Genomic DNA, 72,089 nt, shown 5'->3' with positions numbered 1-72,089 from the left:
CTCTCCTAGCGGTCTTATCTATATAAATGGCTCGGATAGCTTTAGTTATAGTGTCACAAGTGAGCTTATGACAGTGCAGAGTATTTTATTTTAATTTTTTACAAAACATATGAATATAAAATTTAGTATGTGTCATAATCTCAATAGGTGCACTTACAAAACATATTAAAAAATATCTTTAAAGAAAAATAACGAAATTATATATAAAACTTCAGAAGTATTTCAGTTATTTTGTATATTAAAAAATAGTATTAAGAATTTTGGTAGGTGCGACTCAACCCCAAATTTAGTGTTAATGTGATTTGACACAAAAAGCTTAAAAATAAAATAGTATTTAGGCGTGACAATGTGCTTAGGGTCATCTTAGCTATCCATTTAGACCATAGTTAGCAAGTCGGGAACTATAAATAAATCGGCTCACCATAAAATCGAAAACAAATTACTTTTATTTCTAAAAGTTGGATGAAAAAATCTGGTAAAAAATACGAATCGAAAAAAATACTTAATGTAAAGATATAGCCAATACATCGGACTAGGCTTAAAAATTCAGAGTCAAAAAATCAGATAAATATATCTTCAATTTATATTATAGTTTTTTAGCATAGTAGCTTAATAATAATCCCAATAATATAAAATAGCATGGTAGCTTAACAATAATCCCAATAATAATTAAGTGTAGAAGCACACTATGATCCTTAGAGCATATAATTTTTTTGTCTTCATTTTTGTGAAATAAGTAAATATTAAAAGCTCCGGTCTTATCATACAATGTCTTAAAGAAGCTTAGGCAACTATTCGGTACTTCATTGCTCTGTATTTAGAGAGAGAAAGAAACCCTAACCAAGATCATTGTTTTTATAGAGAGAAACCCTAGGGCTCCGGCAAAGATTTAGAAAGGCAGAAAGAGTTGGTGGAGCTCATTTTGGAGATTTTAGAGAGAGAAAGAAACTTTAACGACGTATTATTGGTAGAGATTTGAGTACTCATTTTTAAGGCTCAGGCAAGATTTGGAAAGATAAAAAGAGATGGTTGAGCTGATTTTAGAAAGAGAAAGAAACCCTAACCATGCACTATTGGTAGAGATTTGGGAACTCATTTTATGGCTCCGGCACGACTTGGAAAGGCAAGAGATGGTGGAGCCGATTTAAGAGAATGAAAAAAACCATAACCATGCTCTATTTGTAGATATTTGGGTACTATTTTTTTAAGCTCTGACGAGATTTGGAAAAGGCAAGAAGAAGAGATGGTGGAGCTGATTTTAGAGAGAGAAAATGAAGAGGTGATTTTTTCATCTTTGATCTGTAAATTTTCTTCTAAACCACAACGTATTTTAGAATGCAAAAAAATAGCAATACAAAAACCAAGAAAAAAAATTATCTTTCAAAAAAAGAAAAATTACACGATACAATTTTTTTTCCCGTATAATTTGTTTTCTCATAAAATCGCGTTTTTTTACGCGATTTTTTTCCGAACTTTTCAAAAGGGTGCCATTTTAAACGTTTTTCAAAAAAGCTCCGTTTTTTTCTTAAAAAAATAGGCGTTTAATAGCGGATTTGCCAACTATGATTTAGACCGGAGGGACTGGGAGAGGGGTGGCAGGCGGGATATAGGAATTCTGCATGTTTTTCCCATACCGGTGCAAAAACCCAAAAAAATGAAAAACATTTTAGTTATTTGGCTTGAGTACAAAAATGTCATAATTATCGAAAGGAAAAGATAAAAATAAAGCTTAAGTTTTATGGCAAAAAAAAATAAAAAAAAATCATGGGTTGGAGAACTTTCAAATTAATCAACTCCGACCTTGAACATTATGGATGTCGAAAAAATTCGAGATTTGAAGCTCTAAAATTAATACATGTAACATATGATCTACACCATTTATTCTCAAAGTGTCGTGAATCTACAAAATTTGTACCTTTTTTCGACCTACAAAGTTCATAATTGATTGTGGACATTGATTTTAGAACTATCATAGAAATTTTCATGCCCAATGACAGTTTTGAGATGAATGAAGCTTAAGGCGTCGGCTTAAATGACTTTGGTTCAACATCTCTATCCCATAATGGAAAGCTTGGGCATTAAAACGTTTGAGCAACATGTACACATAATCTTTAATGGGAAAAGTTTCTATATATTCCCTATAGCATAGAAGATATACGCTTCTCTTACTATCCAACCATTTAATTTTGATCAAAAGTACCACTCAACGTTTGATCTTAATTTTGATCAAGAGAGCCACTCATCATTTGATTTTAGATCCGTCTCAAAGTATATTATTTTTAGTTTTATACAAATTGCATGAATATGAAATTTGGTACATGCTATCTTTTAATTAGGATGCACCTATAAAAAATATTAAAAATAATTTTTCAAAAAAATATAAAGACCAAAATACCTCCTTAAAACTATCAAGGTATTTTGATCATTTTATTTTTTTTAATAAAAATAATTTTTTATATTTTTCGCTATTAGATGTACAAAATTTGATGTCAAAATAATTTATATAAAAAACATTAAAGATAAAATAATGTAGAACAATGACATTATGATTGGGGCAATCTTACCGCTCCATTAAGGTTGGACAAAAAAAATTATATAAATTTTATGTTGTAGAGAAAGCATAGAAAGCTTGCCCATCTCTGATTATTAACAAATGAGCTGATTGATTTAACGACCTCAGTGTTTTTTTAAGATTATTTCATATTAATTAAGACAATACCTAGATTGGCTGGTCTTGTAGGCTAGATTTCTTTAACTCACTAAGAAAAAACTTTGGAATCCACTACTCCATTTTAAACTCTCATTTATCTATTTTCTCTCTCTAGACCTCTCTCTCTCTCTAAACCAGGTTCTACTGACTTTCATACTAAATTATGGCTCCATAATCAAAATTCCTCTCTAGTCTTTAGACCTCAGCCTCTAAAGAGAATCTTTCTCCAAATTAAACTATAGGAAACCCTTCTATAGACATGAGAGAATCTCTGTGTCTCTCTCTCTCTCTCTAGACATGAGAGAGCCTCTCTCTCCCTCTCTAAACCAGGGTATCTTCCCATGGACTCTGTCTCCAGCAAAACTTGTTTAAAACAATGTCTGTTTTTTTTTTACCAGAAACATGGAAGCTGAATCCTCTCAACCCTACACAAGGAATAAAGTGGGCCCAAACAAAAGGAAGACATTCTTTTTGATAAACAAAAAAGGAGCTTACTTTTTCATTCATTACATGCAACAGGATGCAGAGCCCAGTATTTCTCTCTCTTCCACTTTTAGTGAGAGAATCCCCAAAAAAAAACCAGACCACCCAAGATTCCATTACCTTTCCATGCTCAAAAAAGTTCCTACCAATGGCTAGTTAAGTCCTCATGCACCATTCCTTTCTCTCTCTACTGGTACTCTCCAATCCTTCAGTTTTCTGCAAAAAGATAGAGCTTCTCTCTTTCTCTTCTCTCTAGATTCTTGAGAGAGAAAGCAAGTCCTCCCAGCCTTTGAGCTGGCTTTGCTGCTATTTTAGAGGGGGTCATCATAGTCCAAGCAAAATGTAGTAGACCAGGGTGATGGGTAAAGCAATCAGCATGCCAAAGATGACCCTGCAAAAGTAGAGAGAGAAATTTTGATTTTTCAGAGAGAGAAAAAGAGATGTAGTGGCCAACATTAGGAAAAATTAGTCAGTTGCAGGAAGAACGAGAGATTCATGAGCAAGTAAGGGAAGATGGACAGACACCAGTGAGGAAAAGTAAAAGAAAAGAAGCGAAATCCTATTGCTATTGAGAGAGGACCAAATATTCCAAGTAAAAGAAGGGGGGATTCACATAAAAAGGAAGTAAGTTATAGAGAGAGAAAATGGCCAATTCACAGTAAAAAATAGAGTAGAGACCCACAGAAGGATAGTAATTTGTACATACTATATTAAAGAAACCAGAGAAAGAAGCATATAATAGAAACTAGAGATATTTACAAGCATATGCATAATACAACACGAGTAGAGAAAACAAAGAAAGAAGGGTAGAGAGGTAAGGGTGGCAATGGGCTGGATCCTGGATCCCAACCGCCGGTGAAAGAGAACCCTATCTCAGGCCCGGCCATGCCCAGGAGGGCAAGGCCGGATAGCATTTTTATGCAAACAAAGTAAAAAAGGGACCTGGCTGGGCAACTACGGCCCAGCACAGGCCCGCCAGGCGACTGTGCCAAATCTTCAGGCCCAAGCACCGGTATTCCGAAAGCTAGGTACCCCGGCCATTGCCAGCACTAAAAACTAAATAAACATAAGGGTTCGTACCCAGTGCTCAGTATATCAGGGTGCACATTGTATTCCTTGGCAAAAACAAATGGAACAATTCCTTGAGGGAGTGCTGCCTGTTCAAAGTAGAAATTGTTAGTACATACAATTTCTCGCCCCCCCCTCTCTCTCTCTCTCTCTCTCTCTCTCTCACACACACACATACACTACCTTGCACAGTTCTCTCTCTCTCTCTCACACACACACTACCTTGCACAGTTCTCTCTCTCTCTCACACACACACACACTCCCTTGCACAGTTCTCTCTCTCTCACACACACACACACACTCCCTAGCACAGTTCTCTCTCTCTCACACACACACACACACTCCCTTGCACAGTTCTCTCTCTCTCTCTCTCTCTCTCTCTCTCTCTCTCTCTCATGTCATTGTGAGTTTACCTGCACAATCGCAACGTGCAAGAGAACACCTCTCAGTCCCACAGCAATGGAGGCGACAGCCATGATAGCAGGGCCTGTGAGGAACCTAACAGCCATCGCAAAAGCTGCAATAGAATTCCCACAGGCAATGATCCTAGGCTGCAGAGCCATGAAAAGCCCTGGAATTCATTGAAGATTCCACAAAATTAAAGACCAAGAATGATTTTCTTTCAAGTTTAATCAGATACAAATGAAATTGCGACAGATTTGAACAAGAATTTCACCAAAAAATAAAAAAATAGAATATTTTTCAGTTGCTGGATCATACCAAGACTAAACATGGCCATTCCCAGACCTGCATCAGAGAGAATCGATATGGAACGTGCAACAATAACAGGCATTTGTATGCCCCACCTGTATGTTATATAGAGAATATATGAGAGAGAGAGAATGCAAACATAGGAGACCTCAGAAGAGAGAATGTCAAACAGTTTGGAAGAAATTCCAGAGGAAAACAAGAGTATCAAACCACAAAAGATCAGAGAGAAAAGGAAACCATGGAAATGAGAATTATAGCTAGAGAGCATTGAATCCAAATCTTAGGGAGAGAGAGCTCAAACCTGAAACAAACCAGAGACCAAGTAAGGCCAATGAGACTTGAATAAGTGTTGGGATTTCGAATAAGCTTGCGCCAGACCATGATGAGAATGAGCCTGGTCATCACGCTCGTTGGAGGCATAGCCGAAGGTTTCGGACCGCCATCGCCACTTGCCTTCGGGTGGAGCTCAGCTGTTGAGCTCGAACCGAACTTAGAAAGGCTGGGTCCATGGCCATCTCTAGGAAGAGACTCATCACCCTGAGACAATGGCCTGTTCCCAAAGCTGAAATCGTCTCTACCAAACTCGTCATAGCTTTCATGATTGGCTTCTGCAACAACATAGAAAAGCTAATTTAGTTTCATTAGAGGGAGAGACACCATATTAGTCATACTGTATAGAAATTGTTACTGAAATGAGAGAGAGAATTCCATGCTAGATTCAAAATAGAAGACCAGGACTGTTATGAAGAATAAAGTCAGAAACATATACTACAATCAGAGAGACAATGAAACAGGGGCTCTTTTGTAACAGGAAGCATCACACATGTATGAAATATAATATAGAGAGAGTAGATAAACAAGAAACAAATGGAAGCAGACATGATCACAAGTAGTAGGAACCACAAACAAAACATGACCAGAAAAAGAACCAGACTCTGTTCAGTTAGACAAAAAAACAGAAACCAGTTTAACTAACCAGAGAGAAACATGCAAAAAAACAAGGAGCCAAAAATAGCAAATAGACCAACTTAATAAACCCAAGAAAGGGAAAGAACCCATGGAGAGAGAAAACAAATTACAAGAGACTAGAGAGAGAAACTATTAAGATGTAGAAAAAAAGACATCTGGTAACAAACATAGACATAATATCACAAAGCAAATTAATGTCAAATAGAAGCTATTCAAAGAACACATGAGTAATAGAGCAGTATCAGAGAGAGAGAAATTCTGGAGAGAGAAATGCTGAATAAAGAGTTACCATGTTACACACAATTGAAAGAAAAAAAAAGTGAGACCCACACTAGAGAGAGATTTTGTAAAGTGAAAAGTGATGAGTTACTGAAAAGTACAAAAACTTCACTTAGAGAGAGAGAGAGAGAGAGAGAGAGATAGAGAGAGAACCAACCTTTAGCAACTTCACCACCATGAGGACCCATCCCCAACCTCAGGTCAGCACCACCATGGTTTTCATGCCCAAACTCCCCTCCTCTAAACACATGAATCCCACCCTCTGAAACCGGCGAAGCGCTCGAGCTCCAAACAAACATATGCAAGTCCCTTCCCTCATTCTCTTTCCTCCCCTGTTTCCCCTGCTTCTGGTTATGAAGATTATGATACACCCCATTAGCCCGTTCTCTCTCCTCCTCAACCCCCGAATTCCCAAAATTCGATTGCCTAGGACTAACTCCTGCATTTTTTCCTTGAACCATCGAGAAAAAATCACTGTGATTGAAGCTCGAACCCCTCGGTGTCGGGTTCCTCGAGGACTGAAGACTGTAAATCTCTGCGTTGGTGAGGTTCGAAGGTCGCGGGGTCATGGAGTTTCCTGAATTCAATCCTTGCGATCGACGAGAGAATATCTCCGAGCGAGAAGAAGTCGACTTTCTCACTCTAACATGGAGCTTCCCATCTTCTCCAATCTCCGCTTCAGTTTGCAATGGCTCTCTCCCATCGAAGGAGAGGACATCTGATTCCACTGCAACTGATATAATGGAACCAGCATTATCAGGAAATTGCTCTGAGATCAAAAGCCTGGCTCCTCTGTATTCGAAGAGAAAAAGCATCAAAGTGTACCATATAATGCACTGTAAAACGACAATTTGCACCATTAGAGAGCCAGAGAAATCACCATACATTCCTTTGAGAAGGGGAATACCCATAACCAGAGTGTTGGGCAGTGTAGAGAGAGAAAATAGAGTGATAGCCCATTCGAGACAACCCCTTCGACTGGTTTTCGACCAGAAGAAGAGAACAGAGAGAACAATGAGCTTTTGAAGAGTATCAGCTGCTATGAACCTCAGATTCATGGCGTAAGGATTGTTGGTTGAGATGAAATGGAAAGAGAGAAGAGGAACGGCGAATAAGGCCACGAATCTGTTAATGCCTGAACACTGGTCTGGACTGAAAATTTTCCACCATTTTACAGAGCCATAAGCTAAGATCATAGCCACATAAAGAGGAACAACTGCTGTTAAAACGTGGTAGAGATCACTGCCCTTGATCATATTGCTTGTCTTGTTTCCCTCTCGAGAAAATATTTGGTCTCCTGGTTTCTCTCTCTAGAAAGTCCCCTGTTTCTCTCTACAAAACCTGCGTTTTGTTAGATGGGTTTTGGCGTTTTTGAGACAATGAAATGGGTTTTTAGGGAGGACAGAGAAAAATGCAGGAAAACCCAGTTGACGGAGTTTAGAGAGAGAATGAGAAAGCAACTCAACTGAAACTTGGGTCGTTTCGGATTGCCGGATCCTTAACCGGAAAAACCAGTCCAGGAGATTTAGAATATTTTCAGGTGGAGTTTAGTGGTTAAGAAGCAGCTTTCAAGTAGTATTTAAGAGAGATAAATCGGGGAATGTCAGAAAACCAGTTAAGAGTTCAATGATAATGGAATAAACCCATTCTCTGAAACTTTGCACCTGCAACAATCACCCGACTTTCGCCGTAAAAATAGTGGGTATTCTAGAGAGAGAAGAAGAAATAGAAAGTGAAGAGAGAGGAAGAATAGAAAGAGGGAAGAGAATATAAACAAAACAGCGTCCTTAACTAAAGAGGACAGGAAGAATGGGATCAACCCATGATATGGAAAGAACCAGACAAATGGGTAAGCTTTAAGATTTTTTCTCTCTCTAAAAAACGGAACAAGTTACAGCTTAGAAAGAAACCGAATGAAGAGAGAGAACCCGAAAATGGCCGGAATTTGAACCCGTAAAACCAGTCCGGCAGGGAGCAGGTTGTTCTAGGGAAGGTAGACCGCTTAGAGAGAGATTGTAGGTTTATGGGGGGTTTAATAACTGAGAGAGAGAGAGACAATGGTTGAATTCAGGGGGATTTAATACTTCATTGGGAAGAGAGAGAAACCACAGTAAGAAATTCCTAGAGAGAGAGAGTTCAACACGTCAACCAGAGGTTGCAGCATTCTTTACATTGTGGTGAGGAGAGAGAGAGGAGAGAGAAATAGTTAAAGGCGTTGGCAGACTAAACACACTTCAGGCTTTAGAGAGAGAGAGAGAACAGCCGTAAAAATGTAGAGAGAGAAAAAGAAAACACAAACACACAGTATCCAAGCAGGAGTTGCAGGATTCTTTGCATTTCTTTTTCATTTAAATTTTTTTAGAGAGAGAAAGAGAGTGAATGATGTTGTGGTGACTGTAAGGCACGTGCGAACAGGCACGCGCTACGCCTATTGTTTGCTCGAGTCGCTCTGTGCAATCATTTCCTTCTTTTAAGGGATTTTTTAACATTTTCTCACTCTTTTTTATTTGTTTTTTTATTTTTGTAGTTTCTCTCTCTTCTCTCTCTCTCTAACTAATAATATTCATGTAGTCCTCTTTGTTTGATCCCCTACAATTTTGTTTGATCCATTAACAAGTTTTAGATAGGGTTCCAAACTATTTTTGTTTTTTTTCCTCTTTTCTTTTTTTTTTTTTTTTTTTCCTCATATCACTATTTTACTTAACTTAATAATTTAGTAAATAAAATTATTTATTTATGGAAATGGTTTGATAGGACTCTAGTCCTATTAAAATAAATAAAATCTCACCTTATAACTCATCGAAAATTGCAATTCAAACATCAAACATCTGAGCTTCAACAGTTGTAAAAAAAAAATTAAGATTCTAAACTCTAAAAATAATTTATACTTTAACAAATTGTCTACACCATCCATTTTACCCTAAAAATAAGTGTTCAAAGATGTGTAAGATCAAGACATTTTTTAGTTTCAAATTTTATTGTCAGTATTGAAAATTAATTTTAGAGTCATCATGGAGATATTAATTGCCGAAAGTGCTTTTCGAGGATTTGAGATGAGGCTTTATTTGTTTTTCATAAAGCCTAGGCTTTGTAAAAACTTCATCATTTACTTATTGATGCGGTTTTGCAAGCCAGAGATTTACAATATTTGATAAAACCACACCTAAAACCCTGGTGAGAAAATTGGCACCGAAAATCTTTATGATGGCTTGCAAATCTATTTGAGCATCTAAAGATGGAATTTAAATATGGATGGCAACCAAATCGGGTATAGGATAAGTCAAGCCGACCGCTAAGGTCAGGTTTAGGTCCATGTCCCTTCGAGACCTTGTCAGGTTAGGTCCGAATCAAGGCCAACCCAACCAAATATTATGCTTATATATATATATATATATATATAGGATTTTGGGGTCATCACTAACTAGACACGTTTACACTACTAATAGTGTAATTCATATACACTTATTGCAATCCTTTTTTTTTTTTTTTTTCGTAACAATATTGTCGAGGTTGAGATGAGTTACTTGCATCTTTATAGCACGGCTGAGATGATCTATTTGTATGTTCATAGTACAATATTTGAGATGTGATTTTGTAAAACCAATACACTTCAAAATACTATGGTGTTTGTTTTTGTATTTTATTTCGATTAGTATACATCTTTATCAACGGAAAGAAAAATGGGTAACATCTTTGCAATTATATATAGTAGGATGCAGTTTCTATGAGACCTATGCTTATGAAAACAAAATAAAGTCTCACCTTTAATTATCATTTGGAAAGCACTTGGGCACCAAAAATCTTTATGAAAGTTCTAAAATCAATTTCTAATATATATTATAAATTTTAAAGCTCAAAAAATGGTACAGATCGTGTTGATCCGTGAACACTTTTTTTTAAGGCAAAATGGACTAGTTATTTTCAGGCTTGATGAAACAGTCTGTTATCGTAGCAGCAGTGAAGTCATGATCGAGGAGAGTGCCAAAGGGGAGCGGTTCACTAGTAGAGGCATGATATGCCCAGTGTTTGAATCACCAACTTGGATTGATTGATATCCTTTTTCCGGTAAGTAGGTCAATAGGTTGGTCACTAGAGATTAAAAATAGGTTTTAAGTTGTCTCGTCACGGATAAATGAGAGGAGTCACCTAATTTGTTGTTTTATAATATATACTATTTTTAGGATTTGAAATTTTTTTTTATTTTTTATGACCATATCGTTGCGATGATCGATTTGAATGTTTTCAAACGGGAAAATTACAACTTTCCGTAAGTTTTTAGGTGAGGCTTTATTTTTATTTTATTTTTGATAAGGTTCAAAATACTCTTCCTCTCTTGCTTTTAATTTTGTCCCTATTGGTAATCTCCTTGTTCATCCCATAAAACCTTATTTTATTTATTTTACAGGAATGGGCTCTCAATCTTAGCTCTCCTTTATGAAAGAGCATAAATAATGGTTGTGCTTTTCATGAACTCCCGTGTTTCCAATAAAATCTTACCCACCTTAAAAACAGAAAAAGAAAGGTCACTCTCACTGAATTCCCTTCTATTATGTCTCCTACCAAATGTCTTGTGCATACCCCACCTTAGTGACCATTTTCAATTTTCCTTTTGTCAAAAGATATTCTACTGCCTCGAGAGTAGAATGTGCATATGCTCCCCTAGCAAAACTCCATTTATAATTAAATTTAGGACCCCAAATTTTTTGGAATGTAATTCAACCTATAGATTAACCTCAATAAAAAAAATTTACTTAATTGTACCTTGCGTACACTTGAAAAAATAATATCTTGAGAATGAATGTAGACTTTCTGATTTTTAGATTGAGGTATAGTGTAAGAAAACTCAAATTTCATTTATTTTTTAGAATAACTATCTACTAATTCTTAAGGGTTTCTCAAAATTTCATATTGAAAAAATCCTCCCAAACAAGTCTTCTGACCGAGGGAGTAGAAGTAAACTATGCTCCCGAGAGAAGCATATAATACATCCTCTTTTATTTTAACATTACATTTTGCAGGAATCTTAAATGTCATTGTTAGTGGATACTTTTCTTTGGTAGGGGTGTAAATGAACTCGAATGTGGTCTAGGTCATCGAACTCGAACCCGTCATAGGGTTCGTTAGAGCCAGGTCAAGATAAAAAAGAAACACATTGTTGTGAATATTTTGTAGCATGTAAATCATACATATAGATATGTATAAATATTGGTTCCAGACGACCTGACCGCATCAAAAGAAGTCCTAGATGGACCCAAAAACAATCCAATTTGGGTCCAAGTCAAATGGACCTAGACTTAGCCCCTTGGATCCAATATCTGGATCCAGACCTGGGTCTAGGTCAGGTCGACGTGTCGGATCTATCTTACGTTATTGCCGCCCCTAATGTTGGTCCATTGTATTACTTATTTGTTATTTGAATTAAATTGATAAACGTTGTTTATTTGTATACTATAATATCATTTACATTTGATACATCAAGTCACGATCACTCATAGCCGTTAGATGTAAAATCAGTAGCCTATCTCAAAATTTTGGCATTTGAATATCATTAATTACAAACTCCCGCCAATCCAGTTTCGCATCTGGGCGATCTGTTCACAATCAAATGTAGAAGTCAATGTTTCAAAAATCATTTTGTCCCCCTTCGGACTCTTTTGAGTTGGAGTGGATGAGGAAGATAAGGGTGGCAATGGATCCGGTACCTAACGGTTAGATCCATCCCTTGTCCGAGTATGGGTTCAAAGATTTGACCTAGTGGGTTGAGTCCGGGTCCAAATCTTGGATTTGAACACTATTCCAATTTGGGTCCAGGTCCGATCAGATCCAGGTCCCACATTATATTTTTGGGTCTCAATTTATGAAATATGTTTTTACATATATAGGTATTTTAGTTTTTCCTAGCCGTTCGTTATAAATGAACAACTAAAACATCTTTAGTCGTGCTTAATGCTCTATCGTTTTAAATTTTTTATGTAAATCACCGTGACATGAAATATGAAGTGTTTCCGCTCTTTATAGGAGCACACGTAACAAAAGTAAAAAAAAAAATTGATAGAATAAAATGACCAAACTTTCTAAATATTATGACTAAAAATATCACAATTATCTATTCAGATCAAATAGCTAAGGCTAATAATCAAAATATATTATTACGTGTGGGTGGTCCCTGAAGGCTCTTTTTTAAGGACATTGTTATGAGTCCATGTAGAAATGAGTCACGTCTTAAAAATCTATTTTTCTTATGGATTTGTGGGCCTTATTTTTAAGGACATATAGTCTCTAACATGAAGATCATGAATATGAAAAAATAAATAAATTTTGAAAATTAAAATAATATTTCTATTAAAAAAATATTTGTACCTTTAGTTTCAATTGTTTATAGAACGACCACCTATTTTGCATTCATCTTTAAGATGTGATCCCCGCTGCATGGAACAATTTTCCTTTCTTTAATTGTAACTATGCATGGATTTATCAACATTATGTTGAATATAAGTGATGAAAAACCTCTTAAGAGCAATGTTCAGAAACTCGCATCCGACCTGAGCAGAGTTACTCAAACGAGTTCGAGTGGACTTCTAGCAGTGCATATAGGGGCAAAATGCCATAAAAAGTAAAAAATCTTTTAAATATCATTAAAATTAAACTAAAAATTGCAAAAAATCAAACTATATAAAAAAACATAAAAAGTCTAAATGAGTTGCTTTACAGGATGATAATTTAGAGGGAACCTAATAAACATTAGATAAGTTTATATATATATATATATATATATATATATATATATATATATATATATATATATATATATATATATATATACATATAAGATACTACAAAATTCCTATAGGCAACAATGAACAGTGATTCTCCTATTCTTATCACCATCCAAACTTCATCAAACGGCCACAGTTATCCGTTAGTGTTTCAATTTTTATTTTTTTACTAATAAGAATAATCTAAAATTTAGAGCGTGTATACATATTAGTGAGGTGCAGCTAATAAAAATATGGAAAATAATAATTCGTAAAATATAAATTAATCAAAATACCCCTATAAAATTTCAGGGGTATTTTGGTTAATTTATATTTTACGAATTATTTTTTTCATATTTTTATTAGATGCACCTCACTAAGATGTACACACGCTCTAAATTCCAAGTAATTTGGATTTGTAAAAAAATAAATAAAAATTGAAATACTACCGGACAACTGTGACCGTACGATGAAGCTTTGATAATGATGAGGGTAGGTGAAATAACTATTCATTTTCGCCTATAGGCATTGGGAAGAGTTTTTCATATATATATATATAGGAAAAATTATATACATATTCGTTATATTTTACATTGTTATGGATGTACCAAATAGTTTTCGCTATTACATGTATATTCGTTTTTTACCATTTATAACGTAAATTTTTAAAAAAGATGATTTTGCCCTTTTCTCAGATGTTGAACAACTGAATTGGACGGTTTTTCATATGTTCAACACCTGAAAATAGGCCGAAAGTTTAACATTTATATTCCCATTTTCGGGTGTTGAACATCCGAATTGATCGGTTGGATGATGGGCTTTTCGGATGTTCAACATCCGAAAATAGCTCAAAAGTTTAACGCTCACATTCTCATTTTCGGTCGTTGAACAGTTACATTTTTGGATGTTCAACACCCGAAAAATGTCACATTTTCAGGTGTTCACATTTTCGAGTGTTGAACATCCGAAAATAGTTTCAAATATTAGACATCCGAAAATGTCAGATTTTCAGATATTCATCATCTGAAAATGTGATATTTTTGGATGTCCAACATCCAAAACCATTCTCGGATGTTCAACACCCGAAAATGGGAATGTGAACGTTAAACTTTCGGCCTATTTTCGAATGTTCAACATCCGAAAAAGGGTAAAGTCATCTTTTTAAAAAAATTGTGTTATGAAAGGTAAAAACAGACATACATGTGATAACGAAAACTATTTGGTACATCCGTAATAACGTAAAAGTATAACGGATATGTACGTAATTTTTTCATATATATATATATATATATAGAGAGAGAGAGAGAGAGAGAGGGTGAGAGAGAGAGGGAATAGGCTGTTTTTCCACCCGATAGAACCTTTTGTGGGATGTATAATACATATTTTACTAAGGGTGCAATTTGTATAGAGCCTAGGCTCTAAACAATCAAATTAGAGCCTGCATTTAGATAGTATTAAGAAATGTGGTTTTTGAAAATATTTGTGATAGTGTTAAATTATATTTTCGCTTTTATTTATAAAGTTTAAAACTTTTAAAATGTTGTAGATTGACTGATCTATGAAAACCCGCAAATCTTGAAAATTGAAGGTCCAAAAATGTGTTACACAATATATTATTTCCAAAACTTAAAATCCATTTTTTCTCATGTCCAAGCATCTTAATGTTGAGATGATCAATTTGAGGGATATTTGGACATCAAAACAACCTCTTCTAGTGAATTTTTTGAGGTAGTCTCTGATTTGATTGTTTAGAGCCTCAGCTCTATATAAACGTTTCCCTTTTACTAATGGGTGAGGCTTGTATAAGGTGTCAACCTTAAACAATCACGGTACAACCTCAAAATCTCATTAAAATATGTAATTTCGTTGCTAAAACTTTTATCATAACCTAAAAATCTATTTTTCACTCCTATTTATGAAATTGAAAGCTTTAAAAATGGCCAAATCTAACTGATTTATGAACACTTGAAAATCTTGAAAATGAATTATCTAAATTATGTGTTACAAGATGAATTATTTTTAAGACTTGAAATAAAAAATTTCTTTCATATCCATGTCAAGATGATCAATTAGATAATTTTCTAATGACGAAACAACCTTTTTCGATAAGTTTTTGAGGTACACCTTACTTCTACAGTATACGGTTATCACCTTATGTAATGTTTTTCTTTTGCTAATAATATAAAGGAAAATTGTTTCATGCAGGTGGGACTGCATTACTACATATGCGGTCTAGAAAGTGTAAAGCATCCATCTGAAAGATGAATGCAAGTAGGTGTTCTATCTAAAAACAATGGAAACTAAAGGTTCAAATGTTTTCTTATTATAATTATTATTTTAAACTTTTTAAATTTATTTATTTTTTCATATTCATTATCTCCATGTTAGAGATTACATGTCATTAAAAATTAAGCCTTAAAATCTATTTCAAAAATAAATTTATTAAGAGGCCCATATTTCTACATATGCGAGCTTGGCCGCATAGAAATCAGATCCTAAATTAAAACTTATGCTATTTCAGAGGCCTAATGGCCTATATTATTATCTTTTTTCCTAGGGGTGGCAATGGACCCAGGCCCGATCCATGACCAGAGGAGTAGATCGATCCAAGTCTAGGTATAAGTTAAAAAATTGGAGCCAAGGGTTGAGTCGTAGTCCGATAATATTTTTCAGGTCCCAATATATGAAATATATTTTAACATAATCGAATACATAGATATTTTAATTTTTGAATAAAGTCTAAGTACGGGTCCCAACTTTATTTTCGTGTCCAGCCGGACCCAAACCCGACCCTACCCGGTGCCACCAAAGACCAACCTTGCTTCCAAGTCCTAACCTTAATAAATCGAGAAAAGAGGTTCCAAAATAAGCATTTTACAGTGGAAAAAAATATAACCTCCTTAATAGTATTTTTAAAAGCAATAAGTTGAGCATTGGCTGTAACCCTAATGGTGTTATGAAAACCAATGAGTCAGCTCAAAACTGCCGGAGCAACCTAAGGACTAGTGGGGGACCAGTCTAGGTTTAGAGACCCCCCCCGGAATTATTTACTGGGCCATTATGGGCTTTAAAAACGCTATGGAAAATTAATATAAAAGGTGCGGTTTTCTAGAGCCCAGGCTCTGAACAATCAAATTAGAGCCTATCTTCAAATAGTAATGAGAAATGCGGTTTCAATATTAAAAATCTTTGTGATAGCGTTAAAATGTAGTTTCATATTTATTCATAAAGTTCAAAGCTTCAAAAATTGTGTAGATCGACATATCTATGAAAACTTGAAAATGTTGAAAATTGATGGTCTAAAAATGCGTTACAAGATGCACTATTTCCAAAACTTTGAAATCCATTTTTTCTCAAGTCCATGCATTTTGATGTCGAGATGATCAATTTGAGGATATTTGAGCATCAAAACAACCTCTTGTAGTGAACTTTTTGAGGTAGGCTCAAATTTGATTGTTTAGAGCCTCGGCTCTATGTAAATATCTTCAAATTGATCATCTCGATATCAGCACGGACTTGAGAAAAATAGATTTGAAGTTTTGAAAATAGTACATCTTGTAACGCATTTTTAGACCGTCACTTTTGAACATTTTCAAGTTTTCATAGATATGCTCGATCTACACTATTTTTTAAGCTTTAAATTTTATAATTAAATATGAAAATACATTTTAAGGCCAATGAAAGATTTTCAGTATTGAAACCACATTTCTCGACACTATTTGAAGGTGGGCTCTAATTTCATTATTTAGAGCCTCGGCTGCATACAAAGCGCACCCTTTATTAAAATATATAATATATTTTAATTTTATTGATTTGTATATATATTGAATTAAACTCAAATTTGGTATGTACACACTTCTGTCATAAACTTATAAAAAATATTAAAAATAAATAAATTTATCTAACTCTCCCTAAATTTGGTATATATATATATATATATATATATATATATATATATATATATATATATATATATATATATATATATATATATATATATATATATATTAAAAAAAATTAAAAATAAATAAAATTATCTAACTCTCCCTAAATTTGGTATATATATATCAAAATTTATTGTAATCTAATACATAGAAAAAGAGATAAATTAAAATATACTTTATGTTCTCAACAATGGGACTTGATTATAAAAAGCCTATGTTTAAATATAAAAATAAAATAGGATTTCTTTATAAATCTCCCATAATATATATATATATATATATATATATATATATATATATATATATATAATAAGACTATTTATCTTTGGTACGAAGACGTCATAATCACATTTATCCCTTAGATGTGAAGTCTAGCAAGGGATGTGACTCTGATCTAGCTTAGAATTCAAAAAGAACAATATTTTTCAAAATTTATGACACAACCAAGTTTCATATAAGACAACCATGAATAATTGTAATCATCTCATGCTTAAACGCAAAGGAAAAAGTATTCATAGGTGTCGACCATTTGCATCAAGTGGTGTTCTAATGTTGGAAAACCCTCAAATTTGATCATCTCAACCTCAAGATTCATGGATACGAAAAAAAAAATGAATTTAAAATCTTAAAAACAAAATCTTATGACATATTTTTTGGACTATCTATTTTCAACATTTTCAAGTTTTTATAGATCTACTCGATCTTTAAATTTTCATCTCTACATATAAAAATAAAATTTTAAGCCATTATAAGGTTTTCGACACCAACACCAAAACCATATCTCCATGCAATATTTAAAGGGGTACCATATTTTTATAGTATAAGGAGGGCATCTTATGCAAATATCTTCTAAACAGAAATAGTCTTGTGATACACAATTTCTAATAAAAATTAACAAACTAAAAAAACCTAAGGATAAAGTAGAAAAATTTCAACATGGTCTAGGCCTGATGAAAAATAAATAAAGCTTTATCTTTAAATTTCATTTGGAAAACACTTCAGGTAAAAGAAATCTCTATGGTGGCTCTAAATTTTATTTCTACTTTCAATAATAAAATTTGCAGCTCAATAAATAGTATAAATTTTACGAATATGTGAATACATGGATCGTTTAAATCAGTGGTTTAAAAAATGGATTGGTGGCCTAAATCGGGCACCCCAAAAATCCATCCTTATCGGTGAATCGGCAAAGGTTGGACTAAGCTTTAAAAAATATAAAAAAATTATTAAAATTCATTATAAATGTTGTTTTTTAGGAATCCAATAAGAAATTGGGGTACTACATTATTAATTTTTATTTTATCATCATTATGTGAATATGAAGATGTTTTTTCTCTATATGAACTTATTTTGACTATTAAATTTACATCACACAAAAGAAAAATCATAGAACTATCATGGAAGAAATATATAATCATAGATGGACTATAATAAAGAATGGTTTTAATCGTTAAAAAATGGCCACCAAAATCTCGAATTGGTGGAGAACATTATATACTGAAATTGAACTTGTTGGTTTACATTTTATAATTATTTTATTATATAAATAATAACAAATCCAACCTCTTATTTTTTTACAATAAATATTTGTTGTATTACATTTGATCTTTTTTTTTGACAAAAACTTTTTATTTCTTATGACAATAACTTTTTATTTATTTTTTTACAAGAAATGCTTGTCGTATTACTTTTTTTTTTTTTACAAGGAATACTTGTTGTATAACCTTTTTTTTTTTTTTTAAGAACCTTATATTTTTTTACAATAAACTTTTATTTTTTGACAAGAAAAATAAATTTTGTTGTATTACCTTTTTTTTTTTTTTTACAAGAACCTTATAATTTTTTTACAATAAGGTTTTATTTTTTGACAAGAAATTTTTTTTTTTTGTATTACCTTTTTTTTTTTTTGACAAGAACCTTATATTTTTTTTTTAACAAAAAATATATTTTTTTATAAAAAACTTTTATTTTTTTTGTAAAAAAAATTATTTTGTAAAAAAGAAAAATTCAATTTGTTTGTGAAGAAATGATGGCTCCTGGGCAAGAATTGATCCCGTAACGTCTAGCGCACAAAGCAACGCTCTTACCATCACATCAAATGTTAAGTCGTAATATAAAGAGGTCACTCGATAATTATAACCTATTTTTTTTTAAGCTATTACCTTGGCGTAATTGTCCCACATCGAACCCACATAACAAATTTGGTAAGGATAAATAGTCTTCTGCTACCAAAGCGAGTCGCGCGCGAAGCGCATGTAGCATTGTGGGTTTGTGATAGAGCATGTGTTTATAGCGTCATCCAGCGATTCACTGTACAGACTGGTTCTTCTCTAGAAACGGGCGATTCCCGGTTTTACCGGTTCTTCTCTAAGCGATTCTTCTCTAGAATCGGGCGAGTCCCGGTTTTGCCGATTCTTCTCTAGAATCGAGCAATTATCGGTTTTACAAAAGATCTCTAGAATCGAGCAATTATCGGTTTTACAAAAGATCTCTAGAATCGAGCAATTCTTGGTTTGTACACATCGGTTCTTCTCTAAAATTGGGCGATTCCTAGTTTTACCGGTTCTTCTCTAAGCGATTCTTCTCTAGAATCGGGTGATTCTCGATTTTACCGGTTCTTCTCTAGAATCGAGCAATTATCGGTTTTACAAAAGATCTCTAGAATCGAGCAATTCTTGGTTTTACAAAAGAATCATACGGGATGACCGGGTTTGTGTACGCGCATGATGTCATGAGTTTTGACTCATGATGTCATCCAATTGTACAGACCGGTTTTTCTCTAGAATCGAGCAATTCCCGATTTGCTAGTTCTTCTCTAAGCGATTCTTATCTAGAATCGAGCGATTCCCGATTTTGTCAATTCTTCTTTAGAATCGAACAATTCTCGGTTTCACAAAAAATCCCTAAAATCGAATAATTCTTGGTTTTATAAAAGAATCGATACGAGATGGCCGATTAGAACGTCAACGATTTTTAAATCATTGGTTTAAATGATGTAGTACAATATACATTGTTTTTAAGACTTTAAATCTTCTCAGTTTGGTTGTGGGGTTGATCGATTGGAAGGTCTTTTTTATACCCAAACTGCAATTTTCTATGACTTTTAAAGTGAGGCTCTCCTTTCCTTTTCTTTTTTTTTCTTTTTTTTTTCCTTAAAAGACCTTTACCTTATTTTAATCATTTTCCTCTAACGAACTACTAGGGACCCTAGAAAAAATATAAGTTGGACTTAGATTAAATTTAATAAAAGCCCAAAATAAAAATGATAAAAAAAACAAAACCCAAAATAAAAATGCTAAAAAACAAAAACCCTAAAAAAAAAGGCCCAGCAAAAAGCCCTAAGTGCGAGGGAATTGTCGAGGAATCTCAAGGCCACGCATGCACTGAGTTTTTTTTTCACATCTTTTTTATTTATTTCAATTTTCATTTATTTATTAATTTTCTCAATAAATGAGTAGGAAATTAGGCCTTTTCTTCATCCTTTTTATGATACTTTGCAGGCGGCGCCGCTCTCTCCATTAATATGTGATTGGTTTCTCACTTTCTCTCTCTACATTTTTTTAATGTGATTGGTATCTCACTTTCTCTCTCTACTTTTTTCCGTATGTGATTGGTTCCTCACTTTCTCTCTCTACTTTTTGCTCTCTCACTTTCCTTTCTCGGTCTGTCAAAAAAAAGCAGGCCCAAGAAACCATCATTCCCTGCAAAAAGAAAAAGCTCTTTATTCAAATTTTACATGATATTTAATGAAATTAATATATTAAATCAATTTTAATCATTAAATTAAACCCATTTACCGAGGCAGCTGTGTGGGTTTCTCTCTCTGTAAAAGCCCTCTGTGCAATCTGTTTCTCTCTCTACAATTCACAGTCTCTCTCTCTCTCTTCCTGTAAGACTTTGCTACTCCCTTTCCAGCTCTGTCCAGGCTTGTTATCTCTATTTGTATTTATCAGAGGGAAAAGTGTGGTATAAGTAAGCCGTCTTACCTATGCACATGCGTCACCCTCTAAAATGCATTTTGGATTTTGGATTTTGGATTTCAGGATTTTGGATTTCAGTTTTTTTTCGAGATCCATGACCCCCCTCTCAAAGGAATTTGCGATTTTATCAAGAAAATAGTTTATATAACGGTAAACAATCGAATTAGAGCCCCCTTAAACAATTTCACTAGAGGTTGTTTTGATTCTCAAATATCTTTAAAATGATCATCTTAACATCAAGATGCATGGATATGATAAAAAAATGGATTTTAAGTTTTGAAAATAGTGTATTTTGTAATGTATTTTTTTATTGTCAAATTTTTTAGATTTTCAAGTTTTTAGGGATCTATCGATTACACTATTTTTTTAAGCTTTAAACTTTATAATTAAAGATGGAAGTATATTTAAAAGCTATCACAAAAATTTTGAGCATTAAAACTATATTTTTAGGCACTATTTGATGGTAGGCTCTAATTAGATTATTTAAAACCTAGGCTCTATATAAAGCACATCTTTTTATTAATGATATGACCCTTATAATAAGGTAAAATGGCTTATTAGAATTCATTGTAGCCGATCTCAAATAGTTGAAAAAAAGTTTGGATGATGATGATGATGACCCTATCTAAAATACATTATGGATTATAGATTCAGATTTTTAGAGATTCATGATATAGGCGATAAACATTGTAAAAATGACAAAAATAAAAATAAAAATTCAACGTTATTTTTTTTTTTTAAGTATTTTGCACCATGAACATTACGTTCTAATTTTCTTAACGCATGTGGATTAGGGACGCACGACTCAACATAAAACCCTTTCTTACGTAATTAGAGCTGGCGATGGGTCGAACAGTTCCGGAAACCCAAGGCCACAAATTTTGGCCCGAGTGCATGCTTGGCTCAATAAAAACCGCTACATATTATTGGCTTAAATGCCTATAGGTTGGGCCCACCTGCTCCTTTTTTTTTTTTGTTATTTTAAGAAATGTATATAAAGAGACAATTTATCTTTTGCACATAGAAGTCACAATTATTTTCACCTTTTAGATGTCAAATTAGATGACTTGGGGTGAATCACAAAATCGAAATTTTTTTTTTTTTTTTAACTTTGTATCTATTCAATGGCACTCTTACAATCACTCATTTTGAAATTTAAGGGACAAAAATGATTGTGACCTCTATGTTCAAAAGATAAAATAAAAAGTTTATATAAGAATGCAACCTTATAGTGTAGAGCTACGGATGCACCTCAAAAATCCATCGAAAAATGTAGTTTTAATGTTGAAAAACCCTTTGATTGATCATCTCGACCTCGAGATGTATGACCATGAAAAATGAAAGATTTTAAGTCTCAGAAATGGTGCATTTTACAACATATTATCTACACCGTCCATTTTCTAGATTTTGATATGTTTATAGATCTACTTGATTTTAACCATTTTTTACATTTAAAATTTTATAATTAGATATAAAAATAGATTTTGAGATAATACTAGGAACATTTTACATCAAAATTATATACAATGGTAAAATTTGAAGGTGCACCTTACCTCTACATCTACAGATGTATATGTATGCCAATTGCACCCAAAGATAAATAGTTTCTTTATAAACAATCATTTTATTTTATTATTATTAGTTCGGCCCAAACTGGGCCAATGCTGATCCGAGCTAGGCCACTCAGCTAAGGGCCTAGAAACAGGCCAAGAGCAGGGATTCTTTGGATGGTCTGGTCCGATCCATTGTTAGCCCTACGTTTAATATGGAAGCATCCCAAAGAGGTGACCTCCTTGACCAAGCATACTCAACCTCATCAATGAAAACATTAAAAATAAGCCTAAGAACAATAATATCCTAGCTTATAATGTTCAAAGATTGAATGGAGATGATCCAATTCGGATGGTTTGATCAAAGTATTTAGAAACCCAAAACTTATTTTTTTCCTGAATTACTCATCAAGCAATCTTAAAGGGGATTGTATTTGTCTTGGAAATATGCCATAGCACGTATTTAGAATAAGCAAATGCACAATATGCTCCCAACCAAAACAATATGCCAAAGTATGTATTCAGAAAGTTGATGTTGCACACAAAATTAAAGCCAGAAGGGCAAAGTGGAGATGCACAATCGAAATTTTATGTGATGGCTGCATACCAATGAAGCTGAATGGTAAGTCCTATAGGACAATTGTGAAATGAGCTTTGCTCTATAAGGCGGAATGTTGATGGACAAAAAATATATACCTTGAGATGGATGAGCAGCAAGACAAGAAGGGGTAGCATTCGAAATGAATCCATTCGGAAAAATTTATATGTGACATCAATAGGTGATAAGATGTGAGATAGTAGACATAAGTGAGTTGGCCCTGTGTGCCGTAGACGTAGTACAATATCTGTTACGAGGCGCTAGTTAATTCAAATAGAAAGCTTAAAAAGAGCAAGGGGTAGGCCCAAAAAGATTTGTTGGAAGTAGTTTAAAAAGATACGGGGACTTATGGCCTTATTAAATATATGACCCTAAATAGAGCGGAATGACAAACCAAAATTCATGTAGTTGACCCCATTTAATTGGAAAAAAGTTATGATGACGATGAGAGTATTCTTGCAAGGAAACATGAAGATGAATGGTTAAGGTATGACAATTGAACTTCCTCCTTTTTCTTAAAGGGCAAAGATGGCAAACTGTGCGTGTGAAAACCTTACTCTTTGAGTTATCAAGTGCACAAATGTATTTAAATTTTTCGAGGAGAAGTTTTCAAATAAATCTTATTTTATTTTTTATAATTAAAAGTAGTTATGTATATTTCATATTTTACAATAGAGTCCTATTTTTTGAAATATGATGTTGTTTTAATTTTATCTCTTTTACTGTATATTGAATTAAACTCAATTGTGGTATATTTATAATTCTTGTCATCATCAATAGAAAAATTATTAAAATATAATTTAAATAAATAAAATGATCAAACTACCTATAAATATTGTGAGATAGTTTGGTAATTTTTATTTATTTTTAATTACTTTATTAAAAAAAATTTATGTATATGACGGTGAAAAATATGAAAATACTAAATTTGATGGTAATCATCCGATATAAAAAGAAATCTAAACCTAAAATACAAATTATGTTCTTAGAAAATGGGATTTGATAGTAAAATATGATATATGACTCTTTTTAAATATCAAAAATGAAAAGAAAAGTATACAGTGAGACCATTTATCTTTGCTACATGGTGGTCACAATTAATCTTGACCATTGGATGTGAAATTAGTATTAGTCTCAATGAAAACAATAACAAAAAAATAAAATTGAAATCGATAAACAATTTACTCGGATTTGTTCTTAAATCACACGAAGGAACTAAAGTTCCATACCAAATCCTATAGACCAAACCATCCGATGATAAACAACCATGAGAGCCCTCTTTGGTGAATCACATTCACTTCTTTTCTATCATTCTCTCTATTTTTTAGAGGGGTTAACCTCCTTTTATCGAGAACACATTTATTTAGTAACTCCCACATTCATGGTTTAAAGGAGTTGAGTACCAAGTGTGACTCCTGCCTTAATTTCCTTAAGTGCAGCTAATTAGGATTAACAAGTTGTCACCAAAATGTTAATCCTATGTAATGAGCTAAACCTGTCATTAGTTCACTAATGACTCATATAATAAGATGTCATCCAAGCATTCCCACAATTTACAAAGAATCCAAACACACCACTGGGTTTTTCCCTCCAGTGATACATCCTATTAAAGCTAAAAAATGGATCCATGTATACGGTAATTCCTTATATTAACCACTTTGGATTTCACATATACTTCAATATGACTTTTGTACCATAATTGAAAAAAAATGAATTTCCGGGAGAAAAATGGCCTGATAGGCCACATTTTCAACAATTAGACGGCTGCATTTATCTCACTGACCAGGCTCAAACTTCAAAAAAAAAATTTTTGAACTTTGTGACAACATAGAATCTATGCGTCCCCTACCATCCAGTGGTCCAATTTTGATCAAGAGAGTCACTCACTGTTTGATCTTATATTCGACGTCTCAAATATTTTATTTTTAATTTTTTTTTATACAAATTGTATGAATATGAAATTTGGTACGTGTCATCTTCTCATTGAAACGCACCTATAAAAAATATTAAAAATAATTATTCGATAAAATATAATGACCAAAATACTCCTTGAATCATTCAGGGGTATTTTGGTTATTTTATTTTATTGGAAATATTTTTTTAAATATTTTTCGCTACAGCGAGTTTAGTAGAGGATTGGATGTCCAAATTTGGTGTCAAAATAATTTATAAAAAAAGATTAAAAATTAAATAGTATAGAAACGTTACATTGTGATTGGGGCAATCTTACCCCTCCATTCAAAATGGAGAATTGGATAAGGGGAAATATATCAGTTTTATGCTGCGGAGGAAGCATGAAAAGCTTGCCCCATTTTATATAATCCCAAAGTAAAATTTTATATAATCCCAAAGGAAAATGAGATTTGTATATAAGTTTCCTTTTCCTAATGGCAAGATGTGGAGAACATAACGGCTAAATATTAATTGCCAATGTACGATGAAGATTTCCATTAAGAATGAGTAGTACAAGATGGGACATAATTCTATGTTTAGTTGCTTTTACAAAATGTAAAAATATCGTTGCTTAACCATTTGAGGGAACACCTCATTAATAACCTTCAACTTGCACTAACCATCAGGACAACTCATTTAATTGCCAACTTGTTAGAACCCTATTTAATGGCTTAATTCTAACATGTTTAATACCCCAACCCAACAAAGAAAAATCAACAACAACAAGAGAGAGAAGTAAACACCTTCAAGTTGCATTAACCATTAAGACAACTCATTTAATTGCCAATTTGGTAGAACCCTATTTAATGGCTTAAATTTAAGATGTTTAATACGCCAAACCACAAAGAGAGAGAGTAAAAAAAAGAAAAAACAAAAAAGCCGCTAGAAAAAAATATTAATAAAGTGATCACACCACTTCAAAAACGAGGACATGGTTTCTATGAGTCTTTGTAGAAATGAGTAATCTCTTAAAAATCTATTTTTAAGATAGATTTTTGGACGTAATTTTTAAGGACATGTAATATTTAACATGGAGATCATGAATATGAAAAAATAAATAAATTTTAAAAATTAGAAATAAAAATTATATTAAAAAATCATTTGGAAGGTTAGTTTCAATTATTTTTAGATGGACCACCTATTTGCATCCATCTTTAAGATGAATGCTTTTTACCTTGAGACGACATATTATAGAAATGCGGTCCAGCACGCATGAAACAATTTTTCAAAACTCAATGAAACGATTAAATAAGTGATTATCTACAAAGAGACCATTTATCTTTTGTGCATGGAGGTCACAATCATTATTGTCTCTTGAAGTTTTAATTGGGAAGTTGTAAAAGTGTCATTGAATCGACACAAAGTTCCAACAAAAACTCTTAGACTTCGTAACTCATCTCAAGCCATCAAATTTAATATCTAATGATTGAGAATGATTGTGATCTTCATGTATAAAAGATAAATTCTCTATTCATAGACAATCCCGTTAAATAAAATCATTTACCATTAAGGTGATTATCTTTTAAACATACTTTCACTTATATACATCTTCACGAATTATGATAGAAAAATCTAAATTACCCTTATACGTATGATCATACGAGGAATTTTGGCAATTTGCTTAGCAAGATGACCTAAATACCTCTCATTGTTTTGAGTCTTAAATCTAAAACATGTTAATTAAAAAAATTGTTTTGGGTTTGAAACCATAACAAGCAAAGGAATTTATATGTTTTGAGTCTAGTGGCTCAAGTGCCGCCAAATTACTAAAATACTCATACTTTTTCAGTTTTCAAACCCAAAATGAGATTTCTTAATGAAAAACATGTTCAAAGGATTTTTAAGTACTTGTCTTAAGTGACTTAAGTGTGTCAAATTATCAAAACACTCATTTGTTGAGTGTTTAAAAACTCAAAATAAACACAATTTGGGAACTCCTTAACAAATTTCCTAATGAAGTACCTAATGAAATGATTTTTAAAAATAACATCTTTTAGGTAAAATAATTGATTTAACCCCCTCATTTTATTTTTTGAAGTGGTTTGATTATTTACTCATTATTTTAGTAATATTTTACAAAAATGTAACCCAATTTTAATGGACCACTTAGCAATTTTCCATTTACTCAGACAAGACTACATTTATTATACCCACTGGAGTGCTCATGGTTAACATCCCACTATAATATTTTCATGTTTATTATATACAATGCAATAGCCCATTTAGGGTATGGTCCTCGATAGAGCAGAACGGCAGATCGAAATTTGTGTTCCTAAATCCCAAATACTTGAAAAAAAACTCTGATGATGATTAATACAAATAATACAATTTCTTTTGAATGCAATGTAGGGAACATATTGAGAGCCAAGAGAACAAGGCTTTTTATCTATTGGAACAACCTCTATATATATATATATATATAAAGAGAGAGAGAGAGAGAAGTATCTTCTTTCTTTCTGAATAGCCCATTTAGTTATGTGAAGTCATGAGCATGATTAACAACAATTAGCTCATAATAAACTTCACTATATTATCCATTGATATTTGGGGAGCAATATTATCCTTTTTAGTTTCATTGGTGATGATTCCCATGCTTAAATGGTCTTAGCTCTTAAAGAAGCCAACTTCCTGCTTTTTGAGGTATCCCACATGATGATTTGGACTCAACAATCAAATCATATTGAAGTTTCTTTGCTCAAACGATTGTTTACAGTTCACTTCAAGAATTCATTCTTCCCTAATAAAAAAAGAGAAGGGTAAAGTTTCAATAAGCCATTAATCTTATACTGTAGAAGTAAGGTGCACCTCAGAAACCACTTTATAAGGTGCACCTAAAAAATCCACATAAAGTGGTTGCTCAATTGTCAATTTTTTTTTTGTAAGGGCTACAAAATCTATTTTCACCCCTTAATCAATACGATTTAAAGCTCCAAAAATGATGTAGATAGTGTGTAACCATATGCATTATTTTTTGGACTTGAAATCTATTCTTTCCTTTCATAACCATACATATCAAGGTCAAGATGATCAACTGTAGGGTTTTTTGACCTCGGAACAACCTTTTTGAATGAATTTTTTAGGTGCACCTTACTTCTAGAGTATAAGGTTGATACCTTATATAAACATTTTCCCATAAAAAAAAAAGAACAAAAAAAAGAAAAAAAAGAGGTTCAGTTAGCTTGCTTTGTTGTTTTTTTTTTTTTTTAGTTCTTCGGACAAACTTCCCGTGGTCGAACCCCCGACCTCACAATTCCCAAACTCCGTTAAAAAAAAAAAAAAGGAATTCCCAAACTTTTTAGAACTAAACATAAAACCATCCTTTGAACTGGAATTTCAATCCTGAAAATAAATGGTTAGAAGTGTTAATCACATTAGGATATTCCTCTAATCAAAAGGATAACAAAGTGCCATGATTAATCAATTTATTAGTTTCATTGAAGCCCCAATCTTGACATGTTTTAGTTTCATATTCCATGCTTCCACATAATCTAGACCTCAAGGAGATACTGCTAAGCATATAAATCATCGTAATCATCATCATCAATGGAGCTTCCTTTATTTTCAATATCCTTAGGCCACAAAACTCATTAAAGACTCTTAAAGTTCACTTATGTAACATGGACATGCATGTCTATGATTTTTTCTGCGCATCAACAGAGAAGGATAAAGCTGTTGTGTCTGCAACTTAAGAAATATACTTTTCATTAACCTTTCTTAGTTAAATGTTGTTCTAAAAGTAATTTGATGTTACCTGAAATCCTCTCTCGTTTTTTCGATCTAAATGACATGCAAACATTTTAGGTCTCAAAGGCCAATTTTGAAGTTAACATTTTCGATACTTATACTAACATCAAATACGAACACGCAACGCCATGTCTTTGTAGTGCAGCTATCCACTCTAGATTATGAAGTCCATAGATAAGAGCAGACAATGAAGCATTAGGAAATTATGTCTTGCCCTACTTCTAAAACTTTTGCTTCACCCAACAAATGCCAAAACCCTTCTTTGTGGTGACCCTTAGGAAGTAGTACACAACTTCATTGCTTTCGTTCGACTGGTTATGACCCATTAGCATGGCATTGAAAAGTCATTCATGGTTCTCGAGATCCAACGATGTATAATTAAGAAAGCTATTAATTTCTTAAAACTTCTAGTACGTGCTTGGTGTAGCTTGGGGTGGCAATGGACCCGATTTGATCAGGGAACCGACCGCTATATCCAACATCGGTCTGGGTATGGGTCCAAAAAATAGACCCGACAGGTCGTGTCCATGCCCGAATATTGGACCCAAATACTATTCACATCTGAATCCGGGTCCCACATTATATTTTTGGATCTAAGTCCAAATCTGATAACTTCAAGTCCAATCAGTTCTAAGTCTGGCCGGAACCGGACCCGACCTGTTGCCACCCCTAGGTGTAAGCCCAAATAAAACAAGAAGTGAGAGATGGGCTCGTTGTTAGTATTTCAACTTCAATTATTCTCATCTCATAAAGGAAACATGATCTTTGTCCTGCCCATGCATTAGTTTTAAGGGAAATTTATCAAGCTTCCCAAGAGAGGTGAATAATTTAACACCTTTTCCACATCTTTTGTTTTAATTTCAAAATACCCATGAAATAAATATATTATCTTAAGTTGGAATTGTGACAATTGGGTAAAGTGTTAAATAATTCATCCATGGGTACTTGATAAATTTCCCTTGTTTTAATCTTAAGGCACAGTGTTACATAATAAAAACGGTAGCATATTGTTCACTCCCTTGAGCAAAACCCTAAGCTTTTTAGGACCCTAAAATTTTGGATAACCTCATCACAGATACCAACCTTAAAAAAAAAAAAGGTGTCCAAAAAATAAAATAACGTCCTAATATTGAACAGAGACCGTCCCACTTCCGGATGGCCAGATCTAGCGTCTAGTTACTAAAAAACCAGTTTTCCTTTTCTGAAAACACTATGCTGATTCTAAAGTGGATCCAAAACATTTCACAGCAAGAAAAATTCTCCTAAGCAAGTCATTTGCCCATGGGAGTACATGTATCGTATATACTCCCGCTGTAATATGCTAAATGCGCTCCTGTTTTAATGGAGGATGATGAAGCTACAGTGATTCCCAGTTTTTTGGACTGCCCACTACCGCAAATTGGTTATACATAACCATAACTGATGTTCAAGTGCCGAAAAGTAGACAGGGAATAAAGCCACTTCGTTGGAGGTGAAATTCTCTTTGGATGAGGGTGTTTTAGAGGGTCGGATATACATTTCCAATCCCATGGAGTTATGTTGATATCCATTTCCATTGCATTTTTGGATCCATATTTTCCCAAAGGTCCTATTTGGAGTAAACAAATCAGTCTTCAAACCTGTGCTTGCTTCAGCCCTAGTCCATAAGGTGAATATTCTGCATCAACCTATAAAGAATTACAACATTATAGAATAAAGCATGAACCTGCATCATCTCACATAATTTCCCTCTTTCTTTTTATGTTTGAGTATCATCTCACACAGTTGATCGATAATAATCACCACTATCGAATCATATCCCATTAATAGTTTACAAATTCCACCATGTAATCAACATCACTGCCTCCCATATCAAGAACCAGTGACACCATATGTTGTCCATATGAAACAAAATCATGTCAATAATCACAATCACCACCACCATGGCACAAATCATGTCAATAATCACCATCATCACCACCGCTATCGCTTGAACCACTGTTTCCCACTCTTATTGGTCCCATTAGGTTTCAATCCTAGCTCCCTACATTGTTGCTCATCAGGGTACAAGGTCTTAGGAATTGCACCGAAAGCCCTCCTAGCCGGCTCAATCCCTGAAGCTGCATTGTGCATGAAGGCTGAGGCATCATCCACAAATCTTCGGATATCACTCATCTCAAAAGAGATTGACATGAACCCCTTTGATGGATATGAACTGACTACTTTACCTCCCAAGGACTGTTCATTGAGTTCAGCTGCCTTAACAAACCTTTCAGTGGCTGCTTCCCATGAAAGTCGGTGCCTAAGCTCATCGCTTAGAGGTAAGGGCTCACTTTCCATGGCTGCCCTTACAATTGGGGGAAACCCATTTGACCCCTTGTAGGTTCGGCAATTGGGAAATTCACGAAAGAAGTCATTGGATACATGGTCTGCACAAATCACAATCTTGCCCATGGCAAGAGCCTCGGCAGTCGTCGTGCACACCACGTCAGTTGTGCTAGGATTTATGAAGACCTTGTACCTGGTATGTGGGCATAATAGTCAGTTGTGCAGAATTGCCAAAAAAGAGGAATTGCAACATTGCAGGCTAAAATAAGGAAAGTATACCACGATCCAACGGAGTACTATATACAATACTCAAAGAAACATCCACCATCCATCCCCAACCTCTAGATGAAGGATGGTGAAGACTAACTGTAATTGGAGGAATGTCCTCATCATTCATTAGCCCCAATATCATTAATCTCCAATGTTCCTCAAGAATGGCAGTGGGCACCTTTTGGGATAGTGTACACTCACTATACCATTTGGATTTGGGTCATTCCTGTGACAATATGAATCCTTTCACATATTTTTGGTCATTCTTACAGAGAAATGTAGTTCCAGGAAATACAGAATAGGGTCAAGGCCCATGAAAGATTTGTACTTCAGGGTGGATGATGTGCATCGATTATTTACACAACAATTACTCAACATTAAACAAGGATAGGAGGTCATATGTGAAATACAGGCCGCACACACACACACCCCTCCCTCCCTCCCTCCCTCCCTCCCTCCCTCCCTCCCTCTCTCTCTCTCTCTCTCTCTCCAGGTGGACCCCATCATTTTCTCAAATCTCAGGTACATTTGTATAACTCTTCAAAACCAACAGAATTCCAGTAGTAATATTAAAAACCAATAGCACTGTAGTATGTAGAAATCCCCCCAAGTTTTTCCAGAACAGTCACACTAACAGAAAAGATTCACATAATCCACCAATAAAAATGCAGAGTCATGAGATTCGGAAGCTTACTCGTGAAAAAGTGGGTCAGCGTGATCTCGTCCTGGATAGACATTAATGGTTAGTGACAGCTTACGGGCAGCCTCTCGAATTTGAACAGAGTCTTCCCCATTACCATATAAATCTATTTCAAAGTCTGCAAGCTTACTCTGGTGCTCTGAGAGTAGTTGCAGTAGCTCTTTGTATCCTTTGCTCCAAACCATCTTGCCAATGTAGTAAGCACCCTTGGAGAAGGTTCGGCCACCCAGTTTCTGCTGCTCTTGTTTCTTGAGGCCCACCTCAAGAAATTTGGGGCCAACTCCATGGACATTACAGATTACGGACCTTGGAAGGTCCTGAGTTGCCGCTGAAAGTCTTATGACCTATAAATTCATAACATAATAGTACCATAAGGGGAGAGATAAGGCAACACGAGGATGAGTAATAAGAAAGGAAAGAAGCAGAGTTAATATTTGTTCTGCCACTGTTGATGCATTTTTCACTTCTATATTAATAGAAACTAGTGGTTTTTTTTATTCATTACGGTTAAAGTATAAAACAGAGGCACTTCTCTATTCATTGGCATAAATGTCACAAGTAGTTTGATCTTAGTGAGGAGAGAGTATAGAGAATACCAAGAAGGAAAGCAGATGTCTTCCTGAGCAAGGAAAATCTCAAAAACCCAATTTGAGCATTTGTGCATGCTGGATACTCATTTTCCAAGATGACAGAGCAAACTTGTACTTAGGCATTAGATTTATTCACTTTTTATTAGGTTTTTTTAGATATTTCCCTTTTCAGAATATTACAAGAATTTCATACTCAATTGATGCTAAAGTTTTTGAAAAGTTGCCCGTGCATCAAAAAAATATGAAGCCCCTTGCAATATTCAATCGTAACAGATGCAATCAACATGGGTAAACCACTAGGCCGAAGTCATTAAAGACCAATGTTCAGCATGGTATTAGACCCACATCTGTAAAGTTAAGTCTAACATGTTAATATTAACATCACGATGATTCCATGTATATAGATCCCAAATGAAGTGGGTATTGATTTTCCAAAGAAACGTCAATAGAAAATGCTATAATCTACTGGATTATGGGAAAAGCACAGTCCATTGGGTCATCACCACCAATTGAAATTATAATGGTGATGGAAGAGAGTGGGATCCACTAGAGCTAGGCAAGAGCCAGAATTGTGAATCCCACTTCACATCCCTGCCATCGTTTCATCGAACAGTCAGACCAAAAGGGCTATGGTTTCTCCCTAGTCGAATATAATATACTTTCTCACATTCAAATGGTCAGAATATATTGGAGTGTCTAGGATCTCTCCAATTTAAGTACAATGGTCACTGCTTCAGAGTTCGTCATCTTCTCCAACTGTAAAATTTGCAAAGAGTGATTAAGGCTTATCAAATGGATCTTCACACTAGGGGACATTTCAAGGTTTAACGCCCTATGAAAAGTTACTCATTTCCTCTAACAAAAAACTCACAAAGCCTCTTTCAAAGAAGGAAACTGAGAATGGATTGAATGATCCCTATGTTTATTTAACCAACACACAGCAAGAGAGAGAGAGAGAGAGAGAGAGAGAGAGAGAGAGAGAGACCTTGTGACAGTATATTTGAGTAACCCAATTATTGACGTAGTTCAAGAAAAATGCTTGGACACGTCCATTCTTTTCTCTTTTCACGTATTCAATATAATTTGTATGCACAACACCAATAACTCGCCGAAATTTGGTTTTCCAACTCCGACCATGATGATACCAAGTAAGATGCTCTGGCTCCTCGAGAACTGCAATATCAGCCTCTTCATCAGGAACTAGTTCGGTATTATCCCCAACAGCTAGGATGCTCCTTTTATCTGTAGAAAACTGCACCAAGATGAACAAATGTAATCACCTTCAAACAACAATTAGAACACATTGTTCTCACCATACATGCTTCATTGTCATTACTATTTGTATTATGTTACTAAGCATTTCATTTAATCTGCACAAATGCATATGTGAAAGTCACAAATGAACTAAGTTATTCCAGCAAGTCATCCAGCATTTATGGATGGACAACCAGTTCACACTTTTTTCAGTGTTAAGCTAGTCAAATAACAATACCTAATGGTTAAAATGCAGAGTTCCGCACCACAATGCAATGGAGCTCAGACTGTCAAGAATTCATGTCATTTTACTTTGAGAGTAGTAGGATTAGAACTTGGGATTCTTTGTTGCAATCATCAACACCTTAACCAATCAAGCCAAAGCCTGAATAGTAACTGCTTCAGAAATATATATGGTTTGATAAATAAATAAAAACAAATTCTCACCAAATTGACAAGTAAATCAAACAAAAATTGGATTTCGGACATCTCTGCCATGCATAACCTGACATTGCTTGACATAGATTTTGCCTGCTGGTCTACAATTACATATCCTCAAAACCAAAAAGCACGTGCTGAAAACCAAAAAGCACGTGCTGAAAACCAAAGAAACATGAATTCTTTAGACTATCACAATGAATCACCCTAAAATGCACAACCATTAGCCAAGGAAATTCCATGAACTCCTCTGCATCAGCAGATGTTTTTCCCACTCGTTCACTATGCCCATCAATCATGCAGAGGCAGCAGAGCTCTTTATGTAGACTGCCGAGTGTCTTCTAGGTGCACAACACATTAATAGGATTCTTAATGGGCCTGGTACACCTGAAATATTTTGGACTGGGTAGGACCGGGGATTGCATTGGCCCAGCCCGTCAGAGCCTGAAATTCTTTTAATTCTATATTCTAATGGTTAGGACATCTCCTCGGCCAAGGAACCCAGCCCTCAGCCAAGGTGATTACTCGGCTGAGTCCTGTACAAGGCCAAAAAGCCCCTAAAATTTTTAAAAAATATAACATAAAATATGAAAAAATAAAATAAAGATATTTAAGGTAAAATAAAACCAAAAGCACCCTTAAGATGTCCAAATATGCTTAAAGAGAGTAACAAAAAAAGGGACTAAAAAATTTGATTTCTAGCTGGGGAACATTTTAAAAAAATCCAAAAAAAGGAAAATATAAAAATCGGGATTAGGGAAAAAAAACTCACAAATATATGTCAAAAAATCCAAATCATATGCAAAAAATTTATCCAACGCAACCTACTTTTTATAATTTTTTTTTTTTTTGAACTTGTATGGACCCCAAGTTGTACATACAACTCAAGGTAACTCAGCCTTGCCCATAAAGTGAGACCGAGTTTCTTGCCCAAGTTCGAGTGGACTGGAGCAAGTCCCATAAGAATGATATATTCCACATATTAAAAGAGATTCCCTATATTTATATTAGACCTGACCTGCTTAAATCTTTTCCAGTCCAGGTAGGGCTCAAGCTTCGTTATCATGAATTCGGCACGGGCCTAACCTAGAATTTCAAGCCCAGGCCTACCTTGCAAAATTTCGGGCCAGGATGGCCCTGCTCGAACCGACCCCCTTAATGGCTCTCTACACATATCAACAGCATGGCAATTAGTTCAAGTGAACTAAATGAAACTTTGAAGCAGAAATCAGGCGCATATGAGATCAGCCTCACAATTTGTCTTATTAACATTACAGCACAAAATCATGAGATTGCACAAGTCGTTTTCATGGAACCTAGGAATAATTGGAAATAGCCAAAACTGTCGCTAAAATTATTTCATTCCTAATTACATTCGAAATATCCAAAACTGCCACTCAGAAATATCTTAATTGGACTAAGGCAGAACATATAGAATGCAAGTTTAGTAATAATAGGAGTAGAATTAGTTAAGATTGGTGACCACGAAGTACCTAAACGAGATTACCTTTAGATATCTTGGGTCGTTAATCCATGAGAATGGAGAGATTGAAGAAGATGTCGAGCATAGAATTGGAGTTGGGTGGACAAACTGGAAATACGCTTCTGAATTCTTATGCGATCGTAGCAAACCAATGAAACTGAAGGGGAAGCTCTTAAGACCAGACATGCTTTATAGGATAGAATAATTTTTTTTGGGGGGCAAATATGGGATAGAACGTTGGTTAGTCAAGAAAAATATATTCACAAAATCAGTGTAGCGGAGATAAGGATATTGAAATGGATGAGGTGTAAGACAAAAAAGGATAGACTTCAAAATGAATACATCAAAGGGAACATGGGGGTGGCTCCAATAGGCGATAAGAAGCGAGAAAGTAGACTTTAGTGGTTTCGCCTTCTGCAGTGTTGGCCTAGAATAGCATTGGTTAGGAGGGGCAATTTTGTTTTTTTTTTTTTTTTTGGGACAAGGTTACATAGGAATGGAACTTGAGACGTAGTGCTATGAAAACCCGGCTACTACCGTCTTGAAGTGGAAGGCTCTAAAAGGGCAAGGAAAAGCCCCAAAGGACATGAATGGAAGTAGTGAGGAAAGATATATGACCTATGGTCTAACTAAGGGTACGGTCCTTGATGAAGCAGAATGGCATAATAACATTTGTGTAGCAAACCCCGAATACTTGGGATGAGGCTCAGATGAAGACGATGATAAATTAAATATTCAAATATTTCTAATATATCCCATAACTAGTATATAAGTAAGAATATGACAGCTACTTTTTAATCTACACTGAGGGACTTCTACCAGCCGTATAACATAATAACAGCAATTTGCTTAACCATGCTAGAAGTACTTCCCCAAAGTTTATCCAATATAGACAAAGCACACCATATCCAATAATCCTGTTGCTAATTAGCAACTTTTTGGAATTCATGTATGCTATATAGGTGTGTAAAAACCTCCTCCATCATAAGATGAAGACCATAGTCAGAGGAAGCCTAGGAGTCCAAGACATGCTAGTGAAATGCATCAATAGGGCATCAAACAATCATGAATGGCAATTAAAAGCCTATATGAGAGAGAGAAGAATAGCTAGTAAATACTAGGAGTAATAATGAAACCAGATGGGATGCGACTAAATTCACTTAGGCCCACATCTGGACGGCCCAACAAGTCTATTGAAGGAATAAAGTTGTTCATTAATGAAGGAAAATTAGGGTTCATTTTGAGTGTTCTAGGATCTTTGTTAATGTTTCTTTGACAAGTGAGGATCCAAAAGTCCATCACCAATCAAGCTATTTTCCACTCCAAAATGGCCCAATTAACTGAAATTCGGTCACAGAAACAGGGCCTTAGTAAATAGCAACGGATAGAGAACTCAGACTGCAAACAGATATCATGACATAGCAGCATCCTACAAGTGAGAATCATGGCATAGTAACATCCTACAAGTGAGAAACTTTTCAGACAAAAGAAAAGAGACCGAGGGAACAGTTGGAACCCAGTACATTTTGGATCCTGAGCATATGTATATAATGAAGGGAAATATGGGAAAACAATAGTCCATTGGGGGTTCCTGCCCACCCATTGGATGATGCATGGCGATGGAAAGAATATGGGACCAAACATTGGGAATTGGAAGAATATGGGATCAAACATTGGGAATTGGAAGAATATGGGATCAAACATTGGGAATTGGGTTAATGTATGTTGTGGTGTGTTCCTCTCTCTTGCGCTGTCCATCATTTCACTGAACAGTCCATGACCCCAATCAACTATGGCATTCAATAGTTAAGGTACTCTTACTATATATCTTGAATGGCAAATGTCCAAATTGGTTAGAAACCCAACACAAGTCCAAAAGGGTTGCACAAAAGAATTTACGATTCCAGAAAAAGAAGCCCATTATAAAGATTGCAAAATATTACCCTTCCAGGATAGAAGCGTATGTTGAAATCCGATGAAAAACCAGTCTTCTCTTCAAGCCATTGACGAATGTAGGCTTCCTGCTCTAAAGGTGTGGAGAAAGTGATTCCACTGGGGTAAACCAGTTCTTGCTCCTTTAAAGAAAGCCAGGGAATAAAAAGTGTAACTCTTCCATGTCCTGCCTTTGCGAGATATGCTGCTCGGAATAGAGGGTTCACTGCAGTTCCAGTCATCCATGGAAGGCTTGCAGTCGTAAAAATCGAGATTTGTTGGTTTGTATCCATTGAATCATCTGAGAATCACAACCACAAAATACCCCAATTTATGAAGGCACAATACATGGATCAAAGTTCAAATATGGCAAAATCTCTCCAACACAACTGAAACCCACTAAAAATGAAATCTCTCAACAAAATATTTACAAACCAAACCTATATTTCCAAAGAAAATCTGGAATTTAAAAAAGAAAATTTACAATCACATACAAAAAATGTCTGAATTCCAAGTAAAATGATAACTTCCAACAAACAAAAAGAAAAAAAGACAGTAGCAATGAAACCATGACTCCACATAAAGAAGAATAAATATTTGAAAGTTTTATAGGTTTCAAAAAACAAAAAGCAGCACCTGACTTATTAAATTAGCCAAACAAATTCTGGTTTAAATGAGATGTCAATACTCAAAAAAAAAAAAAAAATCAACAATAATGAATTCAATGACCAAATTCAATGATCCAAAAAAACCACATCCCATTTTCAACAAATTAAGGTGATGTGTAGAGGAAAAATATCTCAAAATATCCAGCGATTCAGTTCACAGTTATTCTAACAAAAAATTATGAAAAATAAAAATGATGACACCTTCAAGAAAAACATATACAACTGATTTAAATAACACGTCAATGTTAACAATTCACACAATTCAGAAGCTGAAATCAATAATGTAAAATTCTAGAAAATGTAATTCAATAAAAAACATCTACCGCTTATTAAGAGGATATAATCAGTGTAAAATATTGCAAATTCCACGACAAGAGCAGCAAAATTACTTAAATGAATAGCAAAAAACAATAAAATGAATTCCATGAAACGTACCTGCAATCCCAATGAATAACGTGAAAGCGAGCTCAAACTTCCATTTTTTCGCACTCCTCCCTTCTCAATTTGCCCTAATTCTCTGATAATGGAGACTTTGCGGGCAATAGTAGGGTTACACAAAAAGATATGGCAAATTAAGTGCCCAAATATGTCTAAACGATGAATGAAAGCCCTAATAATGGACCTCAGGTTCTCCCATGAGTTGGCCCTAGGCTAGGTGTTTGTCTAGAGAGAGAGAGCGCTGGTTGTCTTAAAGGCTAGTGTGTGGAGAGAGAGAGAGCGCTGGTTGTCTTAAAGGTTAGTGTGTGTAGAGAGAGAGAGCTGGTTATCTTATATGTATAGAGAGAGAGAGATAGTCTTTGATGCCAAGTTGGCATTCAGAGTAAGGAATGTTCTTGGGCATCTTACTGGTAATTAATTATTGGAACATTTTTTAGGCTCAAATTAATACCTAACAGTCAAAATTATTCAAAAATAGGAAAATTAGCATAAAAATCTTTTTGCATTTTATATTTTACATTTGGGTCTCACTTCTTCTTTACTTTTTTTTTTGCAGGAAATATAAATTTTTAATATCTATTTCAATATATATTTGATCAAATTGAAATTTTGGGTGTCTACCGTAACATACTTGTAAAAATATTTAAAAATATGTTAAACAAAAGGGTGTGGTTTGTATAGAACCTAGGCTCTAAACACTCAAATTAGATCCCACCTCCAAAAAGCGTCAAGAAATGTGGTTTCAATATTGAAAATCTTTGTGATAGCTTTAAAATATATTTTCATAACTATTTATGAAGTTGAAAGCTTAAAAAATAGTATAGATCGACATATCTATGATATCTTGAAAATTGACAGTCCAAAAATACGTTACAAAATACACTATTTTCAAAATTTGCAATCCATTTTTTTCTTATGTCCATACACCTTGTCGTCGAGATGATCAATTTGAAGGTATTTAGGTATTAAAACAATCTCTTCTAATGAAATTTTGAGATAGGCTCAAATTTGATTGTTTAGGGACTCCGCTCTATATAAACTTTTCCCAAAATTAAAATGACCCAAAAGACCCCTAAAATTTCAAAACTTATTTTTTAAAATATTTTTTGATATTATTTACAAATGTAAGATACAGAGAAGTATCGACTTCCTAAATTTGAGCTTCATCTTATGTATAGAAAAGAAAAAAACTTTAAATACACCGTATTCTCTCACAAATGGGACTTGAGCATAAAATATAAAATATGTAGGATCATTTTAAAAATGGATTATATATATAAAAGGATGCAACCTTATAACGTAGAACTACGGATGCACCTAAAAAATCTATTGAAAAAGATAGTTTTAATGTTGAAAAACCCGTTGATTGATCATTTCGACATCGAGATGTATGACAATGAAAAATAAAAAGATTTTAAGTCTCATAAATAGTGCATTTTACATCATATTATCTACACCTTCCGTTTTCAAGATTTTCATATATTTATAAATCTACTTGATTTTAACCATTTTTTAAATTTAAAATTTTATAATTAGATTTAAAAATAGATTTTGAGATAAGGGAAAAGTTTATATAAAGCCAACGCTCTAAACAATCAAATTCGAGCCTACTTAAAAAATTACATTATAAGAGGTTGTTTTGATGCCCAAATATCCTCAAATTGATCATCTCGACATCAAGATGCATAGACATGAGAAAAAAAATAAAGATGAACATATATTTTTAGGCTATCACAAATATTTTCAGCATTGAAACCACATTTCTCGATACTATTTGAAGGTAGGCTCTGATTTGATTGTTTAGAGCTTAGGCTCTATACAAACCGCACCCTTGAGATAATCCTAAGAACATTTTACATCAAAATTATATGCCATGATAAACTTTGAAGGTGCCTGATGCATTTGTATGCCAACTGCACCCTTATTAATTATAGTAGAGAATAACATCATCCACTTGAGGTGTAACATCACCCACATCAAATATTAAAAAAACTTATGACGGCTTGAAAATCCTGTTCAACCCTCACTATAAAATTTAAAATTTATATAAGAAGTGCACATCGAGCAAATCTATAAATGTTTAAAAAATCTTGAAAATAGATGGTCCAAATAACTTGTTGCAAAATGTATCATTATTAGACTTGAAATTCATTTTCTTCTTTATATCCAACATCTTGAGGTTGAGATGATCAATTAGAAGTGTCCAACTTTGAAATACTGTTTTGTATTGGATTTTTTAGGCGCACCTTACTTCTATGGTATAAGGTTACAATCTTATATAAAAATTTTCTAATATAAAAATATGGAAATGGTTTATATTGAGCCAAGGCTCTAAACAATCAAATTAGAGCCCACCGTAAAATTTTCACTAGAATAGGTTATTTTGATGCCCAAATATCCTCAAATTGATTATCTCGACATCAAGATGAATGGACATGAAAAAAAAAAAAATAGATTTCCAGTTTTGGAAATAGAGCATCTTGTAACACATTTTAGACCATCAATATTCAAGATTTTCAAGTTTTCATAGTTTTGCTCGAACTACACTATTTTTAAAGCTTTAAATTTTATAATTCATCATCATCATTTTAGTATTTTTCTAATTAATTGGGGTTGGGTACATGAATCCTGGTTTTACATTCTCCTCTATTAAAGATGAAAATATATTTAAAAGTTACAACAAAGATTGTCAATAATAAAATCATATTTATCGATACTATTTGAAGGTACGCTTTATTTTGATTCTTTAGAGCCTCAGCTCTATACATATCGTACCCTAAAAATATTGATTATAGCAAAAAAAAAAAAACTCACTATTGTCAAATACATCCAAAACATATACAAAGTGATTAAAAAACCAATCCATTATCTTTAAATTTTTATTTTTATTTTTATTTTTATTTTAAATTTTTTATACATTACCAAATTGTGCACCTAACTTAGAGATATTTTTTCTAAATTGATCTCATCCATGGGAAGCCACCTGTCCAAAATGGGATCCTTTTCCCACTTTATTGTAGATATGTTTGGTTGTTAGACTACCAACCATCAACCTTACTGACGTTGGGTAAACGTCCATTTTGGTAAGCATGTGCCGCACAAACGCCGTACATTCAAGATTGTACATAGAACAATGGCATAATTACAAAAACCGCCCTTGATTTGACTGTCTTTACAACATACCCCTGATCAAATTTGTTGTCGCAACTTTTACCCAAAGTAAACATTTTTAGCAAATATCCTTAGGTTCAAAAATTATAATTTTTAAGATCAAAATTGAAAAAAAGACCAATGTGGTCTTTTATCGGGAAATATATATATATATATTTTTTTTCTTCACCTCTTTCTTCTGGCAAAAGATCACTTACATGTTGTCTTTATTATAATAAAATAAATTTCAAAATAAAATCAGCATAATAATAAAGCCAAGATCTTAACAAATTGATGCCATTAAAACAACTATGCACTATGCTTGAGAATAACAGATAAGATTGCAAGAAACAAAAAGAAGAGTGTCGAAGATTACCTCAACCGGGCGGATTACACACCACACCGAGTCACTACCATCTGATGGCGCGGGATCAACGGTCTGACTTCAATCTCGAACCGGAAAAGCAAATTTCAGTCAAGCCACACTAATAGAACATGAACCCCTTTGATCACAAACTTAAGCCCTAGGTGAATTCTCTCAGCAACCTAGTTTGAGAGATATGAATTCTCTTTTTGCTAAACCCTAAAACCGTTAGCCATAAATCCATATTTGATATATAGGAGAGAAGAACTCCATAACCTAAACTCTTAGGTTCTTTCCCAATGTGGGAGAGAGATCAAACATGGGAGAGATAAATGTTCTTAAGAGAGAGATATAAAGATAAGGTGTAGATATTTTTTTGGTAGAGACAATCTCTTTTTATAGGCTTTGAATCAGATTAGGGTTTCTTAGGGTTTTCTTTGGCTTGCCTCTTCTTGTGAGATTAAACGTCGATCAAGGGTGACTGGTGGGGTGAGAGATCTGAGTTATCAATTCCTTAGATGGGCCGTCAAATGTGTATGAACCATTATCCCCCTTTCTTAAATAATTTTCTCATCAATAAAAATTAAATAAATTAAATATAATCAAAATATTGCGTATACCATTAAATAACACAAGTCTACTCAATCTTTTCACAAAATCTTTCAAAGATATATCAAGTCAATATTTAGTCAATATCTTCCAACCATATAGCTACATACCATATCACCAAAAAATAGGAAAGAGAATAAAGGTGGGGCGTGCCACCCAAGGGAGGCACTCATGAGCCCCACCTGTTAAAAATATGGTGGGCTCATATGCACAATGGGCCCCATGATATTTTTATACATTTAAAATTAATAAAAAGATTTTAGAATATTATTTGAATATTTAAACAATTGTAAAATTAATATATATAATTTTATAAATTCAAAAATTATAAATAAAATATCCAGGGATTCATAAAAATTCAAATACATCATAAAACAAATACAAATAAATTAATTTGATGAGAAAATTTAATTTGATGGGAAAATGATCCATATGGTTTACGAATCAACAATCAGGGGTACTCCACCATCAACTGTGGACTACAGACCACATTTGCTTTATCAGACCGACCCAGTGTTTCCTATGACCCAGAGTCCAAGGAGGGGCTCATAAGCAGGTCACAAAAGTTTGGCCGATGAGCCAAGGGATGGCAATCCCAGTCTGTGGATTTCAGGTCCTCCCCTAGAGACGAGTAAATGTCACTTAGACATGATGCGACCATAGCTCTTATGGTGCATAAGGGTATCTCTCGCATATGCATACGCTTCACCCTAAAAGGTGGATTTTTGGCTTTTTCGAACGATCTATCGATATGCACATCGTGTGATGGCACATGGATGAGGCTTTGCCCCCCATCTCCATAAACCACCATCACACACAAGGGTCACACAGTCCCTCGACTCACTCATCCGGGCATTTTATCCGACCTCGTCAAGGGCTAACCTATTAGAACCCTTATCGATTTGTTCTTTATGCGTAGGTAACATGGATTTTTCCCAACCGACTGGTCGAAATCGTCAAGCACAGTCCGGTATCTGTAAATATCGTTTGTTTAGTATAACCCACAAGGAACCACACTCCCACTGAGTCCATGTTACACTCTATCATTTCATTTTACAACCACTCATAAGGCCTTTAAAGACCACATGAACCCAACATCTCCCGCTTGATCTTTGAAGGCTTTACATTTTCTCTTTCTCACTTTCTCTCATTCTCATCTCTCTCTTCCAATTACAATATCTCTTAAGCATTTTTACTTATTCTCTCAATACATTAATCGTGGCTTTTGTTATCAATCCTTTCACAAAAAGATTTATAGAGGCAACACATTTTTTTCTTTGCTGCTTGGACCTCATCCCAAAGTGGTCGTAGCTCATCTTTCACATCATATCGCGAATCATGGACCTGTTGTCGCAAAAGACTATCACGTACCCTCATCGCATAGGGTCGTATGTTCATGGGCTCAAAAGAGTTCTTCAAATAAGCTGCTCCATTTTTTAGCCATACAACCAGTACCAAACATTTGGGTTCCATGGGTGAACAACATTATAGTCTGTTATTCCATTTGGCATGCCAAATACTAGCAGGTGCTCCGACTAGAATATTTAGTTTATCTGAATATCGATCTTTTTCAATCTCACATCATTCATCAAGTGATAAAAACATGGTTTTATATGCTTGGAGTTCTTATGGAATCGTGGCTTCTTTGACACATATATCGTCACCATGTTGTCGCAGAAAATTCTTACTGCCTCACAACGCACGAGGTGAACGTCAAGTCGATTAAGAAATTTCTCAATCAATACAACCTCCTCGACCATCAAACAGCACGTCACGTACTCTGCCTTCATGGTGGACAATTTCGTCATATTTTATTTCTTTGATTTCCAAGAAACTGCACCCCCTCTAAGCATGAACACATATTCAGATGTAGACCTCACATCATTTGGATCTGTGAGATAGCTTGTACCTGTATATCTGAATATCCAAACAGCTAAAAAAACGTAGGATTGTAGCAGCTCCCACTCAATTATTACACATACAACATATACATTCTTAACATTCCTATGCATATATCATGAGGTAGCATATCAAGTCTCATGCAATACATAATTTAATACCCGTTGGTTTCATAATATGCAAAAACATTCATAAACCACAAAAATTTAACCGCATTAGACATCTTGGTAGTAAATTCATACAAACTAAGTTATCTAATCAATACACTATATGTCAGGGAAGCCCAGCATGATGGCATTTCTACAATATTCCCTATGGTTCAAAGTCTTAGGTAATCGAGGATTCTAAATAACTAAAAACATGAGTCAAAGTATATAGGTATTTAAAAAAAAACAGTGCATGATAATTTTTCTCCCACTTTTATAAATACCTTCAAGACAAAATTTTTTTCTTAATAATAAAAAAAAAAAAAATTGACTTGGTATATATAAGTGCATTCTAGTTATATAATAGTATGACAGTTTAAAATGATTTTCATAAAAACTTAATGGACCTTGCAAGTCTATGTGGTTTTCTCAAAACCATATTCATAGAATTAGGCTTTTATCAAATCATCTAATTTAATTATAAAATACATGTTTAGCCTTCATAAATCATTTTACCGCATTCACCTTTAATTTCATACCAAGTCAAGTTCATGACCATAAAAACAAATCGTATATACCATCTTATAATTTTATCCAAAATAAAGCACGACTAAATGATGTTTATTAAAGCCTTGACAAAATACTTCTTTTTTGACAATTATGGAGAATTTATCAAGAGATCGTCATCACATGCAATACATCGTATTATAGACATTATTGAGATGATGATCACTAAGACCAAGTTCCATCAGAACACTCCCTTTGTGCTTACATATTTGAATGGGTCACACCCATCTCTCGTGTTTCATCCTTGAGGCTTAAAGCCTTTGATCAAATCACATCTCCATGTGTATCACTACTTTAAGTAGTTCATACTTAAGCACAAGGAGGCACAAAAACACAAGGTATTCAAAACAGACACTTTCAAATTTGTTAGCATTTATCACTTAATATCCATCCACTCCATACATATTCATAAAACAATTAGCCAAAATATAACCAAAGCACATTAAACAAAGTTATTGAATCATCTTTGCCTATATGACCTTACCATATAATGTGGGATAGATTTCATATCTCAAAACCATGTAGTATAGTACCTGGGCTTTATTGATTCATCGTTTTTACTTGTTTGACAAGCTTTTGTGATATTGGAAGTACGCATAACTGATGGAGAATATATTGGTCATTGGTTTCACATGTCATGAAGTGTCCATCTCTTCAGCATTTGGATTCTCTTGTCTTACATCATGAAGAAAATATCTTCTTCATCCCATTATTTCAAATATCACAATTTCGATTCTCCCACTGATCTTTAGCGTTTCTATGCTACCACCAAGTCTTTCTATATATCCCTTCATTTCAAAAAAACCAATATGCTTTTATAGATATTGTATTTCTTCCTCTTTCTGCTATTTTTAGATTGAATACTCTTCACATAGAGTCTCTTATCTTGCTAACTCTGCATTACATCTCTCTGAAGTTGTACTATACTCATGGTACATTATAAAACCTTTTAAAATGAGTCTTAAAGGTCTCTATAATTGGGAATTCAAGGATGTGCCTTAACATGTCACATCTTTTAATTTACTGCAGCATAGAACATGAGCTCCCATGATAAAAATATGATATATGTCAACTAATAAAAAGTTTATCTCTGAATCCTTTTGAGTATTGAAATAGACTTAAAAATATAAAATAATGCTCAGTTCCATTCCTAAATCATACCATATAGTGAGTCTTCGTTTCAGTGACATTTAGGTCACAATGCAATTTTCTCAGCAGAAAATCAGATTGAGCACCTCTTAATAAAAAATTGTTTCTCTCAATTTTCAAAGAATTTCTTCCTAAAATCTTTAGTGTTGAAAACTAGACTCAAAATAAAATCACAATATCATAGTTTGAATCCCAAATAATAGTTTTCTTCAGATAAAAAAAGAAGTGACATTCATGTTACAAAATAAATCATACTGCAGAATTCCAAGATGAACACTATCTAGTAAAATTATCTTTTCTCTCTACTCTCATGGAATTTCCATTTCAAACCAACTTTGTTTGAAATTAGACACATAATGATAACACATATATTTTCACAAGCCTCGTATGATTTTGTTAAGTAGGCTTGATAAATATAGTTTTTCATGTCTCAATGAATAACATACCAAATTGCAGAAAAGTCAGGATGATCTCTCTTTAATCCAAAATTTTTATTCCTCTCTTCCTGTAGATATTTCTCTTTCAAATAAATTTCATTAGAAAATAGACTCAGAATGGAAGTCTAAAAATTTAGTGCGAACCATAAAACATTCTGTTAAGTATAGAAATAAAATCACGACTTCCAAGTTATAAAAATATTTTTCATTACAGAAAATAACACTTGCGCACCCTTTAATAAATTGATCATATCTCTCAAACTACGAGGAATTTCTTGATAAAACTTTTTTTTTCTTAAAAGTAGACTCAATTTTGTGAGTTACAACAAAATTTCATCAAGAAATAAAATCATATGATTGATGGGAAAAATCACGGAACTCAATAGACAGTTCTTGGATTTTGTAGGGTTAGAACTGACACTCTTCATTGATGATTCCATAACTCTCAATTCCCTTAGGATTTCCCGCTGAAATTTTTCAAGTAGATCTTACTCTTAAAGACACAAAATATCACTGAAGCATGTTCCTCATTATTTCTCATATCACTACTCCAAAATAGCCCAGAATGTGCATTATGCAGAGTGCATTTTCGGTGTTGGAATATTTCAATAATTCTTAACTGTGGGTGTATTTCTTGACCATAAAGGTCATTAGCTTTCTTATATCTCATTCTTAAGCTCTAAACTCAATAAAGAGAAAATATAACTAATGTCATCAAGTATCAATAGCTCTGATACCAATGAAAGAAAGACCTATGTGATCTTTTACCTGGGAATACATTTTATTTTTTATTTTTTTTCTTCGCCTCTTTCTTTTGGCAAAAGATCACTTACATGTGGTCTTTATTATAATAAGAAAAATTTCAAAATAAAATCAGCATACCAATAAAACCAAGATCTTAACAACTTGATGTCATTGAAACAACTATGTACTATGATTGAGAATAAAAGATAAGATTGCAAGAAACAAAAGAAAGAGTGTCGAAGATTACCTCAACCGGGCTTATTACACCCCACACTGAGTCACCACCATCCGATGACGCGGGATCAACGGTCTAGCTTCAATCTCAAGCCTGGAAAATAAATTTCGGCCAAGCCACACCAATGGAACGTGAACCCCTTTGATCACAAACTCACACCCTATATGAATTTTCTTACCAACCTAATTTGAGAGAGATGGATTCTCTTTTTGCCAAACCCTAAAACCCTTGGCCATAAATCCATATTTGAGATATAGGAGAGAAGAACTCCATAACCTAAACCTTTAGGTTCTTTCACAATGTGGAAGAGAAAGATCAAACATGAGAGAAATAAACTTTCATAAGAGAGAGATATATATAAAGATAAGGTGCAGAGGTTTTTTTTGGTATAGACAATCCATTTTTATATGTTTTGAATAAGATTATGGTTTTTTAGGGTTTTTTTTAGCTTGCCTCTTCTTGTGAGATTGAACATAGACTGTCGATTAAGGGGGATTTGTGCGGTGAGAGATCTGAGACATCCATTCCATAGATGGACCATTAATATTATGGAAGGTGCATGAACTATTATCCCCTTTTCCTAAACCATTTTCTCATTAATAGAAATTAAATAAATTAAATCTAATCAAAATATTGTGCATACCATAAAATAGCATAAGTCTACTAAATCTTTCCACAAAATCTTTCAAAGAAATATCAAGTCAATATTTAGTCAATATCTTCCAACCATATGGCCACATACCATATCACCAAAAAATAGAAAATAGAATAAGGGTGGGGCGTGCCACCTAAGGGAGGCACTCATGGGCCCCACCTTCTAAAAATATGACGGGCCCATGTGCACAATGGGCCCCCATGATATTTTTATATATTTAAAATTAAAGAAAAATATTTTAGAATATTATTTGAATATTTAAACAATTGTATCAATATCTTTAATTTTATAAATAAAAAAAATTATAAATAAAATATCCAGGGGTTCATAAAAATACATATAATAATCTTAAAATAATTTTCATCATAAAACAAACACAAATAAATTATTTGATGGGAAAATGATCTATATGGTTTAGGAGTCAACAATCATGGAGCATTCCACCTTCAACTGTGGACTACAGACCACACTTGCTTTATCAGACCGACCCAATGTTTTTCATGACCCACAGTTCAAGAAGGGGCTCATTAGCGGGTCATCAAAGTCCTACCGATGAGTCAAGGGATCACAATCCCAGTCTGTAGATTTTAGGTCCTCCCTTATAGACGAGTCAAGGTCACCTAAACCTGATGCGATCATAGCTCCAATGATGCATATGGGTATCTCTCGCACATGCATACGCTTCACCCTAAAAGGTGAATTTTTGGCTTTCCCGAACGATCTATTGATATGCATGTCGTGTGATGGCACATGGATGAGGCTTTGGCTCTCATCTCTATAAGCCACCATCACATACAAGGGTCACATAGTCCCTCGGCCCACTTATCCGGGCATATTCTCGGACCTCATCAAGGGCTAACCCATTAGAATCATTCTCGGTTTGTTCTTTATGCCCAGGTAACATAGGTTTTTTCTAAACGACTAGTCTAGATCGTCAAGCACAGTCCGGTATCTGTAAATATCGTTTGCTTAGTATGGCCCACGAGAGACCACACTCCCACTGAGTTCATGTTCCACTCTATCATTTCATTTTACAAACACTCATAAAGGCCTTTAAAAGCGACATGAACCCAACAAAAATACCTTCTTTCTTCTAATACTTACTGCTTACCTTTTCCCATAACACAAAAAAAGGCGGTCTAGCAGTATAAACAAACGGCCTGGCAATATCCCAAAGATATATGGCACCACTAAAGAACTGTCTGGCAATAGGTCCAATGTGCAGTCCAGCAATGTCCCCACTCGGTTCAACATATTGTGAACTCGATCCGGCATTCTTTTTAGTCATTGAGTATCTTATGGGAATGTGACGCTATCGTTTACAAATAATGACATTTTTGTAAAAAAACAAACCAATGACTTTTTTATTTGGTTTTGGGGGGGGGGGGGGGGGGGGGGGGGGGGGGGGGGGGGTATTTGGGATATTAGTTCACTGTACTTGTCTAGGAAAAAGTTCAGGGCAGAGCCGAGGCTCTAAACAATCAAATTAGAGATCACTTTAAAAATTTCACTAGAAGTAATTATTTTGATGTCTAAATTTTCTTAAATTGATCATCTCGACATCAAGATCCATAGACATGAGTAAAAAATGGATTTCAAGTTTTTGAAATAATGCATCTTGTAGCATATTTTTTGACCGTCAACTTTCAAGATTTTCAAGTTTTTATAGATGTACTAGATCTATACTATTTTTGAGGTTTTAAATTTTATAATTAAATATGAAATTATATTTTAAGACGATCACAAAGATTTCCAGTATTGAAACCACATTTCTTGATAGTACGCTTTACTTTGTTTCGAGCCTCGGCTCCATACAAACCGCACCCAAAAGGGAATACGAGCAAGCACTAATAAGTGAGAGGTTATTTGAATTTCAAAATAAAACTCTAATAATGCTTCCATTGCAAAATAAGGCTTTATAAAGTTGGGAAAAGTTTATTTAAGACCTTGAAATGTAGAATTAAAGAAGCACCTCAAAATCTATCATAAAAGGTTCTTTAAATGTTGGAAAACCCTCTAATCGATCATCACGATATTTGAGATGTATAAAATGGGAAAAATAAAATAAAATTTTGATTCCGTACAATAGCGTATCTTGCAATACAATATCTGGACAATCAATTTTTAAGATTTTCATGTGTTTATAGATCTACTTGTTTTGAATCATTTTTAGAGTTTAAAATTTTATATCTAGACATAAAAGTAGATTCTCAAGCGATCCTAAAAAATTTTGATGTCAAAATTACATTTATCATAAAATTTAGAGGTTCATTGTTTAAGGTTGCAACCTTATGCCAACCACACCCTATAAAGTTTGAGGTTGTTACCATTGCATAATATTTAGAAGCGGCAATAATTTTATGGGAAAGCTTTCTATATTCCCCCTACAACATAGAAGTTCTATGTTCCTCCTACCATCCAGCCGTCTATTTTTTATCAAGAGAGCTATTCACTGTTTGATCTTAGATCAGACGTTTCAAAGTATTTTATTTTTAGTTTTTTAATATAATTTCTTTGAATATGAACTTTGGTACGTGCCATCTTCTCATTGGGGCGCACTTATGAAAAATATTAACAATAATTTTTCGTTAAAAACTAATGACCAAAATACCCCTTGAAGATTTCAGGGGTATTTTGGTCATTGTATTTTATTGAAAATATTTTTTTTATATTTTTCATTAGTGCAACTTTAATATAGGAATGGACGTCCAAAATTTGGTATAAAAAAGGCTTATAAAATTTTTTTAAAAATAAAACAGTGTAAAGACGTGACATTGTGATTGAGGCAATCTTAGCCCTCCATTAAAAAATGGACAGTTGGATAAGGGGGAACATAGAACTTCTATGTTGTAGGGAGAACATAGAAAGATTTCCCTAATTATATTGTGAAGTCAAGTGCACTAGAAAGATCCTCTAGAGGAGAGTGTTTTGATGTTCGATAACCTTCCAACTCATCATTTCGATTCTCATCTTAAGATATATACATATGAAAAAAAATAAAAATAAAAATTTAAGTCTTAAAAATAATGTATTGTGTAACAAGTTATCTAGATCGTCTATTTTTTAGATTTTTTAGTGTTTATAGATTAACTACATCTGTCTCATTTTTTAAAGTTTAAATTTCAGAACTAAGGATGAAAATAGATTTTCAACCCAGCATAAATTTTTTGACACCAAAACTACATCTCTAGGTAAAATTTAGAAGCGCCTTACTTCTACAGTGTAACACCATGTACAAACCTCGCCCTGGTGCAACTCGGAATCGGGTAAGTGCACTTTGCATTAAATAATAATTGAATGTAATAAAAATGTAATTTTTATAATAATTCAAGGACCTCAAACCTTGTTGAAACTTTTTAATCTTTATGTGCATGTTTGTTTAATAAATAACGGAATTTGCATCAATTTGGTGGGTTCGACTCGGAACCGAGTCGCTGATCTGATTTTGTTTATAACATGGTGTAAGTAACATTAATTTGAAACAATTCCAACTTTATTTGCATACGGGAATGCATTTCTACATTTGTATCCCTCACGGCGTGAAACATACATCTTAAAGATGGATGGAAATGACAGTCCATCCAAAACAAGTAAAAACCAATGGTCTGAATATTCTCTTCATAAAATTATAATTTTCAATTTTTGTATCTCACGTAATGTTAGAGATTCTATATTTATTAAAAATTAGGTCCAAAATATATTTCAAAAATCGATTTTTGAGAGTGGACCTATTTCTATATATGAGTCCTAGGACTCATAGAAACTGTGTCCGAAAATGAGTGATGCTTGCATAAACTTTATTGTAAAAGGACACTGCACTTATTCCCTGGGGAAAGAGAGCTCCGAGAACAGTTTTATTTCGAATTTTCAGATATTAATATTCTTTAAAAAACAGATATGCAAACATTCTTAATCAATTAAATTTTTATGGTGACTATTTGGCCGACCTTTATTAATTGAGAAAATGCCTGATAATGATTTAATAGTAAGATTATATATCATCAATTATATGCCGAATAATATATTTTTTATGTTTTTTTTTTTTGCAGTTGATCACTAGATCGAAGAGTTTAAATTATCCATGTTTTGATAACTTAAAAATACTCCTAGATTGAATTTTACCCAAATGACAAGCCTATAATGTTTTAGCTAAAAACATAGTAGAGATGGTTAACCATCTTTTTAATGCCAAGATATTTATATAGTATAAACCAAGGTTACAAGAAGGGCTTTGGGAGTCCAGGTTCCAACCAATCCTTAATTAAAAAGAATTATTGAACTGGTCGGTGCTCCATAATCAAGTATCTTAGCTGTTTTTAAAGTCCAAATTGAAAATAATGAAATGGACATCTTAGGTTAAGAAATGTTTTATGGAAAAATATACAATCCGATTTATCTTTAGTATAAGGTGGTCACAATTAATCTTTATCATTGGACGTGAAATTTAGGGGTGGAAACGGGTCGAGTCAATCTTGAACCCAGACCCAACCGGAGCTGAATTCACCAGACCCAGACCCAGAGCCGAATTTATCGTAGCATATGCTCTCATTCCATTCCGTACGCACAAGCTAAAAACGAAAATATTTAAAGATGGTTAGCGTAAGACTTGAGCTTTATGATAGATAAGGGAAAAATTTATATAGAGCTGAGGCTCTAAACAATCAAATTAGAGCCTACCTCAAAACTTTCACTAAAAGAGATTGTTTTGATGCCCAAATATCCTCAAATTGATCATCTCGACATCAGAATGTATGGACATGAGAAAAAAATGGATTTCAAGATTTGGAAATAGTGTATTTTGTAATGCATTTTTGGATCATCAATTTTTAAGATTTTAAAGTTTTCATAGATCTATCGATCTACATTATTTTTAAGCTTTAAACTTTATAAATAAAAATGAAAATATGTTTTAAAACTATTACAAAGATTTCTGGTGTTGAAACCACATATCTCGATACTATTTGATGGTAGGCTCTATTTTTATTGTTTAGAGCCTAGGCTCTATACAAACCGCACTCTTATGATAAAAGCAAAAGTATAGTGCTGTAAAACCCTACTTGAAGATTCAGTGACTGTGATGGCCTGCAAATCCATTTCCATCCTTGATTGAGAGATTTGAAGTTCAAAAAATGGTGCACATCTAGTATATTTGTGAAGAATTGAAAATGATCAAACTGTGCTAATATATACTAATTTTAGGGATTAAAATTAAAATTTTTTTTTTCTTCCAAATTTGAAGATGTTAAAGCCGAAATGATCAATTTGTTGCCATAAGATCTACCATTCTACGTGGGATTTGAGCCATTACTTTAAAAAGTCGTCGCCGTATGCTAACTTTTGCCATATTTTAAAGGCGTTGATTGTATAGGCTCTATACAATCAAATTAGAGCGTACCTACAAATAGTGTCGAGAAATATGGTTTCAACATCAGAAATCTTAAAATATATTTTTATCTTTATTTATAAAGTTTAAAACTTCAAAAATAGTGTAGATAGACAGATCTATGAAAACTTGAAATTCTTGAAAATTTACAGGCCAAAAATGCATTACAAAATACACTATTTCCAAAACTTGAAATCTTTTTTTTTCTCATGTTCACGCATCTTGATGTCGAGATGATCAATTTGGGGATATTTTTCCATCAAAACAATCTCTTCTAGTAAAAGTTTTGAGGTAGGCTCTAATTTGATTGTTTAGGGCCTCAGCCCTATATAAACTTTTCTATATTTTAAATTTAATTAGGTCTGAATTGTTATATTTCAAATTATAAGAGAGCTTTCTAGAACAAGTAGATCTTATTTTCACATGAGCACACTCTTATGCTTTCTCCCTTGGGTAAAAGAGCTACTTGGCATATTTTTTCAAATTATAATCAATTTTAGAATCATCATATAATAAAATATAATTTTTGATTATTTTTTTTTATAATAAAATTTGAATTTCTAATCACTTAGATTTCTAATCCCTTGGGTATGTAACTTTTGAGATACATATGAAGTGATGTTTCTTTTGTAGATTTGCCATTGGGTTGAGGAGGTTACATACACAAAACCTTGTGGTCCCTAAAATAACACAATAGCGTTTTTGTTCAAGGGAGTGAATGGACTTTATGCTCTTGAGGATTATACAATCTTTTATCTCTTTTTTTTTTTTAAATTCCTTAAACTTAGATTTCTTTATATATTTTGTTAATTTTTATGGTAGGGGATGGTTGAGGTTGGATCAGTAGGGCCGAGCTCGCCATCCCTAATAAGAGAAATTGCACAAAGTGCCAAAATGCCCTTATCTCCTTTTCTCACAAATGTAATTTTTACTGATTATTTGTTACTTTTTTTTTTCTTTTCTTGTCTTTTTTCTTTTTAAAGAGAAGGAAACATCCTCTTACTCTCAGTCATTTCTCTCTTCCAACATTGATGGAAAGTAAATTATTAATTATTTATTAACTTACTGGAATCAATTTACTCATACTTTCATAGTATCGATTGAAATATCGCATGTTAGATAGCGGAATAGCCGATCGCCAGCCTAACCAGATAAAAAAAAATCATCAGTTGAGCCTAGGAATCGCCCAGACTGGGCCGGATCGAAAGCTGTTGCAGTTCCGGGCCAAAACCCCCCAGATTTGCCGCATTTATGTGTTATTTTCAAATTTCATTGTTAAACATTCCCATTTTCAACTCGGACTCCCAGAGTCGGACTGTGTGACTCAAGCCAGTGACTGTCACAAGTCCAGGCTCGGGCAGCCTTTTAAAACCTTGCACAATATAAATTCATTGTTATTTTCTTCTTGCTCCTGTTTTAAGTTTCATTTTCTCTGTGTCATGAATATTTTATTTTTCTTTTTGTGATGAAATCTTGAATTTTCTTTCTCTGATTTGCATATTTAACATTTTCAATGAATTACAAGTATTTGATGGCAATAATTATTGAGGGAATTTTTTTTAATATTATATTAAAATATAAAATATAGATAATGGTACAAAATGGTCACAATTAATGTTGATCATTGAAAAATTTGAGGTACATTGTCTTAATTCATTGGGGGTACTTTTGAAATTTTACATTAAAAACATAAATAGTGGTAGATAGTAAAGGCCGTTGATCATTCATTCACCAACCTGCCAGATTGATGGCAGGAACAAGACGACTCTTTCTCTCTCTAAAAGGTTATCTTTCTCTCACTAACCACTCACTTCTCTCTCTAAATGTTGTCTTTCTCTCACTTACCACTCTCTTTCTCACTCTAAATTGTGCCTTTCTCTCACTGACCACTCTAAGGATAAAGTTTATATAAGGTTGCAACCTTATAATGTAGAGCTACGGATGCACCTCAAATATCCAGAAAAAGTAACTTTAATGTTGAAAAACCCCTTGATTGATCATCTCGACATCGAGATGTATGATCATGAAAAATAAAAAGATTTTAAGTTTCATAAATAATACATTTTACAATATTGAGATGTATGATCATGAAAAATAAAAAGATTTTAAGTCTAAAAAATAGTGCATTTACAATATATTATCTACACCGTCAATTTTCAAGATTTTCATATGTTTATAGATCTACTTGATTTTAACCATTTTTTAAATTCAAAATTTTATAATTAGATATAAAAATAGATTTTGAGATAATCCTAAGAATATTTTACATCAAAATTATATACCATGATAACATTTGAAGGCACACCTTACCTCTATAGCTACGCATCCGTATGCCAATTGCACCTGTACTTAAAACATTAAACAATCAACTTACCTTGCAACTCCAAACTTTATCATTAGATGCAATTTTGGTGTTGAAAATTATTAGAATGATTGGAAAAATCTATTTTTTTTTCTAGTCATAAATTTTAAAATCTAAAAATAGTTTAAATCAAGCAGATCTATAAATATATGAAAATCATAAAACTAAATGGTCTAGATAATGTTTTGCAAGATGTGTAATTTTTTAGACTTAAAATTAATTTTTCTGATTTTGAGGTGATCAATTAGATGGTTTTCTAATATCAAAACGGCTTTTTCCGATAGAGTTTTGTGGTGCACCCTTTACAAAATTATATCACTCAAAATATCACTGTTAACCAGACTGGACTAGCTCGTATGACTGGATGAGTGCTTGGAAGTTTATTACAAAATCGAAAATAAGTTTGATTGAAAATTGGGAAAAAAAAGACGATTTTACTTTATTTGATTGAATATGGGTGGGTTTTGATGAATTTTGTTAAATATTAAAAAAAATATAATATGTTTATTTAATTTCAAATCAACTTTAAATTTTTTATTTTTAAAAAATCCAATCCATCAGATTGTTTCTCCTCTTTATCAGTTTAAAACTTCTATTATCTCTCTACTCTTGTTTTCTACTTTTTATTCATTAAAATTTGTCCTTATATATCTCTCAATAACATTTACCGAGAGCAAAGTACGTCCTCTCGACGAGACAAGAACTTCCTTCACCCCGGGGGAGCAAACTGTCTATTTGCTCTCTGGAGGAGAACTCAAGCTAGAGGTCATTTCACAACTTTAGTTTTTGATGAGTTAGGTGTGGCACTGGATCCGGACCGGACCTAGGACTTGAGAGGTATATCCGACTTGGATTCGAGTATGGGTCAAAAAATTGGATTCGGCGGGTCTGAGTCCAAATCTTGGATTTGAACACTATTTGGGTTCGGGCCTAGGTCCATGTAGATGCAACTTGGACCTGACCCATATAGTGTTGATATTTAAATAAGATTTAATATATGGTATTTAAATACTATTTAAATAAATATAACTAAATATTTAATTATAATATTTAAAAATATATGTATATATTTAACAAATTTATGGAATACATTTAAACGTATAGATATTTTGATTTTTGGGTCTGGGTCATATAATATTTTTTTAGGTCCCCATCCTATAATATTTTTTTGGGTTGATGTTTGGGTCTAGTGACTTTAGGTCTGGGTCCCATAATATTTTTTGGGTATGGTTCTATGTCCAATCGGATTAGAACTCGATCACTTTTAGGAAAATTGGACGTTCTAATTGGCCGGTTCCGATCTCGGACGGTTTTGGTGATTGACTAGTTTTTGAAAAAAAATGTATATAAATTCCCAAAAATAAGGAATTTGATTTGTAATGTATTTTTTTAATATTAATTACATTATGTTAAAGATTAAAAGTTGTTTTGGTCATTAATACTCATTTTATTTCAACAATAGAACTTGTTAAAATAAATTTTTCATTAACTTTTTAACGTCATTTGAATATCATTTATTTTAATCATTCTTTATATGTTTTTATATTTAGTAGATTTTTTTTTTTTATATCTTCTTTTTTTTAGCACTTTTTTGATTGTCTGGAACTTGTCCGATTAAAACGGTTGAATCAACTGGTTTACTGGTTAGGCCAATTAAACCGCTTTCATGCTCATATCCGATTAACCGTTCCTGTTTGATTTTGCGAACATTGAACCTGACCTGACCCATCGCTACCCCTATCTTGAACCGGTGTTTTTTTTTAAAAAAATTGCATATAACTGAAAAATAACACATGGATGGTCTAAGTTTCCAAGGGTAAGATCTAAGAGTTTAAGAACTCAAAATTTATTTATTTTTCTGAAGATGATGATATGTTAGATGGATCTCAAAATTCTAAATAACAAATTATTATAAGCAGCTCTTTTAATTGGGGGAGTTATTGGACAGTATGTTCTCGCGGGAGCATGCTATTGGCGCTCCCGTCTGTAACTCTTCCCTGCTCGCCATATTTATCCATTAAAATATTCTCTCTCACTAACTTTCTCTCTCCAGTTGTTCCTACATCTCTGTCATTAAAACCACCCTTTAACCTCCAATGTTCCTGGCGGCACACGCTTCATCTACCTCCTCTTCATTGACCACCTGCTCTTCCGCGCACCAGAGACTCACTGCTTTCTTCCCCACTAAACCCTAATTTATTTTCATTGACATTGTTTTGCCATTCTTCCATATGAATTTCCTTTTGTTCCAGAGCTTCGTCTTAAGGTAAGGCGATTACCAATTTCCTACTCTCTCTCTCTGTAGGTTTTTTATTTTTCTGTTTAGTGGTTATCGCAATTGTTGAATGCTTGAGGCCTTTTCACCTGTGAATTCGATGCTTCTTCAGTTATAAATTTAATGAGGAACAAATGTTGTACTTCTCGGGCTCGTTTATCCTATCTCGGGCTCGAAATTAAGCAGAATTTGACACGAATTGGTACTCTTTTCAGTTGATTTGGAGTTAGGGTTTTGATCAAAGAGGACGTTTTCAATGTACTTGTAGTTGGTAGTTTGTAATCTTATTCGGCAAATTGGAGGGGATGGTCTCCCAGGCCCAGGCCTGTGCACAGGGCAGTCAGTCATGATCCTTGAGTATTTTTGGTTGTTTGATAAAAATAAGACAGTAAAAAGTGGGGTTTAGGTTTTAGGTTCATTTAAATCTAATCCCATTAGAGCTTGGACCATTTTAAAGAAAGAGATGGGCATGGACCTGCCCTAAGTCCTTTGGAGGTAGCCCAGCCTGACCAGCCTATGTTTGATAAAAATAAGATAGTAATAAGACAGTAAATAGTGGGGTTTAGGTTTTAGATTGCCTATGTTTGATAATAAGAGAGTAAAAATTGGGGTTTAGGTTTTAGATTCATTTTCCTCCTATGATAATAAGATAGTAAAAAGTGGGGTGTAGGTTTTAGATTCATTTCCCCTATGTTTGATTAAAATAATATAGTATAAAGTGGGGTTTAGGGTTTAGATTCATTTTAAATCTAAGCCCGTTAGAGGTTGGACCATTTTAAAGAGATGGGTATGGACTATGGAGCTCATGTAGTTTGGATTATCATATGGACTATGGATATGATCTAACACTTGATGCCTAATGGTTTGAACTTTAAACTTCAAAGTTTGATTTTTTAATTTAAAATGCATGGAATTAGGACTAAAATATGTGAAGTTTGATTTTTGAATTTAAAATGCATGGAATTATGGACTAAAATATGTCTCAATATGTATTTTAATTTTTTACCCAAAATATGACCTTAAAAAAACTTTAGTCTACCAGGCCGCCAAGTTTCTGGGCACCCGCCTATGCACTGGACGGCCTGGACCCCGGGCCACCTAGGTGCCGCCTAGTGTTTTTTGTTTTTTGTTTTTTGAGACACTGTTTGATGCTAATCCAAGAAAGTAAATTTATGAGCTTATCCGACAATTCCATAATAGTTATTTAATTTATTGGAAAATCGAGTAGTGTGAATTGTCTTACATACCCAAAATGAGAATGTGTTAGTGGTTTTTTTTTTTTTTTGATAGTGTTAACCTTTAATGGATGAAAGGGGAAAGTACAAAAAGGCCTTGGCGGTCCACAGAGGAGGATGCTCAAGGGAAATGAGAACCAAAAAAGAAGAATCAAGTCCTTTTTTTGGAGGTTACAATTTTTTTGGAGGTTACAATGGAACAAAGGAACCTAATAAAACAGGTTGATTAGAAGACGAAGACTAAGAACTGTCCAAAAAAGACAAAAACCCAAAAAAAGTTAGTTGATCGCATCTCTACTGCTTGTTTGGCGAGCGTATCAGATCCTGGTTTCTTTCCCTCCATGTATGCATCCACTCGAAGGACATATTCCTGCAGAGGTGATCAATCTCATCAAACACATGTGCCAAGAACCGGGGGGAGGAGAAAGAGAGATTTTTTGAACCCAAGAAATAGTGTTCTTGGAGTCTCCCTCCACCACTAGAGAGTGTAAGTGGGGATGGTCTATGAGCTGTAAGCCGTCCAACAGAGCTTTAAGCCTTCCAACAGAGCCCTGGTGGTCTCTAAGGATGGCTCCTACTCCTGATGGACCATGGTTCCTAATAGAGCATCCATCGAAATTTAGTTTGAGATGTCCTGTTGGTGGGGGTTTCCACCTAGTGGTCCTTGGCAGACCCACTCGATGGGTTTGAAGGACATTGTGCCAATCGTGGCTGAATACCAAGGCTGGAATTCCTTTGTAATAGCGGTGATTGGTTACCTAGAATATAACAGTGGACTTGAGCTTGTCAAAGACTTTGGTCCAAGGGTAGTAATCCCTCCGGAATGTTCTGTTATTTCGCTCGATCCATATGGCCCATCATGTGGCTGCCACCGAGGATCGCTAGAGAACTATCCCCTTCTTAGGCCAGGGATAATGTTTAATGGCTGACATGATGGAAGTTACCTCTGTCGGTAAAACCCACTGGACATTGAAGAGTTTAAGAATTGCCCCCCATATGTTGAAGGTAAAAGGACAATGCAGCAGTAGGCGGTTGTTTGATTCCTCAGCAGTTAGGTACATGACACATCGATTAGGGATTGGGATGCCCCTTCTCTACAATTGATCCACTGTGAGGACTCTTTGGGAGAGAGCCAGACATGAATATCTTGATTTTTGGGGGGGGCGAAGGAGTCCCAGGCTTGAGCAGCGGTAGCGACAGGCGCTAAGGGGAGTGTTGGGGGTAGAGAGAGGCTTTTATAACAGGATGACACTGTGAAGAGTCTTGAGGGTGTAGGTGTCCAAATGATATGATCTGGACCTGTGGGTGCTAAGAAGGTGGATTTGAAAGCATGGATGGCAGAGCATATCGACCTCCAGATGTCGGTGGATCTTTGGTTTGTCCTACAATTCGGCAACCATGGTGTATTGGAGCGGTGGTACGTATGTTTGAGTATGTCTATCCACAACTGATCCCTGAGGTTTGTTTTGCGCCAACACCATTTGCCCAAGAGAGCCAAATTCTGGGTTATAAGATTCTTGATCACTAGCCCTCCCCTTTGCTTGGACTGGCAAAGTTTATCCCAAGCAAGTAAGTGGAATTTATTATTGATTCCATCTCCACTCTAGAAAAACCTTCTCATTAAGAGTTTGATTATGGAACTGACTGCCACGGGCATGTGGAAGATGGACATTTGGTAGACCGGGATGTTAGCCAGAGTGACTTTGACTGGTGTTAGCCTTCCTCTCAGTGAGAGGAAGCGCCCTTTCCATCCTGCGAGTCTACGGTCCACTTTGTCTATGATATGAGACCACAGTCTTGATTTTGGTTTGCCAAGGCAGAGTGGCAGTCCAAGGTATTTAGATGGCAATGTTTCAGCCTCGCAACCCCATCTCTTGGCAAAAATAGAGAGTGTAGTTGAATCAACGTTAACACCCATCATCTTGGTTTTGTCGAAATTCACTTTGAAGTCAGTTGCAAATTGGAAGCATCTGAGGAACAGGAAAAAGTTATGGATCTCTTCAGTTGTAGCATTGTCGAATACCAAAGTATCGTGTGCGTACTGCAGATGAGATACCATAGGTGCCCGAGATCATACCGAGAAACCATGCATGCATCCATCTCAGTGTTTTAAAATGTGGGATGCGACCCTGATGCGGTGGGGGGCCGATGAGGCTTGATGCGGCCCGGATGCGGGTACATCGCGATGATGTAGTCAATAAATGTAAAAAAATTCTAAAAAAATAAGTTAATGCATAGAAAAAAATAAGAAGGTGATATATGTGATAGTAGGTATTTTAGTTTAATGATTAACTTTAAAACTATTAGCTGTCGGAGATTCTGTATCCAGTTATCCACTATCTCCTAAGAAACTAAAAACTTGAAACCAGCTTCAGAAAGCATTCAACAATCAACAACTATAAGCACTAACTTGCATTATAAGCACAACCATAAGCACAACCATCAACAACCATAAGCACAAAATAGTGATATTACAAAATACAAACCAAAAGTCAAGCGCAAGAAGAGTTAATAGTTAATAACTTAATACAATCATCCATTTTGAGAGTCAATTTTGAAATTTGAACTTCATTTTTTCAAATATCAATCAGACAAGTCATCTTGAGAGTCGTCATGCGTATCATCAATATCGTCCTCGACGGCCTCCATGTATTCTTCTTCATAGGTCTCCTCTGAGTCAGCTTCCTCCTCGACCTTTGAAGCTAATGTGCGAGTGCGACTAGACCCAGCAGCCCCTCTACTCCTTTGTGCTCTAGTGTTAGTCGATCTTCTTCATTAGCCCCTGTTGCTAGCTCGACATCAAGCCATGTAAGATCTTCACCCTCAAACACACGCTTTTGTCTTGGATCCACAATCCACTCACTTATGGAATCACCATCAGCTTCATATAATTGAATAGGGTTGAGCTTCGTGTGATTTTCATACCTCTCCCTAACCCGCTCATTATACCGCACATGAACCAAATCATTCAACTTTTTCTGCTCTAACCTATTTCTTTTTTTTGTATGGAGCTGTGGTAGAAATTTGAAATCAGATAAATTAGATTTTAGATTAGAAAATTGAAATTCAAGAAAAAAAGATTAAGGAATAAGGAGTAAAGGACTTACATGCTCAAATGCAGTCCAATTGCGCTCACAACCAGATGAGCTACATGTGAGATTCAACACTCAAATAGCGAGACGTTGCAGATTTGGTGTCCCGCTTCCATATAATGCTCACCATGCAGCTGTATAATATTTTATAATTTAGAATATAGTTAAAAATTAAGGGTATAAAATAAACAATGGAACTATACATAAAGTAAGAGACAAGTAAGATTATTTTTGGGCTTTTGGCCTTTACCTGGATCTGTAGTGTCCCTATTTCGAGTGGCAATGTCTCTCCCAAAGTTTCTCAAGGCTAACTTGAACTTAATCGATTCATGGCTCTGGATCTCATCCTGGATATCTTTGTCTGGCACCAACCTCTCCAACACATCTAAGAACCCACCATTTATTACACGATCTGACTCAATGGATGGGTGCTTGTAGTGAAGAGATGGGTTTAGAAAATAACCGGCTGAATAGAGGTGCTTGTGAAGCTGGGTATCCCATCTCCTATCAATAATTTCAAGCATAGCCTTGCGCGTATTTTCATCATCCTTTAAAACATCTTTTATTTCAGTTCTTGCCCTAGTCATTGCCTCATGTATGTAGCCCATGGCGGGCTACGCATCACCATCAACCAGTCGAAGCACTCTCACTAAAGGGCGAGCCACCTCCAATGCAATAATTATTTGACTCCAAAAAGATGTATTCAAAATAATATTTTTAGCCTTTCTCCCATCCTTATGCTTTGATTCCATTGCTCTGAAGCAAACATGGTCCTTAAGGCACTTTTTTGCTTGGCTAGGCTTCGAAGAGTGAGAAATGACGTGACAAATCTAGTGATACCCGGTCTCACTAATTCTCTCTTCTTTGTAAAAGACCTCATCATTCTTAGGACTATGGTGTGATTGTAAATAAATCCAACAACAAACATAGCTCTTGAAATTACCCCATTAATTAAAGATGTACCCATTTCCTTAAGCATAAGATTAACATAGTGAGCTGCACAAGGTGTTCAAAACATATGCTTCCTTTTCAAAGTCAAGAAATGCCCAGCTGCAGCATAGTGACACCATTGTCAGTGATAATTTGTACCACATTTTGCTCCCCAACAAAATCGACAATTTCATCCATCAAGCCAGATAAGTATATACCATCATGTGACTTATCTGATGCATCAATAGACTTAACAAAAAAAGTACCTGTTGGGAAGTTAACCAAAAAATTAATGAATGCCCTTGATTTCCCTTCGGACCAACCATCACACATAATAGTGGCCCCATATTTCTCCCACCCTTCTCTTTGAGAAATCAAAATTTTATTCACATCAAATACAACATCCTTCAACAAGGGCTCCCTAACCTCATGTAGTGAAGGAGGAATAAGTCCTGGGCCATATTGCCCAATTGCCTAGACCATATAGGCAAAACTATCCAGAGTTATAGTATTAAAAGGAATGCCGGCCATGTAAATCCACTTTGCAATCCACTTACATACCGATTTCCTTTGTTCTTTCCTATATTTATTGTCAATTGTGGTTTGTTTTGTTTTTTTCTTTCTCTCCTGAACCACAATTTCAGGGCTAGGGGTGAAAAAAGAATCCATTGGGCCCTTAGAGAGAGGTGTTCTTCTCTTAGCACTATCACCAATATTTATAACCCTCTCTCTTAAGGTTGGAGTATGAGTACCCCTTTGCCTCATAGCAACTTCAGACATATCATCATCATCATCAACAACAACATCATCAAATAATTGCATATCATCAAGTAATTCCTTTTTTTCTCTTTATCTTTTTTCAATCGATCCAAATATTCTCTAATCTCCTTTTTTATATTATCTGTAGCTTGTGGGCATGCTCTTACATTCTCAAAAATTCCGGCTAAATGCTTTTTTTGTCGAAAAATACCACCCATATAAGTATTTCCACAGAGAAAGCATATCACACAATTTCTATCTTTCGGATTTTTTAGTTTAGCATATTTTTAAGCCGGATCCTTGTTACTAGAAGATTTGGAAGAAGACATTGCCCCAAAAATAAGTATAACAGTATTATTGTACAAGAAGGAATAAAAAGTTACCGACTATGTGAAGTAGTGCTCGATTTCTTCATGGCTTTTGAAATCCCCAATTTCTTATCACAAATTCACCTTAACATCCCCAAATCAACAATAAAAGGCATCAAAGGAACATCCAAGTATCAAACAACCGCCGAATTGAAGATTTGGATGAAAAAAAAATTTTCGCCCATTTTTTTTTTCTTTCGATTTGATTAAAAAAAAGCCACAAAAGTGGCTGGAAATCTTCGATTAGGGGGTATAGTAACCCCCCAAACAGTTTCCCAAAACATTGGAACAAAAAAAAGACCATTTTGCCCCTCCCCGAGGGGAAAAATCGAAAAGTTTTTTCGTGGAAACAGATGCGGGCGAGATGCGGCCATGATGCGGGATGCAGCCATGATGCGGCGGATATGTGGCCGCATCTGTCAAAAGCGCATATGACCCTGAACGGGATGCGGATGCGAGCGCAGCCCGCATGATACGGCCGCATTTTAAGACATTGATCCAACTGCATACATTCTGGAAATAGGCCTTCTGCTGCGATGGCGAAAAGGAAGGGAGATAGGGGTCCCTTGTGGAAGGGAGGTATCTTTGGGGCTGCCATTAATGAGGATGGAGAAATGTGGGTGCGAGTAGTACTCTTTCATCCATGCTCTCCATTTGGTCCCGAAACCCATCCTAGCCTGAGTTTCTTCAAGGATGTCCCAGTCTACATGATCGTAAGCGTTCTCCCAGTTCAACTTAACCACAATGCCAGGGACGTTGGCCAAATTTTTGGAATGGATTAACTCATGGGCGATGAGGGCCCCATCAAGAATTTGGCAGTCTTTAATGAAGGCACTTTGAGGGGTGGAGATGACTAGAGGGAGAACCTCTTTGAGGCGAGAGGCGAGGACTTTGGCTAGGATCTTATAGGTAGAGTTCACCAAGCTGATAGGACGGTAGTCTTTTAGTTGGGTAGCCCCTTCAATCTTGGGAATAAGAGTGATGAAAGTGGCATTCAGGGGCCTTGTTGATAATAGCTCTAGAGAAAAAATCGTCTAACAATTTCAGAAAGTCTTCTCTAAAAGATTACCGAAAGAGTTTGAAGGGTGCAATGGGGTATCCATCGAGCCCAGGGGCCCTGTCAGAGTCTAGGTTTGAAATGGTTGCTAAAATTTCTGGTTCTGAGAAGGGTCTTTTTGGCCAGATTGCTTTATCAGGAGGTAGAATGAGGAGCTTTAAGTCCTCCATAGGGGGTCGAGAGGCAGGAGGGGCAGAAAATAGGTTCTGAAAATAACCAAGGATAGCTTGCTCTATTTCTGGAGGTTGTCCAGGAGATTATCGCCTACCAATATGTGTGTGATGGTGTTGTCTCTGCGCCCGCAATTGGCCGTCTTGTGGAAAAAACTAGTGTTGAGATCTTTGGCCTTTAGCCCCTTGATTCTGGACCTTTGGTACAAGAAGATTTCCTCTTTCTTGAGGATGGCTTGATATTGTTGCTTTAACTCGTCTATGTGAGATAATTTTGGGCCCAAAAAAGGTTGGGACACTTCTATCGAGTCAAGGGTCTTTATGGCTATTAATGTAGAATTTTTTTGTGGCCCTAAGAACCCCTGAAGGCCTCTGCTCCAGGATTTTAAGTGAGCCTTCAATAACTGCAACTTACGTTTAAGTTTGAATCCTTCCTAGCCCTGTACCATGTCGGAAAGAGACCTCCACCATTCTGGGAAAAGGTTAAGGAGGGAAGGTTCTTCTAGCCATGTTAACTCGAACCTAAAGGGTTTAGGTCTAGTCTCGGCCACGTTGGAGTCTAGCAGAATGGGACAGTGGTCTGAAGTGGATTTTGGGAGAGCTAGAGAGTGCGTCTCAAGAAAAGTGGAATCCCAATCCATGGAGATGAGGAATCGGTCAAGCTTAGAGAGGGTTGGGTTGGAAGAGTGGTTAGACCAAGTGTACTGAGATCCCTGACAAGGTAGGTAGACCAGGTTGTTCAAGGCAATGAAGTCTGAGAAAGCTGTCATTGTCGGAGTGATTTTGGTAGAGGTATTTCTCTCATGTGATCACCTGGTTACATTGAAGTCCCCCCCTATACACCAGATAGGTTGGGGTAGATTGGCAACCCGGTTGAGTTCTTCCCACATGATCGGTCTATCAGTGTCCAAATTGGGACACCCATTGTCTCACCCGACCTTTTGAACTTTAAAATCCGCTGATAGTGGTCCGAAGTTCTATTTTTCAGTTTCCTTGATTATCATTATTGTGTGACTGTCACACTGTGACTAAATGTATCCTAATAAAAAGTAGGAAAAAAGTTTATATAAGATGTCAATCTTATACTATTGAAGCAAAGTGCATTTCAAAAACTCTCTCGAAGAGAGTGTTCCGATGTTGGAAAACCCACCAATTGATCATCTCGACCTTGGATGTATGGTTATGAAACAAACAAACGAGTATTAAAAATTATTGCATCTTGTAACAAGTTATCTGGACCATCTATTTTTCAAGATTTTCTAAGTGTTTGTAAATTTGCTCAATTGTGGCATTTTTGAAATTTCCAATTTCATAATAAGGGATGAAAAGCCATCATGAAATTTCTGACATTGGAACTACTTCTTCTAGCAAAATGTAGAGGTGTGCCTAATTTCTATAGTATAAGGAGTGTACCTTAAACAAACCTCACCAGAAAGAAAAAGGTAAATGTAACTTAAACATAAATTGCATACATCTCAAAAAGTTATGAATGGTGATCCAAATACTTTATGGAAATTCCTTTGAGCCTAATGCCTGGTGGTATCTAGCCCTTTGTATCACAAAACCTTGGCTGGGTTCAAATTCCATCGTTTGTACATAAAGAAAAAAAAAAAAGTGGAGTCTTTATCAATGAACTTCATAACATTGTGGTTTTGTTAATCTTTTATGGAAAAATCCTGTTGTATAATGCAGAAAAAGCAAGTTATTGGTGTGTTATTTGGCATTCACAATCATAATTGTACCCAATTTTTGTTTCTTAAAAGCTTTCTGCATAATAGAGATTATCTTATGTTGGCATGAGAAATCTGTCCATGATTCATGAGGTCAGCTCACTATTAATATATGGAAAAGAAGGCACAAGTGTAGTTATCTTCAATGGAGTTTTATTTGATATTTGTTTTATAACAAGTCAGATTGTCTGTGTTACACAAACCTGGCGGTCCTGTTGAAAAACCTTGGGAACCAGCTGAGTTAAGTTTCACTGGTTCCCAAGGTTATTGTATTAATTTAAATAAAATCAGCCGAGTCTTGTTGAGACTTGACCAAGTCAGCCTTGGGTCTTGCCTGGTTCCTTGCCGTTGTCTGTGTTTGCAATCATTGATCTGAATTCTCTGTATGATTGATACTATAACAGCATAGCATGCACATGATTAATATGCTTTACGATGCACCAGCAGGTCATCCATCATCTATTCTCAAGTTGGAGGTAGAGATGAGCCATTGTACCTACTAAACGTCTTTGGCTCTGTACAACGGTTCATCTCAATTGTCTGCCTCGAGAACAAATGGTGGATGGCCCCTTCTGTTATTTTACAGCATACTCATCTTGTATATGCTGTTCTTTAAAACTATTTGACAAATCTCTAGCAAAACATACGAGTCGTATTCTAATCATGTTCTTCCGCAGATCCATTTGGAATGGGAGGCAGATGAGGGTTTCTAAAAGATCAATGATCATGTGTTTGGAGAAATAAATACTCAATGAATGTTTGATGGTGTGATTCGATTTCGTGAGATGACTTTTGGCCTCTGATGCTTGTACTGAAGGGTTTAACTAAGTGTGCGTGGCGGAATCTAAGCTTGTCACGTGCAGTTTTTCGAGTTAACTTTTTGCCATCCATTTCCAACATGTCGAGCCTACAAGAACCAATTAGTTTTGACACATTGCCAACTCTGAGAGATGTGAGTAGGCTTCGGAGGTTCGCATCCAGTGATTGCAGCCAAAGATTTGATGAAGGAGAATCTGGAAATTGCTTAGCTGAAGAAAGGGCTTGTTGTTCTTCTAATGGTTGCATGTAAGTGACTTGCTTTTAAGATAAACTCTTTTTGGCAAGAAAAACTGATTGAATGGTTTTCCTCTGTTCGAGTTATTTTTGGATTGATGGAAGCTCCATTCCATAGATCGAGAATTACTCTGCCTTCTACTTGATGGGGCATATAAATATATGTGTGTGCTTGTGTGCTTCTGCTCGTGCCTGTGTGCATGTGGGTGTGCGTTCTGCCCAGATTTTGTACATGATTTATATTCATCCCTCGAATAAGCTCCTGAAAAAAGTTTTGAAAAAATCCCTAAAATATGGTTTTTCTTGAAGAGAAAATGTTTGATGGACTGTTAGATCTAAGCCTTAGGGGTGTTTCCTTGACCAGTTGACCCCAAACTTTGTAGATGGCATTTGTGTCACTAGATAAACAAGTAAAGAAAAAAGATCTTGAGTTCATCAGATTTACACCCTGTATTCATTGTGTTAAAAAAAAAAAACCACCTTTTCTTTTATTTTTTCATCCGCTTGTTTGCCAGGTTCAAGAGAATGTGTGTGCAATTTTAATTTTAACTTTAATATTATTATTATTTTTGTGGGGGGTGGGGATGGGTTGGATGGCAGACCCAATGCCCCTAGTGCTGTAAAAAATATTGGGGGTGGATACTGTAGTGGTTTGCCCTAGGGCATTAATTTATAGTGCAATCCTATTAAAATTTTAGGGGCATTTGTTTGACCCCAAAGCACCACACATTCTCTTCATTCTAGCTAGTAATCTGAGGAAAAAGTTGGAAATGAACCCATAAAATGGTGTTTTTAAAACAATGAATATAGGCCATCCATTTGATGGGAAAGTTAGATTTGGCCTTTAAGAACTCTCTCTCTCTCTTTCTCAGATTGGGAGTCTGAGGTCTGCCCACTAGCTGACAGCTACAGTAAACGTCCAATGGCCCAAATTGAATCTGGGTCGATCCAATAGTTGCGATTGCATTTCGTATTTGAATTTTGATATTTTTCTACAAATACAAATAACTTGAAATTTAGAGTGTGTATTCTTAAAAAATAAATGAATTTAATAAAAATATCAAAAAATAATTCACAAAAATTAAATAGATCAAAATGCTCTTGAAAGTTTCAGGAGTATTTTGGTCTATTTATTTTTTGTGAATTATGTTTTTAATATTTTTTATTAGGCGCGCCTTGATAAGAAGAGTAGAGGCCCCAAATTTCATATGATTTGGATTTATAGAAAAAAGATTAAAATTTAAATACGAAAATCAGTCGTGATAATCAGATCAGCCTAGATTCCATCTAGACCGATGGGCTTACACTATTCCATCAGCCCATGGGCTGACAAGATCTTTTCCCTATATAGTTCACTTGGGAATAGGCATTCATGAGGCCATCTACAAAATTTGCGTTTAAACAAATTACTCTAAGCCTAGATCCAACCATCCATCAAATGCACGGGTTGTGTTCAATGTTATTTCTCCTCAAGATCTTGAGGAGTTCTTTTTCCTCAAGAACTCTATTTTCTATTTTTTATTTTTATTATATATATATATATATATATATATATATATATATATATATATATTGATATTTGGGACGAAAATAGATAGTGTATCAAAATGGTAGCTAATGATGTTTTTGCTTCTTCTGATATTTTAATTATCTGACATTTTAGGCTTGAAATTTCATTATGGTTTCTTACTTCAGATTTAGGGCAAGAGTCCTGCAATTATCATCTATTAGATACTTATTTAAGCCTCTCTTTATCATTAGAAAGCAAATAAGATGACGAAGTTTTTCATCTTTAGTGACGAGTATACAGGAGACAACTTCCCATGGAGAAGACGAACAAGGGACATTTTTCGAGGAGAACCATTGCATTCAAGGAACTGCCATAGTAGAAAGTGCATGCAGATTTCTGATCGTATTTGTGATACATGGTTCCTTCAAGATCGTCAATACAGTGTGCCATGTGCTGACAAAGAAATACGGGACCTAACAAACAAGGTTTGTGTAAGTTGTATGATGTTATCTTTGATTGTATACTATTTGATACTTGGCACTATGTACTGCAATTTGTGCCCTATGAGCACCGTACAAGCTGTGGTTAGTAATAATGTGCATCTCTTTTGTTTTTCTTTTGGTTTTTAGATCATCAGCCACAGGTGCCTTTACCTTATGAAAAACCTAAGTTCTATATCAGAAGTAATTGCATGCGTTTTTACTTATACTCTGGCACATTAGCTTATGAGCATGCTTATATGTGCATTTATTCTTTTAATCAATAATAACTACCATTATCTAAAAGGAAACTGTGATGTTAGGTGTGCTAGTCAGTGTCAGATCTCTCCGTTATGAGCTTACTGTCGAAGGAACTTTCATCATTGAGATGTAGTATCGGCATCTTATTTAAAGTGTACTCCTAATGCAATGCCCCTATAAAGAGGTTTTACATTGGTGGTTCCACTTACTTATGGCTGCAAACCAAAACTGCCTTTAGGAGCTGCAATATAATACATTATTTTCACAAGTTTTGGGCTCTCTTGGAATATGATATGCTTTTTCGTTTCAATCTGATTAAAAGACTAGAAATATTACCTGGACTGCCTCAAACTCTATTGACCTGGCTTCTTTCCTTAAACATGGTAGAACATTAAGAGGGTGATTATAGAAAATAGAAGCGTGTTAACTCAATAATAAATAATGGTTTGGTTGAACTCCTCAATACGGATCTGGATTCCAAGTGAGAGAGATTGAGCAGCAGCAGTTCAATATAACTCTTAGAAGGGTGAAGTTACTATACTGATTCTAGCTAAAAAAGTAGGAATAGATGTGAAATTGGGTGGCTGGAAGTGTGTCATCAATTGGGAACAAAGTCCGAAATAAAATTTCTTAAATTATGTGACAC

General features: G+C 34.7%; 3 protein-coding genes across 5 annotated transcripts in view; 1 reads left to right on the top strand and 2 right to left on the bottom strand.

Moving 5' to 3' along the window:
- Positions 1-3,178: 3,178 nt before the first annotated feature.
- Positions 3,179-8,666, bottom strand: LOC18427150 (putative auxin efflux carrier component 1c). Its single transcript, XM_088858085.1, has 6 exons — positions 6,378-8,666; positions 5,274-5,580; positions 4,982-5,067; positions 4,675-4,832; positions 4,274-4,350; positions 3,179-3,584 (listed from the first exon to the last, which is right to left on the bottom strand). Exons 1-6 carry the CDS (start codon positions 7,474-7,476, stop codon positions 3,518-3,520), a joined length of 1,794 nt encoding a protein of 597 aa, XP_088714211.1. The 5' UTR covers positions 7,477-8,666; the 3' UTR covers positions 3,179-3,517.
- Positions 8,667-30,459: 21,793 nt separating this feature from the next.
- DGD2 (digalactosyl diacylglycerol deficient 2) lies at positions 30,460-39,034 on the bottom strand. 2 transcript variants are annotated; one of them, XM_011622429.3, is made up of 6 exons: positions 38,822-39,034; positions 37,730-38,019; positions 33,597-33,863; positions 32,152-32,365; positions 32,016-32,046; positions 30,460-31,244 (listed from the first exon to the last, which is right to left on the bottom strand). In XM_011622429.3, exons 2-6 carry the CDS (start codon positions 38,009-38,011, stop codon positions 30,707-30,709), a joined length of 1,332 nt encoding a protein of 443 aa, XP_011620731.1. In that variant the 5' UTR covers positions 38,012-38,019; positions 38,822-39,034; the 3' UTR covers positions 30,460-30,706. The 2 variants fall into 2 exon arrangements, with proteins under 2 accessions (XP_011620731.1, XP_006836267.2); XM_006836204.4 differs by having other exon boundaries at positions 32,016-32,365.
- Positions 39,035-58,420: 19,386 nt separating this feature from the next.
- The window catches only part of LOC18427148 (Aldolase superfamily protein), a 20,029-nt gene continuing 6,360 nt past the window's right edge, over positions 58,421-72,089 (top strand). Inside the window, exons 1-3 of one of the 2 annotated variants that reach the window (XM_011622428.3) lie at positions 58,421-58,790; positions 68,818-69,205; positions 70,990-71,188. In XM_011622428.3, coding sequence (XP_011620730.1) covers positions 68,943-69,205; positions 70,990-71,188 — 462 coding nt within the window. In that variant the 5' untranslated portion in view covers positions 58,421-58,790; positions 68,818-68,942. Of the gene's footprint in view, positions 58,791-68,817; positions 69,206-70,989; positions 71,195-72,089 lie in introns of both variants that reach the window. The other variant, XM_020662903.2, reaches the window with a different exon arrangement.

This window comes from Amborella trichopoda, chromosome 1 (assembly GCF_054954075.1).
Source record: "Amborella trichopoda isolate Santa Cruz 75 chromosome 1, AtrichopodaSantaCruz75HAP2 v2.0, whole genome shotgun sequence".
NCBI classification, from domain to species: domain Eukaryota; kingdom Viridiplantae; phylum Streptophyta; class Magnoliopsida; order Amborellales; family Amborellaceae; genus Amborella; species Amborella trichopoda.
The sequence above is the reverse complement of the archived record's forward strand: the minus strand, read 5'-3'. Positions and strand labels throughout refer to the sequence as shown.

What these genes read in the sequence shown, in the direction of transcription:
- DGD2 (XM_006836204.4), bottom strand. Translation starts at nt 38,011, where the DNA reads ATGGATACAAACCAACAAATCTCGATTTTTACGACTGCAAGCCTTCCA. An exon ending in CTCAAATATACTGTCACAAG is followed by an intron (nt 32,366 to 33,596) that starts GTCTCTCTCTCT and finishes ATGAATTTATAG; the next exon opens with GTCATAAGACTTTCAGCGGC. An exon ending in GCTGACCCACTTTTTCACGA is followed by an intron (nt 31,245 to 32,015) that starts GTAAGCTTCCGA and finishes CCCACATACCAG; the next exon opens with GTACAAGGTCTTCATAAATC.
- LOC18427150 (XM_088858085.1), bottom strand. Translation starts at nt 7,476, where the DNA reads ATGATCAAGGGCAGTGATCTCTACCACGTTTTAACAGCAGTTGTTCCT. An exon ending in TGGTGGTGAAGTTGCTAAAG is followed by an intron (nt 5,581 to 6,377) that starts GTTGGTTCTCTC and finishes ATGTTGTTGCAG; the next exon opens with AAGCCAATCATGAAAGCTAT. An exon ending in AATGGCCATGTTTAGTCTTG is followed by an intron (nt 4,833 to 4,981) that starts GTATGATCCAGC and finishes AATGAATTCCAG; the next exon opens with GGCTTTTCATGGCTCTGCAG.